Source organism: Xenopus tropicalis, chromosome 2 (assembly GCF_000004195.4).
Source record: "Xenopus tropicalis strain Nigerian chromosome 2, UCB_Xtro_10.0, whole genome shotgun sequence".
Classification (NCBI taxonomy): Eukaryota; Metazoa; Chordata; class Amphibia; order Anura; family Pipidae; genus Xenopus; species Xenopus tropicalis.
This window is the reverse complement of record NC_030678.2, coordinates 76844477-76916565: the sequence shown is the minus strand read 5'-3', so window position 1 is coordinate 76916565 and position 72089 is coordinate 76844477. Positions and strand designations below refer to the sequence as shown.

Below are 72089 nucleotides of genomic sequence, written 5' to 3'. Positions count from 1 at the left end.
AAGAAACACCCTTTAGGTGGGGGTTTCTTACCAGCAAAATTGCTGAGTTAAGGAGCAAGAACACTTAAAAGCCCTAGCCCTGAAAAGCCTCATCACTATGAACTCCTGAGGAGTTATGTCACTTGAGCCATTCCCTCAAGCTGCTGTGTCAACAAATTATGCCTTGGAGAGTTTTATCAGCTTGGTCTTCCTCCAAAAGGCTGTACAACTTAAGATACCCAGCAAATGGCTATGCAACTTGATTCCTCACTTAACAAAAACACTTCTGACTCACATATAAATGTATTCTGTTCTGCAAAGTCATAACCTGTCCTCAGTAAAATCTGGTACTTATTTTGTTTGAGATACATGAGCAGGACACACATTATCTTATTTTCTGATGTGTATTGCTTTGTTGTGCATTCCAGGCTCTGAAGTAAAATTCTATTCCCAAATCTGAGTGATTACATTCTGTGGGGGGGGGAGGTTGGGAAACACGCTTTGATGTGCTTAGGGCAAAAGGCAGCTTGTGATGTATCAGTAGATCACAGTATCCCAGCACTGTTCATGACAAACTCTATTAGATCACTATTATATGTATTTTTATTATTCAGATTTACAAAAGACTGGATTAAAAAGGAGTGAGGTAAATTTTAAATGGGTAAGGGTAATATGTGCAAAAAAAGTAGTTAAGTGCCATTTTTACTTTGCCCTTTGTGTTGTGACCTGAAGTGAAAAATCTTTGCACCTCCCCTTGTAAGCAGAATTTCATACTGAAGGGATGGGAGGTGCGTCATTCAGAACATGCAAGGCAGGGAACACAAGGGCACCCTGGTTCTCTGTACTTGCTTATGGTAATAAGCACAGGTTTCCTTTGCATGTGTGAGATGTGCTTTTGTACACTTAATTTGGCACAGGGGAAAAGCAGCCATCAACTGATATTGGTACTAGTACAATATTTTCTGTATGGGACCTGCTAGCACTTGCATCCTACCTTTGATAAATGAGCCATACTTTGTTTTCTCTCTGTATAACGTAATGAAGTATATTATTCATGGCAGTATAACACTGAAGGTGGTTTATCCTAATCTGATAAACTGGATAGGATTCTACTTAATATAAAAAAACAAGGTCAATGCAACCTTCATATAACGTGAGATACATTATTTACCCATAGCATTTATATATCACATTAAAAAAACACATATACGCATATACAAACATCATATTCTTACCTGAAACAGGGCAGCATACAAAGACCTAGTGAAAGACTAGCAAATTGACAGGTAAACCATTCATATTGCTGGTGGACAGTAATATTAAATCCTCTGTATTGTTTCAAGCCTAAGGAATGAGACGCACTTCTAACCCCTCCTAAAGCCACCCTGAACAGTGAGATTAACTGGACATTAAGATAAGTATATTTAAAATGCATTTAATCACATATAATTTAATTTTCCGACAGTTTATGATAATTGTCGCTCTTTTTTCACGTGATTCGCATCTGTTGCTTCTTTTTATATGTCTATTGGTGGTTTAACTTCTGACATCTTCTCACACTGTAGATTCTCTGGATTTATTGTTTTCTCTGTGAAAATTTATAGACCTGGCATTATGGCAGCTGTAAATCCATTTTATTACTCGAGCATTTCTCTCAATAACAGATACTGGAGTTCTTTCTTCTTTAACTTCCTCATGTAAGACCACACTTCTTCCACTAATCCTGTCCACAGATTCTAAACTTCCAATTGTTGTATCCCCACCAAGTTGATACACATTATCCAGCAAGTCCAGGAGGCTCCCCTCTAAGCCACAACTCTCAAAAAAATGTTGAACATCAGAAGGGGAATGCTCTTTTGACACTGCCTCTTGTGGGGCACCAAAAGTAGGAACCTGGCACATTAAAGACTCATCAGTTTTTTTCTGTGCCCTGGGAGAGTTTGGACTTTCCTGAGAACATGGCTGGGAAGAGCCCTGTGCAAGAGGAATCCTTCTTTTTAGCAGTGGAGTGTTTTGAAGAAGCCGGTTTACCAGTCCACCACTACTCTCATTGTTTTCCTTTTCATTTTGAACGATATCCCTCCTCTGGCGGTAAATTATTAGGGAATCAGGACGGTGTTGACGCTTCCCACTAACCCGACGCATTGAAAAAGGTTGGGTCACTGGGGATCTAGGTGAAGGGACTACCTTGTTATCTTGCCTAGGCTCACCTATTTTTTGGACTGTGTAGCTTGTGCAATTAACATTAGGAGTTTTATCTGACTGTGGTTCACTAATGTGTAACTTAACAGACATGTCAGAGGGTATGGTAGCAGAGGAGGCATGTTCTGTCTTCAAACTTAAAGCCTTGCGTTGCAGAAGGGGAGTTCCTGACATGGCAGTGGTTGAGCTTGTAATGTACATTTGTTCTGTCCTTTGCTCAGAGTCAACATGACGTTGCAGAGTTCTAGGCTGTATTATTGGACTCAGGCTGCAGCTGGCAGTATGTTTGGTCTCTGGGTTGTGGTTGTGATTTGACTGAATTGATCTACGTAACAAAGTTGGGGAAAGGGTGGCATTTATAGCAGGGTTTTGCCTTTGTTCTCGGACTTGTGGAGTCTTAACATATTTGGCTTTATCAGCCTCCAGTCGGTCAAATGCTGTAATGCCTTCTATTGTTCGATGCAATCGAGGAGACTTAGGGTTCATGATGACTTTCAGATTCCAATTGCACTTGCCAGTCGATCATCTCAAATCATTTACTTAGAAAGACATGAAGAACACAATCACTGAAAAACAAATTAAAATAAAACAAAAACAGGTATGATTTAATGCATAATAAGCTGTGTATGCAATGCATTTTATTTATCAGATTTTATTTTTTTACATTATTAAACTTTCGCTTTTGTAGTTCTTCAGTTGGTGATTACCTTCAGTATGGTATTTTGGTTCACTAACCCACTAACCCTAAGCACCAGGCTGCAATATGAATGACAGGCTGGATAATGTACAGAAAAAGGGCCAATGAGCAAAGGCAAAAATGACAGAATTAATGTCAATAATTATTGCAAAAAAAAAGCAGCCTCATTATAAATCCTCACTATTGTTGCTTTAGGCAATAATCCTACCAACTAGATGGTATTTAAATACAGATTGACAAAATAAAAAGTTAACCAAATTAGAACCCATGAACAATATGCAGCCTTGAACTATGTATGCAGTAAAAGTTAATTTTTAGTTAAACTTTACATTTTTTACCAATATACGTGAATATCTAACAGTGTGATAACAACATTCCTTCACTACCTTATTCATGTAGAAATCCTTAGGCTTTATTTGCCATTATGAATTAAATTCAAAGTATGATCTTTAACCTACAATGCCACACATTGCCCCTGAACCATCCTCGATGCGTAAATGTGTTGTGAAACACTTCTTATCTAAACTCACTTTATTTCCAAAGGAACTTAGACTGACTCCTGTCAACCTTTTGCATAGTGTTTTTTAAAACCACTCCATTTTATTCTACACAAACTGTGGATCTGGCTCCCTTTAGGTTAATGGAAAACCAAAGTGATTTAGATTGTTTTGCCACCCACAAATTTGTGCCTCTGTGGGCTGGGGTTAAAACTCTGGAAACTGCCCCTCAATTTACTTAAATAAGAATTGCTTGCAAAAGCCTGCAGCTGACTGGAGCTTATTTTTCAAAAAAACGCATCACTTGACTGCAATTGGCTCTTGTAGAGCATTTACATTTGCATTTACAAGTTAATGGGTGGTGATTTCAAAAGTTTCTTTCCCCACACACAGTGCTACCAAATGCCTTGAATGTGCAAAAGAAGTGGCTGGTTAACTTAGCCTGAAGGCCAGTCAAAGTTAAAACTGGGGCAAATTCAATCAGTTGCCGAAAAAATTCTTGCACCATTACATTTTAAAGGTAAAATAACTAATTTGTATTATAAAGCTTATAAAGCTTTGCTTACTGCCCCCTCACCAAATCTTGATAGCACTTTCACACATCCTGGCTGAGGTCTGGGGTAAATATCCATTAACAAAGATTTTGGTGTTGCTGTCTGTTCTAAGCATATAATGGGTTAAAAAATAAAGCAGCAATAAAAATGCAAATAAATGTTGTAAGGAATAGTTTTGATGTTGTTACATGATCTACTGCTAGGCATTTCATAGATTTGTGTGGCACAATATTCTTTCTTCTGTTATATTGTGAGATGAAGCTGCAATGTAGAAAACCAACTCGTTTGAAGCAATAATTGCATTCATCTACACATAAGCTCTCAGTAGGTAATGATCTTGGTTCTCAAGCAGGCACTTTATTACATAAAAGCCTCTTCTTGCAACCAAAAGCAGTAACAGTTTAGGAAATACACTACCCCCATAAAACACTTAAACCTTAAACTACTTTAGAATACAGAGGCACAGTCAGAAAGTGTACAGGAGTTGTATCTTATGAATTCCTCTAAAATAATATTTTTTCTATAAAATAATACAGTTTTGAGCACCTTTATGCTTTTGGTTTCATGTGTACTGCCACAAGTTTTTGCACACTTTAGAATAATCTCATGTCATGAAGGGGAGAATTAAGTTGATCATCAGTCTGATGCCCACTTTCACATGGCACCCAATAATGCTGCATAGTTATTTTATCTAGAAGATGGTACTGCATGCAAAACAGAGGGTGACAGTTCTTTGCAGAGAAACTGAAGCACACAGCACTTGGTCAGTATATTATAAAGCAACAACATAGCAAATAAATTGATTGCATGTATGTTGTTTTAGCAGGACCAGCCACAATTAATATTGTTGTTTATATAAATGCATGCCTATAATGGTCAGTGCATGGCAAGCTTAGTAATTTGAAAAACATATTTACACAATATACATATTTGGAAAAGCCTATGCAATGCAGAGAAAGAATGAAATACAGCATGCAAAAAGCAAATTTAAGGTAAATATGTCACTGAAAGGGACAGTAATGATAGAAATAAGATCTGAAGTACTGTCCAATAAATCAAGGCCCCTTCTAATCAGATAGGAAAACCAGAACTCACCTTTGTATCAGAGTGATACCTCCTTTCTCTGCTAAAAACAGAAAGCCAGGCTCCAAAGAGACAGAGATTTAAAAAATGTTAAAACAGCTGGGACCAGCCAGGAATAGCTAGGAATCTGTAGGACGGGCAGTTTCTCTGACCAGGAAAGGAGACTGGACCTAGGCCAGCCATGTCTAGCTGTAGAATCATCATCCTAAATACATGCACAAATACCCATCCATGGAATAAATTCATGAGAAGGCCACCCATGCAAGCTGTATCAGTGCAAATGAATCTATGCTGTAACAAAATTACAGTCTCAAAGGAGGAAAACAAATAACTAAGAATGGAAAAACTAAAACTAAATAAAAAAAAATAAATGGCAGATCAGAATTAGATCAAACAGAAGATATTGGTAAACTATTCCACTCCTATACAATCATGGGCAGGCTAGAATACAACAAGACCAGGCCAATTTATAAGATTTAGAACACTATTGATGCAACATATTTCATTATAACAAAAATTCAGGTCCACAATACACTAACAGTGTTTCAGTGGCGCTGGCTGACATTTAATGTTACGTACTGTAAGAAGAATTGGTAAGCACATTTTGCCTAATGATGCAAGACTGGGACACTCTTACAATCTCACCTTCAGTGTTGAGCCAGGATCCAAATCCAGATATGGTAAGAATCACTGCAAAGCATTAGCATACAAACAGGAGGAAAGGTGTAACTGTTACTAAAGGTGTTGGTAAATTTAAGGTGGAGAAAAGTAAGGGGCGCTAGAAGGTGTGTTCTAACGTCAGAGGAGCATCGATCGGTCAAGCTTAAGGACTGAGACAGGGCACTGACTGCAGTCACTGTCACAGGGTGTCAGAGGTTTTCACAGGAAGTCTCCTCCCTTTCCACATGGAGTCTCTCTTCTGGTTATGACTTTGTCCTCTGCAATTAGATCCTTCTCCAATAGCATTAACCCATTCTACTGTCTGAAAGTATTGTGGACACAGTGGCACTACAAATATTGTGAGATTTAGATTATCTAAACCGATAAGAGACTGGTAAAAAACAGAACTGTTAAGTCAAGAGTTTCTGTCAAGTTAGGCAGAAAGGTTGAGAGATTTAAGAGGCCAGTTCCCTTAACATTATAGGCATAGTGTATAGATCTTTCAGAACTGAAAAGGTTAATGGTCATAGAGCTCACACCCTCTATGTTAACAGCCCTGATTCACATTGTGTAGATATCAAATAGCAAGGCTGTCTAGGGCAGGAAGGAGCAGGTGAATAAACAAGCAAGCGCCAGTTTTAAAGGAAACTTGTGCTTAAAAAAACATTTATATATTTTTAACTTGTTTCCATGTAATAAGAAAAGTCTGGAGACATTATGAGTTAAAGTGACTGTGCTACAAAATATTTTATCAACATAGAACTTACATTAGGAATTAATTCAGCATTATGTGCTGACACTGAGTAATCATTCAGCCCCATCATTTGTCCAGTTTTGTCTAGATAAATATTGACCATTGTGTGCCATACAGAGCCTGGAAAAACAAAACTGTACAATTTGCACAAATGTGCAACTGTGATGCCTTTGCATTTTTAAGTAGCCAACATTTTAGCTTATCTACAGTACATACTGATATATATATATATATATATATATATATATGTGTGCTTTTAGTCAGTAAAAGGCAGCAATGTCATAAAATATTATAAAAAGGCTAATGAATTTCTTTAAAAATAACAGATAAGTAAAAACCAGAAGGGTTGTTTTACAATCACAAACAGTAGTTTAGTGATCACAGTGACTTGTCCAAACCAGCATGGTGACTCAAATTTTGGTCTTGACCCCCTGGTTAAGATCCATATATTAAAGGCTGTGACTTTTAGAAGTCCAGCAAAACTGGTTCATAATTGTCCAGCGGTTCCCAAACCTTGGGGTTGGCCCTAACAGGGGTGAATGTTAAGTAAATGTTTCCATTTCTTGTATTTTTATGTGGATCTCGGCTACATGTGCCTGCACCCAAGCGTATTCAACTCATTCGGGCACAGGTAGTGGGATTTTAAGTGTATGGTGTATGGAGCGTTTTTCGGCTTGCTGAAAATATGCGCTATATGCTTCCTGTGGCATAAGCCTAAAGGAACAGTAACACCAAAAAGTAAAGTTTTTTTTTAAGTAATTAAAATATAATATACTGTGTCCCTGCACTGGTAAAAGTTGTGTGTTTGCTATAGTAACCCTACTTTAGTTTATATAAATAAGCTGCTGTGTAGCCATGGGGCAGTCATTCAAGCTAAAAAAAAAAGGCACAGGTTACATAGCAGATAATGGATAACCTCTGTAGAATACAAGTGTTTTATCTGTCTGTGCCTTTTCTCATTTGAATGACTGCCCCTGTGGCTATACAGCAACTTTGTTTATATAAATTTATGGGGAAAACACACCAGTTGTACCATTGCATGGCAGCAGTACCGTGTGTTACTGTTCCTTTAAATTCTAAAGCTGATTACACTGGTTTCCAAGCTGCCGTGTACTAATAACCTAGATGAATTACTAATCAGCCTTGTTTTGTGACATTTATATCTATATATACAGTATAATTTTAATCGGCCCCTAAGCTCAGTAACTGGCAGCAGCATTAAGCATGTGCAGTCAGCAAAAAAAGAAGCTGAGGAACTACTGTGTGCATATTCAGAAGCACGGATCTTCACTGCTGCGGTTGCCTTGGGCAGCTACAGAACCCCAAAACATAATATGCAACAATTCTGCCCTACTTCTTTAGTTAAAGGGCAGCATTACCTTTGTTATAGAATTGCCTATTCAAGAAACTTTTCAATTGGTCTTCATTATTTATTTCTTATAGTTTTTGGTCTATTTGCCTTTTTCTTCTGTTTGCAGCTTTCAAATGGGGGTCACTGACCCCAGCAGACAAAAAATTATTGGTCAGTGAGGCTATAGTTTTATTTTTATTGTTACTTGTTATAACTTGTTTTTCTATTCAGGCCCTCTCCTATTCATTACCATCCTCTAATTCAAACTGCTCCCTGGTCGCTAAGGTAATTTGGATCCTAGCAACCAGAAAGCTGCTAAACAAGAAGTGAAATAACTAAAAAACTACAAGTAATAAAAAATTAGGACCAAGTGTAAATTGTCTCAGAATATTACTTTTTACAATCATACTAAAAGTTAAAGGAACAGTAACACCAAAAAATGAAAGTGTATAAAAGTAACTAAAATATAATGTGCTGCTGCCCTGCACCGGTAAAAGTTGTGTTTACTTCAGAAAGTCTACTATAATTTATATAAATAAGCTACTATGTAGCCATGGAGGGCAGCCATTCAAAGGAGAAAAGGCACAGGCACATAGCAGATAACAGATAAAACAATATTGTATTCTACAGAACTTATCTGTTACCTGCTATGTAACCTGTGCCTTTTCTCCTTTTTTCCAGCTTGAATGGCTGCCCCCGTGGCTACACAGCAGCTTATTATATAAATTATAGTAGTGTTACTGTAGCAAACATACCAGTCATACCAGTGCAGGGCAACAGTGCATTATATTTTTATTACTTTAAAGCTCTTTCATTTTTTGGTGTTACTGTTCCTTTAACTCAAAAATGAACAACCCCTTCAAGCTTTAGTTCTATTTGACAGCCTAAATCATGGTGATTCAGATTGGGGAAAAAAAACTTTTTACCAGAAAACACCAGGTCATTAGCATTCTGGATATCAGATCCCATCCATGTACTGTTGCGACAAACGAAAAAACTGGGCGGGGAAGTGGTTATGTATTTTATTGTCCTTTAATATGGTGCCTCAACATCAGATCTGCCTTGAAACAGGTCAAATAATTACTGTGGATTGAACACAGGATACCACCTATTAGTGCTGGGCGGTATACCGCCATATACCGAATACAGTTTTTTTTTTTTAAAAACGATATTCATTTTTTAAATACCCCCATACCGGTGAAGATCGGGTTGCGCCCCGTGCGTACATGACGTCAGTACGCACGGGTGCCCTGTGCGTACGTGACGTCAGTACGCACGGGGCGCCCGTGCGTACTGACGTCACGTACGCACGGGGCGCAACCCGAAGCGGCAACAGAAGCGGCACGGGCCGCATCGCTGGCCAACTTGCTGTATGGGGGACTGTATGGGGGGTGGTGCTTATAAATAATAATCCTAATTATAAGGGGAAAGGGGGGGGGGAAGCTTCCTGCTTAGCTGGTCACATGCTCCCTCTACTGGCACCTCACTGGGACAAACCTCCCAAAATTTCACATTCCAAGTACAGAACTGCATGAAGCAGTGCTTCATATACCGATTTAGAACCTCTGAGGAATTGTACCAACACGAGCCTTTCCATATATTTTCAACTTTGTTCCCTGTGGATTAAATACTAATTGTCTCAATAGCAATATTTAGGGGCCCTGGCCACCAATGTTAATTGGAAAAAAAAATACCGTCAAATACTGTGACACCGATATAATTTAGAAAAATACAGTGATATCAATTTTTGGTCATACCGCCCAGCACTACCACCTATAACATTGTGCTTATCAGGGGAATTATGAAATTTGCTCATTCACACTTTCTCCGGGAGAGTATGTGTCTTTCATAAGTTTTCTGATCGATCATAAACACAGTGTGCTCTGTATTAGAGGCACTGTATTCCATGTTCTGTGTAATCTTATGCTAAGCAAGTAAGGGGATTTGAAATGTGCAAGTAAAACACGTGTCCAAATCTGCATGCATGCATCTGTGCAGTAAAGATAAGGGTCATTGCTGTCAAATGGAAAATCAAGGCGGTGGAAGCAACTGTAATTTTATCTCCTGTTTAAGTCAGAGCTAACTAAGAAGGGCGTAACCACACAACTTTTTAAAATTTGAAAACGTGGTAAGAAAAACGCTTCAAACAGCCCAACAGAAAATCACACATGCAATAAAAACATGACAAAACCTGGATGGCAATTTGATGTGGTTAGCAAAAAAAAAAACCAAAAAACAATTATTTTCACAATTTATTAACAGCTGAAACATCACAATAAATTACAAGTTTTGTTTAAAATTTTTTGCTATTTTTTCATAAAATATATTTATTTGCCCAATGGGTAAAATAAAAGAATGTGCATGTGTGGTGCATGACAGAAGGATTGTGTGAATGTGATGCTAATTGTGTGAAAAATTGCTAAGAAGGTAAATAGCAAATGGTTGTACTTTATGCTGGTAGGAAGGATAGTTTAATCAATGCTGTTCAGCTTTTTCACATGGTGGGGCCTATTATTCAACTTTGTTGGTAGATTATATTAAAGTAATTATTCAATTGCAAAACACTGCAGGTAGGATTTGCTTCCTGGAAAAGTTGTGAGATTGGCTACAAGTATAGAAAAAAATATATGCAGGAATTTTGGAACAACATATCTCCCAGAAATTGCAGATCTCATAACAACATAGCATAACATATTTTAAGATGTTAATAACATTACTTGCCCTTTAATATCACAGATGCTAAATTATTTGGACAGCAAACAACTTATGTCTACTCATTTCAGATGTGTTTCCTAGCCTAGTATGAGTTTAAGTAAAACCTTTGCGCATAAAAGCTCCCAATATATTATTACATTGTCTCAACCACCAATCTTTAATGTGCCACATGCTATGGAATATATGGCAGTGAGACAAAAATACCATTGTGGTGGCAACTTCTATGTTTCCATGTTTCTCTTTGTTCTGTCAACACATGGCACTGATGAATCAAATCCCCTCAGCATGCAAAGGGTTAAACTCAAGTATCTTATACTGCATTAGACAGCTAGCAATAAACAAAGGTATTCTATTTATACAAGTGACTTACAATTCTGAACAACATATGTTGGACAGGCCACCTCTATCTCATTTAATAAAGAAATCTAATCTGCTATTGAGAGACACTTTCAGAACATCTAACATTAAAATGCAGTCATCCCTGCATACATGACAGCCACATATACTGCATATTAATAAATACAATCATAAAAACAAAAACCCATTCTACACTCATGTATAACTTATGAATCATCAGCTTATCACACACATCTTGTAGGTCAAGCATTGTCACTGGAATGTGAAATTATAACCCATGTGAGCCAAACTTGCAGGTTGTGGTTTATCATCCATTATCTGCCACTAAAAGGGAAAACAGTGCTACAGGAATGGGACCTGTTATCCAGAATGCTCGGGACAAGGGGATCTTTCTGAAATTTGGATCTCCATATCATAAGTCTACTAAAAAATAATTTATACGTTAAACCAATAGGATTGTTTGCATTCAATAAGGATTAAATTTATCTTAGTTGGGATCAAGTACAAGGTACTGTTTTATTACTATAGGATTATAAATAAATCCAATTTTAAAAAATTATTTCTTTTTTATGGAGCCGATGGGACATGGCTTTCCTGCAATTTCAGAACTTTCTGGATAACAGGTTTCCAGATAATGGTTTCCATACCTGCATAGGAAATTAGCCAACCGCTTGAATTATCATAAGACAGAGGAGAGGATCTACAAGACAAGAGACCTGAAACATCTCAAACACCAAGCCCTTCTGTGCTACACCTAAAGCAGTCAAAGCTGCCTCTGGTGTGGAATTTAGTCAGTGCATGTTTGATATTCTGCTAGGGCAGAGGAAGAGAAAAGAGGCATTTAGAGGTAAAGCAACAGGTTGCTGTGACAACCTATGACATTCATATGATAAAAGTTAACAGGGCTACTAAGAATATTTTGTGATTATGAAACAAAAAGGCTGTATTATATTTCCAATCACAAGCTATTCTGCAGATCCTGTTTAGTCCCTTGAAAAGTGCTAAAGGAGGATGTCACGTCTCCCATGTGTAGTCTCTGAAAGCAATCTGGATAAGCTTCAACTCAAGCTGAAAGGCATCAGGGCGCTCCTGGGGGTTTGCAGAAAGCATCTGGTGCAGCAGCTGCTTCATGCGCCGGTTCATAGACTTTTTCTTAACAGGAATAAGCAGCTCTAGCTTTGGATTCTCCAACAAAGCTTCCCCTACTGGCACCACTTGAGCCCCCCGTTGAACATAGCCCCCCAACAATCTCTTTTTGGTATGAGTGTCTGTGATGGTAATCCGCTCCAGCATGGCCCACAGAATGACACCCAAAGCAAATATGTCTGCCTTGGCTGTGTAATGTCCCTCCCACACTTCCGGTGCCATATAGAAGTCAGTGCCACAGGCTGTAGATAAGAAACTCTTGTTCACATTGGCTGGTTCCTCTGGGTTTAAGCCAGAGCTGGAGCACACTTTGCTGAGCCCAAAGTCAGCCACTTTGAGAGTAGGCTCATCCACTCCATCACGAGACTTGCACACCAGAATATTGTCTGGCTTAAGGTCCCGGTGGATGATCTGGTTCTTATGTAAAAAGGCAAGAGCACTGCTTAACTGCAGCATGAAGCTGGTGTTGGTGCGGCGACTTGGCCTGCGGGTAAGAATATATTCATTCATATCCCCTCCATCACAGAAGTCCATCACAAACCACAGACAGTAGGTGCTGCGTGGATCAAACGCAATCTCACCCTTCAACGATGTCTCTACCAACTTCAAGGAAAGAAGAAGACACAAACACAGTGGTGGAAATTAGCATTTATAGTTTTTGTCTCTGACAGTTGGTAAGCTATTTAAGTATCAGAAATAACCTCCACATTTTGCTTCCCACTTACACCTTGACTACTCTTTTGTGTGCTGATTACAATACAGCACTGAAAGAAGCTGTCCTGTTTATTTTTGCTGCTGTCTGGCACCTGGGTATTTCACAGCTATCTAGTGTTTATAGCCACTATTTGTAGTGGGTCTTTGTGAAAGCTTATCAAGTGGACAGGAGAGCCTTACCCTCAAATCGGGGGAGAGCTGAAAGCATGAAAATTATATTTAATAAAATTAAAAAAAAACCAACAACAGTCTTTTCTATTGATTAAAATGTATAAACTCCAGTTCCTCACCGGTAAGTAGAGAGCAGAGCTGGAACCATGCAGCATGCGTTGAACCATGCCATCCTTCTGTAAAACGCACTCTTCCAAGTGAATTACATTAGGGTGCTGGCTCTGGATGCTGCTTAATGCCCAAAACTCCCGTAAAGCCAATTCTACATTCTCAGGTGCTTGGCAGCGGATCTTCTTAACAGCTACCCGTTGGCCACTTCTGCGTACCAGTGCTTCATATACCACCCCGTAGCTGCCACGGCCTACCTCCCGGATCAGGTCATACTTGGGCTGGCTGCTGACCATCTTCAGACTCACTATATATATATATAAAATGAATTATTGGACACAGTTTAGACTCCATTATGCATTTACAAAACTTAATAATAGCAAAGAAAAAATACAAAGTTTATCTGTCTACTCAGCATGATAAATATCTGACCCAGCCCCAGTCAGAAAATAATCGGGGAAGACATTCTTTTGAAAATTCATATAGGGCAATTAGCTGACCTAACGTGTATGTGTGCCCTCGGTTTGTTTGTGTGCACCATGAACTGTATGATCCTAGGGGCAGCCCTTAGTACTTAAAATGGCTATTCTCTTTTTACACATTCCTAAATAGACCAAAAAATGTTGATGAAATTGGGTTTTACATATGAGCTATTTCATGCAGTATATTTTTATACAGACCTACATTGTTTGGGGGGGGGGTATAGAATTCTTTTAAAAGTGGCCAAGAAAACAGCCAATAACTGGCTGCATATGTGAAACTTAACGACTGAAAGTGACCCTATAGCTCTTAAGTACAAAGTGTAAGTAAACCGAGTTCTACCACTCAGAGTATAATGCACAATGTTGCTGTGGCCAAAATGTTGAACTAACAGCTCAATATTTATTTGTGGGAATTCATACAGGCTGAATTTGAGCACTGGCAATTTTTTCTGGTGTGTGCAAATAATAGCCGTCTATTGTTTGTAGCAGTTGGTCAACTCCAGAGCGTAGGTTAGTCTGAGCTCTGAAAAAATAGCAGTTGTAACTGCTACAGAGTGGGTTAGACCAAGCGATCACAATTATTGAAGATGCAAAATCTTGCACAAACAATTTGGCTAAATAAGGAATCTGAACACTAACTTCCATATTAATATTAATTTAAAAAGTGAAAACAATCTGCATGTCACATGACCTGGAGGGTTCTGAACAAATGTTTGCAGTCTGTGCACCCCTAATTCACCGTAATGGTTTAATGGGGAGAAACATTTTTATTGTGTATTTAACATTAAGACCCTAGATGGAAAAAAAAAAAACATTGTTTCCAAGTGAGGTGGACAGTTTAAAATCTAGGTAGGAGGTTAATTCTACTGTGTGGAATACAATGATAAACCAAAGTGGTATTATTAAGCTATTATGGAGCTACACCTGCAATGCTTCAGACATATGGTTTATTTAATTAACATTTGAAGATTACAACTGTACTGCGGTGTTCTATAGTTACATGATATTTTGAACAAGTAGTTAGTACATTAAATACATAGATTCAAACACATCACTTATTATTACATGTAAACCAAAGGATAGCATTACTTTGCTAATAACTACAGAAGCATATCTTACATGTAAAGCTTCTCTCATGCTTTCACAACTTATGAGTCTTGCAGGTTTTCCCTACTTTAGCTTCTGAAAGAAACAAGGGCACATTTCATTGTAAACACTAATAGATATTTGAAATATTCAAACTGAGTATGCTATTGCTTAAATATATGCCTTTATCTATTATGGAGATTTTAAGTAACCAGAACACGGCTATACATAAACAATCATACCGTCATACGTAGGCATTATGAAGCACTGTGACTGAAAGCAGTACAATGCTCTCCCATTAACAATGTGAGTGCACCACATACATTACTAACTGAGCTTGTATAACGAAGCACATAAAGCAGATTAGATATACTGCATCGTGTATGGGTGTGACAATCCATCGGTACTATAGATACTCAAATGCAACACTGCATGTCAACGTTTAATGTAAGTGTTTATTATCTCACCTCAGTCTCTCTCTCTCTTGTGGCCGCCGCCATTTTGTCCCGCGCGTATCCGAGACGTACGCGCGTTCTCGCCATTACGTCACGCGGGAACAATGTTCTCTCGCCGGCAGAAGCAACGAATGTGCGAGCGCGCAAGGAAGGCGGGAAAAGATCAAATCATTACATCCGTAAAAAGTGGGGAAAGTCAACTTCCAATAGGAATAGAACTTGTGACGGCGCTTTAGACGCCGCCATCTTTAGTAGGGGAATGCACAAAACAAAAAAATAACCCATTGTGCTTACATATGTCCCAGCTCCAATAGTCCCGTTCAGGCTTGGACAAATTGTTTGTAAATCGTCGTAGCGGAATTATGAAAGACCACTGCTTTGCCTCATACTAGACAAAGTAAAAACCCAGGGTATTGAGCTAAAGGTATACTTTTATTAAAGTGTGTAAGATGGGCCAGTAATTTACCAGCTTGAGGCTTGATCCCAATGTTATTAATAAGGAAGGAATATAGAAATTACAGTGGCAACATTTATAAATTTTACCAGCTAGGCCACTAAAATACTGGCCAGGTGGCAACCTTAGCAACATCATGAGTAATAGGATTCTGTAGTGGGGTATATATACAATACCCAAGTCCTCAGCGCTCTAAATGTGATGTAATTTCCAATCTTGTGTGTGACGTATTCTTCCTGCAGCTCCGCTTCAGATCAACCCCTTTTGACTGGGTTCCGGCTGTATGCATTGCTGAATCATGAGTAATAAAACACTAGGGGGCACATTTACTAATCCACGAACGCTCCGAAGATGTTTTTTTCGTAATGATCCGTATTTTGCGTTTTTTTTGTAAATTGTCGCGACTTTTTCGTAGCCATTACGATTTGCGCGAATTGTCGCGACTTTCTTGTAGCCATCGCGCCGAGTACGAAAGTTTCGGATTCATTCAAGCTTCAGTATCGTGACTTTTCCTTGGCCCAGGTTGGAGCTGCAGAGTGCCATTGAGTCCTATGGGAGGCTTCCAAAATCATGCAAAGTCTGAAAGTTTTGCCCGCCGTTTACGAGCGCTCAATACGAAAAAGTCGCGACAATATACAAGCAAATCGTAACGGCTATGAAAAAGTCACGACAATTCGCGCAAGTCGTAACGGTTACGAAAAAGACGCAACAATTTACGAAAAAGTCGTAACGGCGACGAAAAAAATCGCAAAAAATATGAAAAAATCACAAAATGTTCGTTTTCCAATCCGAATTTTTCCCATTCAGATTCGTGGCTTAGTAAATCAGCCCCTAGGTGCGCCATAATTTTCCTACCCAAGGCTGTTCAGACCAGGACAGGACAATGTACTCAATCCACAAACTGTGGATTCCTAAATTAAAACTATACCCACCAAACAATGTCGGACTCCATAAAAATGTATTGTATAAACAAGCTCATATGTAAAACCCTGCTTCATTTAAATAAACCATTTTTATTAAAATATACTTTTTAGTTGTATGTGCTGCTGGGGACTCCAGCCAAAACTGCCATTTAAAGAATTAAGGGCCACCTCCATAGGACCAGGATTTACATTGCGCACAAACAAGCCAAGGCACACATACATGTTAGGCCACATCAGCCATTTAACAGACAGCATTCTGCCTTTTCTCTACCACTTATTCCTGTTACAGTTAGAGCTGCATTATTTCTGGTCATATGAGGGAGCACACAGCCCATCACTAAATGGTGGATCAAGGGAAAGGATGTAAAAGGACAAAATTTACTGATATATATATTCCAGTTTGGTGAGATTCTTTAATAGGTCACTTAACATAATATTAACTTTCTGTTGGTTAAGTATTCATTCTGGGGGTATAGTTTCCCTTTAAGATGTATGATTACTGCACATGTGCATATCTAATGGTTTCCATGAAACTGAAAAAAAAGAAATAAAGAAAAAACAGTATTATGACAAGACGCTGATGGAATAAACCCTAGGGAAGACAGCTCTGTAGGCTTCAACCATGACTATGCAGTGCAGTTTAGGGCCCAGTCCTTAAGAAAATGTGCTGGAAAGAGTGCACAGATTTGCAACTGGTAAAATGAATGGAAATGGGATTATCACCTTTTCTGAAAAAAATAGTGTTTTCTTTTTTCAGAATGAGGTCTTTTGAAGGGGCTGAACTTGATGCTCAGTTGACTTTTATTAATTCAAATGTAACTGCTGTACTAACTAAAATAAGCATAGGTGGTTCCTTTTATTCATTCCATGCAAGAGGGTAGTAAAAAAAATCCAATCTAGTGGGAAACATCACAGGAAAATGGACATCAATCCTCTGCTAAATTTTTTGGTTCTCAAATAGTTTGGTCCATGGATCACTTGGCTAACCATTGCTCAGAGGGTTCTGCAATTTACAAGGAAGGATATCACATTAATAGTGATGAGTGAATCTGTCTTGGCAAAAAATAATTTGCAAAATGTGGCAACCACAACCATTTTCCTCACTCTGCCAATTTTTGTTGCTGCAAATTTTTGCGGTAGTTTTGAGAAAATTTTTTGCCAATGGCGAAATGCAGAATTTCACAGTGAATCCATGCCTGCCAAAAAAATTCCCTCATCACTACATACTAATCACACAGCTCATTAAGAAGACCATATCACATTGGTCATAACTGAGTTTGTTTACCAAAAGAAATACTGAATTCGCTTGCAGTCGTGATCAGGGCTGGATTTGTTAATACGGCGCCCAGAGTCCACCCCCCACGCGCATTGCGAGCAAAGTTCCAGTGCCTAAAACTGTGCTGCCCTAGGCCCGGCCTTTGTGGCCTCCCCACAGATCCGGGCCTAATCGTGATAGCTTCAGAATGACATCTTCTTTGACTATACAAACATTTTTTGGATAAAGGAACCTTTTTTTTTAAGCTTGAAACAGTGTCACATTAATTTTAAACTTCAGTAGTGTGAAACAGGGTATCACAGAGAACAACATTGTAGCATGGAATTAAGTAAAAGGAGGGCATTGGTTATGAGGGTGATAAAACGTTGCAAGGCACTGTATACTGAATTGTACTTCAGTGTCCCTATTGTATTGTTCGTACCCTTGGGCCCCTGTCAGCTGTCTCTACCGTTACACCCCTAAAATATTTTTTTTTATTGACTCACAAAAAATTTTTTGATGGTAATTTTTATATTAATTATACATGCATTTTGATATTCCACATATCTGTCAGTTGTCCCATTTTTTCATGGACAGTCCCAAATTTAATAGTGTAAAAGGGGGACAAGTAAAGCAAACATGGTGATTGGTGGTTATGGGCATATCAGGGTATAGGCAGATTGGAGCATGACTTCAGCTATACAAAAGTTTCATTTAGAAATGTTGGCAGGCAATGATGATTACAATGAGGCACAGGGGATAGACATGGAAAAGGCAATGGAAATGTGTACATAAGGGTAGAGTAGTCATAAAGCTAATGAGGAAGATGATGTCAAGTGAATAATATGAGACTACTGGTGAAATGAACATGATGAGAGTGAAACCAGAGTATGCATACTATGCCTTTAGTACTGGAATACATTAACAATGCAACCAGCAGCCATGTGCTGAAACATATGTAGCCCTGTATTAGGTATATATGAAAAGTTCTGCCATTAAAGACATGAGATGGCAACCCTGGCTGAATCCACTGTGAAGGTAGAAATAAAACGTGATTTTTTTTTTATTTACAATGACAGTGGAACTATTTTGCAGCTCTAGTCTCTAGCGGAAAAAGCAAGAAGGCTTTTTGCATTTCTTAGTTCTACTCCTGTAAATTCTTATTGATTATTTCCAACGTTACATGTAGAAAGAAGTATCGTTATCAGTAAATCGAGTCACATTTGTCCAGATGGAACACTTCTCATAGCCTCTCCAAACAAATATTCATCCTCCTCCTCTGCACATGCTGGAAGGCTAAATGTTTTTATGAGCTAGAAAACATCCTCAAGGGGATCTTGAGGAATAATACTGACTATTAATGTTTTGTTTTGTTTGTGTAAACTGTGCAGTTTAAGCCCTTTTTATTTCTTTGCAACGCTGCCTTTAATCCCAATAAAGAAAACTACAGGAATAATAAATAAGGAATAAAGGAAACTACAGGAATAATATAAATATTTTTCAGCACAAAGAGAGACTTATTACTTTTTGTTTGCTTGTGAAAACAATGGTAGCTATTTTAAAAAATACAAGCTAATTATATGCTGATATTCTACTTATACCCATACAAGTAAAGTGGATGACACACAATACATCATTTGAAGTGCTCCATGATTGTCTTATTCTGAAAAGAGTTTTTTTTCCCTGAAGACAGAAATCTACTCAACCATGACAAAAAGATAAATTATTTGACTCCTTCCGCTAGAGTTGCATCCACAGTATATTCATTTACCTATTGTATTGTCAAATAAATTATTCAAGTGTCAGTTGGTTTCAGAAAACAGTGTGCATCGAGTGCCCTCAGCTGGCAAGAAGAGCAGGACTATAAAGGGTGGTTGGTCAATAGGAATACCTTTGTATATTCTATAATGATTTTAATAATATGGAGCTACAGTCTTCCTACCTCTGTACTTTTTATTGTACTTATTCAGTTTTATCAATTACAGTGTTTTTTTCAATTTATAATAATCCCCTGTATGCTAAATGTTATCCTTTACACAGAGAAAGAAGGATCAATACTGGCAATAGGAGTACAGATCAAACATAATTAGTTACAAGGAGATTGAAGGCAGAACTGTTAAGGGAGGGGGCTGTGAAGGACAGACACATGGCCTGGAAGCTATTACTCTGACTGACATATAACAACTGGTGAGTGCATAACATCAACTTCTTTTTCCTCTGCCACAAGAATTTTGTTACACCACCCCAAACCCCACCCGACCTGCTGTTCCCTCATTTTTTACATGGCAGCCCATACTGCTGGTAACAACATGTTCTGGAAAATGGCACATGATTCCTGGGAGATGGAGAAACTAGTAACCAGGAAGTAAACAGTGTGAAGACTGGATTAAAAATTGAGCATCTTTTGCTGTTTATACACACTGTCAGAAAATGAGTACTATTTATAAACTGAATTTATGTATTCCAAATTAAAATACAAATAGGCACTTGCCTTTTAAATCTGCTGCACCCACAGAGACTTCTATTATAGGCACCCATAGACTCCCATCTATGGTGGTTGCTTCAGGTTGTTGTATAAATTATTTGTACATCTATGGTAGGCTATTTGTATACAAAGGGTTAAAAAGTAAATACGGGGGGGGGGGGGGGGTGTTTCCCAATTATTGATTATGCAACTTTCCACCAGAAACATCCTGTGAATAAAAGATGCCTTTTTAAACAATTTGGAGATTTTTCACTGCATTTTTGTCTGCAGTGAGTTAAATTACTTATTGGGGTGCTATCAATCAAGACTCAATGGGCGGGGGGGGGGAGCACATTTAAAATTAGCCCTGTATGCCTACACCAATAACTATACCTAAATGGACTTTGGGATCTTTAAAAGATGAACCCTTTTAAAGTAGTTATTTGACATTACATAACTAAGACAAGGACAAATACCTGCCCTTCATTCCCCAGTGAACTACCAGCATAAAAATATACAACCATAATCAGACAGCAAGCTTCTGCTTGGGGTCATCCATGACACGTTGACATTTTTTTGGGCCATTATTTGTTTTAATACTGTAAAGTTTCTGGTTGTGGATGTACAATACATTGGTACATGTTTGTTGGGGAGTGTGTACATGGAATAAGTTAGGCCCAGAGAGTTCTATGTTTTGACTTGGACAGCCTGGTTTTTGAAGGGGCTGTCTAGGCCAAAACCTTATGCCCAATTTTTAACAATCTAAAAAAAACTGAAAATCTCCATTTTGCGTCTTGTGAACACATTAACCTCGATGCCATCATGCCTTCTGGAACGTCAGTACGTCACATGTACGTCAGCATGATGACATAAGTGGTGTGCATAATGATGTTGCTGGTGTGTGATGATATCAGCAGTGCATAGCGCTGACATCATTGCGCACATCACCTTTTTCAGGGTTTATAACTCACCAAAGTTGGCAACTCTAATGTAGTAGCTTTCATTTTCAGGGTCCTCTTATTAAGCTTACCCAGGGGTCTAGTGGTATGCAAAAGAAACTTGAAAAGGTACGGGTTGTGGTGAAAATCAGTGTTGAGTGCCATGCTGTCATACGATAACAACTGCACCCCCCATTAATAAGTTTTACCTTACCCTTATATAAAGCCTTAGGCTGATGTCCAATGGAGAGATTTAGTCGCCCGCGATAGATCACTGGTACCGTGGGTGACTAATCTATCCAAAATGCCTTTCCACCGACAACAATATGAATCACTGCAGGAAGGGCCTATGCATCGACTTCACCAAGTAGCGTAAAGTTGACTGCAGGGGGAAGCTTTGCGCACCTTCGGAAAACCAAAATGATACGTAGGCCTTTCCACCAGTGATTTGTATTGTTGCTGGTGAAAAGGCATTTTGGAGAGATTAGTCGCCTGCAGTAGCAGAGATCTATCAAGGGTGACTAAATCTCTCCACGAGACATCAGCCTTAACCCTTTCCCTGCCAACAATGTAGGTACTACGTTGTTTTAAAAAAAGCAGTTATCTGCTTTTGCCGCCGGTGCAGAGAGTCAGCTGTGCCCCCAACCCCCTCGGCAACGAGCCAAGGGGGCTGGCAAGTCGGTCCAGCGATGTGATTGCATCACAGCACGGACCTACAAGCAGCAGACGCCTTCTAATGGTAAGTGCTCTTTATTTTCCTAATACACACACTTACACACATTTACACACAATTTAGCACAGGGTTTTTTTTTCCCATTTTGCACACTCTAGAACTCTTTAGTATACTTATATACACACTGTCACACAAATTTTAGATGTGTACACACATGTATACACAATTTTTTTAAAATTTTTTTTAGTTTTTTTAAAAATTTTATTTTGGCAACGTGACTATTGGATCAGCTATTCTAACCACTAATTACGCTGTTGTGTGACTTATTTTGTTGTTTCATCAATTTGAACAATTTTTGTGGTTTAATTGCATTTTTATCCCTGTATTAGTATTCCTAATCTGTTTTTTAGCATAGCTAAAAAAATAGCTAAAAATAACTTTACCCATTTTGAATTTATCAGAATGTGTACTTTCCAAAAATATATGGTATTCTGGGGGTCTCTGTATAGTTTGGGGAAGTTTCGGCACATAATACACTGTCAGGGGGCTCTGTATGCAAAAGCTGAGTTGGCAGGCGAGAAATGCATATGCGCTATTTTCATTTTGGGTTCAGTACATACCACAGACTTTGGTATATCTATGCATATTGGGCATCAAACTGTTCAGTAGACCTTAGGTGTTCCTATTTGTGGTGATTTGCCTTTGTATGCAAGAAATTGTGTGAGATAAATTCTGCAAATTGCAACATTTTTATGCAATTTTCTGAAATCATAAATCATAAAAACCACTAATTTTAGGAAAGCTTTGCAGATTGGTACTTTGGTGTAGAAAGGACTCTTTACCCATGTTGGATTTGTCAGAATGTGTACTTTCCAAAAATATATGGTTTTTAGGTGTTACCCTACATTTCTGCAGCTTCTACCCCTCATAAAACTGCCATGTGTTTATGAATTAGGTAAAGATAAGCCATGAAATTAGTGTGCACAAGGTATATTTGGGGGGTCTCTAAGTGCCATGTGCTTTGATAAACCTATGTACAGTGGGAATCAAACTGTTCAGTAGACCTCTGGGGTTCATATTTAGGGTGTTTTATCTTGGTACCTAATAACCTGTAGAAAATAAGATGCTGCATAGTGGAGGAGATTTTTGGAAATGTCATAAAAATCGTCAAACTTAGGAAACCTTTGTGGCTTGGTACTTTGGAGTAAAAAGAAATGGTTAGCCATTTTAGATTCAGGAGAATGTGTACTTTCCAAAAATATATAGCTTCCTGTGGTGAGCTTACTATTTTGTAGCATTATCCCACATAAAGCATGTAAATGTTTGATTTTGCAGGAGCTGAAATGACAGAAATGACAGTACATATGGAGGTATGTTCACATTGGGGCCCCTACATGCCACATACTTAGGTAAACCTAATGATACGTGGGCAATAAGATGCTGCAAACTGGAAGCTTCGAGAGGATTTTTGGAAATGTTATCAAAATTGCCAAATTTAGGAAAGCTTTGCGGCTTGGTACTTTGGAGTAGAAAGACACATTTTAGATTCGGGGGAATGTACACTCACCCCAGAAAGTCAAATATTTTCGGAAAGTACACACTTTCCGAAAATATTTGACTTTCTGGGGTGAGTGTACTTTTTACTAGCTTTATCTCACACAAAATGAGTTAGTTTATTGGACCCCTGGCTTTCATATTTAGGATGTTTTATCTGGTTACGTTATGACCTGTAGGAGATAAGATATTATAGTCTGGAAGCTTTGAAGCGATTTTTAAAAAATTTCACAAATTTTGATAAAAACTAACTTTAAAAATGTATAATTTTCTGGGATACACCTTCTGTTAGTGGAATTTTTGGCTTTGAAATCTAAAGTATGCAGCATTCTGGAGCAGTGCTTTGGAAATTTGGTAGTGTACTGCTGGGACTTTTTGACCTATACAAGTGTGAAATCTCCATAAAACTATATATATTTGGTATTGGCACGTTCAGGGGACATGGGACTTTCCAAATTAGTTGTATTTTCATGCATAAAATATTTTTCGTTTATGGTGTATGTGTTTATATCATGGAAAATATATATTTTTTTCATTTTTTAGACATTTAGAAGCCTATATCTTGTTACAGAATTGGAATTACACAACAATTCTACCATACTTTTTAAGCTTAGGTTGTTATTAAAAAAAACAATATATTGTCTTCCTGGGTAAACTAAAAGTCCCCCCAAGGAAAGGCCCCTAAAGTGATAATGTGCAAAAAGTGTTCGAAAACTGTCTGGCAGTAGAAGTTCTGCTTTGTCCAAAACGGCTGGCAGTGTTTGTTATGTAAAAAAATGGCAAAAAGTATGTTCAGCACAAGTCCTATTCATTGCACTGATTGCCCTGATCCAGATTTAGTATTTCTTTTTATTTACTTCTCCCTCTGATCAATTGCTTAAATGTTGGGTAACAGTTCTGCACTTTCTGCATCTTTTGTAAATTATTTTTTTAATTTACGGATTACTTTTTATTATTTGCACTCATTTCAAATTTATTCTGATCATTTACTAAATCTAAAATCATAAAGCTTTGTACATTTAATAAAATTGTACATTTACTTATGATGGTTTGTGTAAAATAATATTGATTAGATGTATATTACTGTTACCAATAAAGATAATTAATTTATAGAACGAAAAACTGTACTCCACACCAATCCCAGGTCCTTTCTTTTTAGCTATAACACTGCACAATTAAGTCACATCACAGACCTTTGCTGCAGTTGTTTCAGTACATTTTGCCACCTCTTGCGTAACTTTTGAAACTTCTTAAGCTCAGTGCCAAGTCTATATATATCCCTTTCTAGGTGGGGTTAGATTACATCCAGGTTAAACACTTACAGCTCAAGCAGGACCAGTATTTTGATTCTATTTTCCTAAGTGATGCAAGTTTCTCCGAAGTTGCTTTTTGCCCACCTTAACTGGTGGTAACATAGGATGCATTAAACATTGCCCATATGGGGCACATCCAATGTGGTGTTCCCATTAGTGCTAGGTTCTTTGTAGTCTGTGTCTTTGTCATAAAGAATCCCTACTAATTACTGCCTACTGGTTATAGAAAAATAAAATCTTCTGGTGAGTTTTAAAAACCTGGAACATGTCCAGAGACTTCCAGGAAGAGTATCAAAAATAGGTACTGTCCCAGGAAATTACGGACATTTGGCAACTTTGCATGTTTTCCATAGAAAAATACTGTGGCATAAACATGTGTTTGTCTAATTAAACTATGCCATGCTTGCCCTCGGTCCTTTAGTTTCTTGCTCTAAGTTTATACAATAAGTCACCCAGGGTTGTGTGTTTGGGCATGCACGAGTTACCTTATTACAGATGGACTGTGTCATATTCTATTTCAGAGAGTGCTGTCTCATTGGATCCTGCCTTATCCATCCTAGGAGCTGTAGTGGGCTCAGCCAAAATAACCAGCCTAAATGCATCTGTGTTAGAAGGAGAAGGAGTTTGACCTGTTATGCCTATGTGCGTGTTATGCCAAACTATGGAACACAGCTAAACAATAAAATTATTTTCATTTAGCTACTCAAAATGTGCCAATTCTACTGTGCTTTACATTCTGGAGAAAAAATATTTAATTTCTCCCCAGTCTGAAAAGAACAGTAGGACTAGTATATTATCTCTAAAAACATGTTATTGCTTAGCTGGTAAGTTTATTCTCCCTGTCCCACAATAAAAGATTAAGGCTGAAAATAAAGAAATTAAAAGAGATGCACGAGGGGAGAAAGGAGTCGTCTTATTAACGTAATGGCCCAACATGTGCTCTATCATCATCATTTATTTATATACTCAGTCAGTGAAGGTAACTGTGCTGTCCAGGGTTAAAAATCCAGCTCTCAATCTCAATGTACGTCCCCACCATAGGTGTGAAAAATGCAAACATAAATTCTTATAAAAAGCTACTGAGGGAGAGCCACACTGCAGTACTTTTTATAAGCATTTATATTTGCATTTATTTATATAGTTTCAGCATGTTGCAGTTGTCCAGGGTTAAAAAATCCAGCTCTGAATTTCAATGTACACCACTGTGCTACATAACCGTGCTGTCCAGGTTTAAAAATCCAGCTTTCAATCTCAATGTACGTCCCCACCATAGGTGTGAAAAATGCAAACATCATTGCTTATAAAAAGCCACTGAGAGAGCCATACTGCTGTTCCTTTTATAAGCATTTATGTTTGCTTTTATTTATATAGTTTCAGCATGTTGCAGTGCACTTTTACAATATTCTAACTTCTCATTTTCATCTCCACCCTTTACTAACCTGACAAGCACTGTTACTTGAGAAAGGCAGTTTAATTTGCACAGTTTTTTTATAAGGTAAGGGTGTCTTGGCATTCTTGTATTTGTTTACTTAAAAGTGATCTAGGAAATAAAAACACATATATCTCCTAAAATCTGTAAACCACTATATAGATATTTATAATAGTTGTAAAATTGCCTTGAAGGTTTAAGCTGGAACTTTCCACCCTTATAACTACCCTAGAAAATTTCACGTTCCTGTTTCAGAAGTTCCCTCACTGCTTGATACATTATCCTGTCTACTGGACTGTGCTGTTTGTTTACCTATCAGTTCCCTTATCCCTACAGACTGGCACTAAACATCATGTGCTCCTGTAACAGTGGAAATTTAGCAACAGCCTTCTCCTCCCCCTTGTCCCTGTACACTTCTGGGAACCTCTGTACCTGCTACAATGACTCAGTGAGTTAAGACATCATATGACCCCTTTATATAACCCATGCAATATGGAATATATAGTACTTGTTTCTTGTAATCAACTTTCAAAATAAACCTATGCTCTCCAACAGAGACGTTTATTACTGATTAAATGCATGGGATAGAAATATTTTTGTGCACCCTTTCTTTAAGAGGACCCTATTGGAGTGCACCACTTATTGATGGATCTAGTATGCAAAAATAAATTGCTGATATTCTTAAAAGAAAGTAACTATACCTTAATTTAAACTAAAACCATTTTTAACAGTAACAACAGAGAATTTTTTGTCACTTTAATGCCAACTTTGGATTCATTTATGATAGAACCTTGTCCCAATATATATCTTTCTATAAGAGTGTACTAGTGATCGTAAGCAAATGAGGAAGGATGTGCTTCCAAAGACACTAACAGAACCCTAAACACTATGACACACCAAACAAAATGCTGGTACCCACCCAAATTAACTGAATGGGTAAGTCTGCTCATTTTGATCATTCTGTTTGATTTGTATGCTGCCCATACACCATAAGTTTAAAGACACGTATAAAATCCCTGCAAAGTTATAGCGGCTACCTAAACTATTACTGCTAAGTTGTTAAAGGTGCAGCGTGGTTACCTCCATTCTAAACCAATTTTCAAACTATTTCTGTAACCAAGGCAGCATTTGCTCATTGGTAATTGCATTTCTCAAAGTGATTTTTGTATGTAGGTAGGAAAAGCTTTTAAAGTACTTTGTTTCTGTGAAAATGTGTTGTGCCTCAAAGTCAGAGATGAGTAATGGGCTTTATATATTTTAATAAATATTAGCGATACATCAACTATATATGTTGAGATCTCAAAATTAAGAATTTTCCATCAAATATATCCAAACTGTAACATCAAAGTAACATCAGCATCCCCAACTCAGTATCACCTGGCAAAAAAAACCCAGCATATCCCACATATCCTTTGGTTCAAAGATAAACCGTCATAAATATGAATGCAAGGAACAGGAATGAGCAAATTTTGCCTTACCATTGAATTCAACTAATTTATTTGCATTTGCAATTACAAATTCAAGCAAGAAAATAATTATTTCAGATTAACATCAGTGGTCAATACCCCAGATCCACCACTCCACCAAGCAGTCACTTATTCCCTACTTTGCTCATTGCTTGGGGTGAAGCAAAAAAGCAACATTTGATCTGCTTCTGCACCCAAAAGCCCTTAAAGGTCTTAAAATCTATTATCTGTGGCAGATCTAGTTAAACTTAAGAACAAAGGATTTGCCCAAATCTGAATAATGCAAAAAGTGATGGGATTCAGCTGAGTCCTGCATTCATTCCTAGAAAACATTAATCCATAATACTATAAATGATGAATAGACATGGCATTTAGATGGTTTAACCAGAACAAAATGTAAAATAATACATACAAAGGATACAGTCTGAGAGGTTTAGTATTTTCAGTGACAGAAGAAAAAAGGAAACAGCTTTATTTATGCCTTTACAGTGAAATAAAGCATCAGCAATATTAGAAAAACAGTATTACTGAAAGAAGCAATAATAGCATACATATGGAGGATTTAGAGACCTACAGTAAAAAAATATAAAAGAGAATCATCTAGAAAATGGCCACTAAAATAAGATATGCATGTTTAATTAGCAAGATATATTCCAGTGTATCAAGAAAATTAAAATTGTTCAGGATGGCAGAACTATAGAGGCTAATTATACAGCATCTCTATCGGCTGGAGTGTTTTGAAGTGATGATAACTTTATACAAAGAAATCTATATTGTTTCTGGGCAGCATATTTTATTTGGTTTATGGGCTATAAATTTGACAATGGTGCAGTGTAAGCAGTCGTAACAGAAAATGTGTTGAAGTGGCACAGATGGATTGACTTGAATTACTTTCTCTGAATATTGCATTTGTTAGCATGTTGTTCCTGAGTCCATAAATAACAAAATAACTCCACTCATAAAGGGATCCTCCTGTTATCCTGTTTACAGAAAAGGTTCCCTTAGATTACTCACTACTTCATGTGATAGCTTTGCAAACTTTCAGGGACTGCAGGAAATCTGAACCCACAGTACAGACATAGGAATGTGAGATGTCCGTCCCCACCATCTGCATGTGACCAGCATACAGACTATATATAGGAGGGTCTGCACAGAAATCAGGAGCTAATCTTGGAACAAGAAACACTACTTGACTGGAAAGAAAAGATTCGCACCGAGGACTGTTAAATAAAGTCACACTAAGGACACAAGAGGAGAGACCTAAAAGCTACGACTGAAAATAAAGAAGATAATTTGTCAAAATGGATTACAATTCAGAAATTATCCGGGAGAATAATCCCATGGATAGTCTTGAAAAGCAGTTAATCTGCCCTATTTGTCTGGAAATGTTCAACAAGCCTGTGGTAATACTACCATGCCAGCACAACTTGTGTAGAAAGTGTGCCAATGATGTGTTCCAGGTGAGAAGAACTTCTCTGGTGAAGAGTAACCAGCTTTTAATGTATGCATTAGCCCACTCTTTTGTGAAACAGCCTAGTTGCTATTATACATTATTATGTTATATTATGCTTTATTTTCCTGCATGCTCATATAATGCTTTTTATGTGGCCTGTTGCCTTTATCTGTAACTTCCGGTTACCATCAAGTATATGCATCATTTGTTTGGGGAAGTCATTCCTAAAATAATCTCTGTCTCTGTCTGTTACTCTTTTTTCACAACCATTATACAGAGTGGTTCAAATATAATATGCATTAGAAATCAAATGCTATATTAGCCATCAGTATTTATAAATAATGTTACAGTTGCAAACACTTATATGTGGATAACATTTTCGTTCTTTAAGATATGTGGATATAATAACGCTTCAGTTTTTGATTTTAGGCTGGTAACCCATATTGGTCTACAAGGAGTTCAGTATCTGGAGGGCGATTCCGCTGCCCAACCTGTCGTCATGAAGTTATCTTAGATCGTCATGGAGTATACGGTCTCCAGAGAAACCTGCTGGTAGAAAATATAATAGATATCTACAAACAAGACTGTACTAGGTAAGAAAAAAATAGGCAATAATTAGTGCTGTAGAATCTGTTATTGTGGACACAGTGGTAGATAATCTATGCTAGTTACTACAAAATCACTCTCTCTGTGTCTTTCCCACTACTCAGTCGGCCTGAAAAGAAGGAAAACCATCCAATGTGTGAGAAACATGAAGATGAAAAAATAAATATATATTGCCTCAGCTGCCAGGTAGCAACATGCTCTATGTGCAAAGTGTTTGGAGTTCATAAAGACTGTGATGTGTCTCCCCTCCAGAACGTGTATCAGAGTCAGAAGGTGAGAGAAACACAAGAAGCAACTTCATGCAAACTAGGGTTACACCATTTGCCATAACCATAATATCAGCCACCCTGGCGGAAGCAAGTGAACACACAGCAGGGTATCACAATCACTTCATGCAATGGCTTATTTAGTGTTTATGATGACACACAGTAACTACATGGACAAACTAACCACCACTAAGACTTAATATACATTATATTAAAAAGGACAGAATCACACAAACAGTTGCAAACTGCTATCTATTATCTATCTAAGCATATGCATAGTGCTTGCTTTATTGACTGGCCTGTAGCAGCACAACCAGTCACACAAACAACATTAAAAGTGTTGCATAGTTAATTTTTCAAGGTCCCACATAGTCCTGAGTCTCTTGGTAGCTTTTTACTTCTTATTTATAGATACAGCATAGTCAAGTCAGCTGATATATTTAGAAAGAGTTGAGGCTGCAGTGTAGTGTCACAGCTGTGTGGGGGTGTGAAGGAAGAGCAGGTTGAAGAGGGTCATTTGACCTGACCACTATTAAAGGATATTCAGCTTTATCATTTCTAATCTAAGTGTTAATTTACATACATTTAATAAGTTTCAGCTCCCAATGTTCTCACCACATTTTTTGTTGAAAAAAAAAATAGTATCTTCTATATTATTCATTTAGCCCTTTTATTTGCAGTGCCAGCTCATCAACGTATATACTATATTTATATATAGTATATTTATTTATTGGACCTGTTTTTTTAGGCATATTGTGCCTTTAGTTATGCTTTCTGGCTTTTTATTTCACTACTAATATACATCAATTTTTAACTCCCTTAATTATAACACATTTTTATTTTTTCTTTGCTATCTCTATTCTTACAGACAGAACTGAATAGCTGCATATCGATGCTGGTAGCGGGTAATGATAGAATTCAGTGTATTCTTAGCCAGCTGGAAGAATCATGCAAAACTATACAGGTGAGAAATTTCAAGAACTTTACTTTACATGGAGACAGCAGTGCATGAATCCTGGAGTTTCCTACACATACAGATCAATCTATATAGCTGATACAAGTTAAATGAGCAATGTACAGTGGATGTGAATAGTATTTTTTACCCAGCCTATTGGATATCTGGCCAATACCCAACCAGTTATCAGTCAGGTAGGCCCCTTTTTCACCTCTTGTATTGGTTATTGGTTGCATTGTATGTATCTGTATGTTTAATTTATACACCCATTTTTGTACAGTTCTGCGGAATACATGTTAATAATAATAAGGGCTGTCTATCCAGAATACAGTTTAGTGTAGTATATGTTTGCTCCAAAGTAACATCAAAGGAAACCATAAATCCGACTTACTTGCCTAAGAGGTGTTTGAGGGTTGTTACTGATCACTTACAGAGATTAGTGAGTTTGACTGTTCTTTCTTTAATCATCCCATTTAGGAGAACAGTCAGAGTAAAAAGGAGTCTGTGAAAGAGATGTTTGAGACACTTTTCAGGAACCTGGAGGAGAAAAAGACTCATCTGGTACAGCGGATTTCACAAGCTGAGGAAGAGAAGTTGAACTTTGTGCGTTCTCTCATTGTACGGTATCAGGAACAGCTCCAGTCCTCATCCAATGTGCTACAGAATGCTTTTCAGGCTATGGAACAGCCTGGACCTGCTAACTTTCTTCTGGTAATTTACTGGGACTTCCAACATAAATGCCTCTACATGCATATTTATAAAGACGAGTAAAAAAAAAAAGTGGCATGTGAATACAAAGTCAAATTTTGTAACAGTGAACTATACCTTTAGCTTCATAGTGCACCATTTAAACTTCCGGATTAAAAGATGTATTAAATACAAAAAGCCAAGCAAAAACAGGCATAAAGGAACAGTAACATCATGGCTACACAGCAGCTAACTTATATAAACTATAGTAGTCTTTCTGAGGCAAACACACCAGTTGTAGCAATGCAGGGCAACTGTACATTATATTGTAATTACTTTTATACACTTTCATTTTTTGGTGTTACTGTTCCTTTAAGTGCCACTGCATTTTAAACAGATCTGGCTCTTTTTATGCCAAAAATTTTTGCTGTAAAGGCAACAAAAGAACCTTAGAAATACACGTTATATTTTGTATGACTTTTTTGGCATAAAATATATATTTTTTTAAATATTCTTTATTTTCAAACATATAATATGGGGGATACAGAAGGCAAGAGGGAAGGGGGGTCAAAAAACAAGGGCATAAAATATTTTACTCGTCTTTATAAATAGGCCTTCTATTGTATTTATTCAGGGAAGTTGTCAAGCAGATTAAGCCACAATGCAAACAGTGCCAGCCAATTGGGCAGAATACCCCCTGCATCCAACTTGCAAGAACAGTATATTGCGATGCTGCTCACAGAGTATTAAATGTACCTATGTACCTACCCAGAGTATGTGACACCACAGTTTTAAAAGGTTAATACAGCTTTCAACACAATCAGAGCATAATAGGTCAACACACCCCAAATATAGTGTAAATTAAATCCAGGAAATACAAATTGCCTGTGTCTTATAAATTTATCCTTTAAAAATCCATTTATAGCGGTCTAATTTAGTTTAAACATTTTCTATTTCTTATGTTGTACCTCTCTTATGCTGTGCTAAACCTTTTCTTTTCTGCTGTTTTCCTACAGGAGTCCAAACAGCTTATTAAAAAGTAAGTAACATTCCAGATCCAAAGCATGAAAATCATATGATTGTTACCTACTGCATGAACTGGTGATTCAGCCATATCGAGTTCATAATAAAACAATACCAGTGTGCCTTTTGCTCAGAGAAGCAACTAGTAAAAAAAAATGAAAACATTCAAAGGATCCAGCAGTAAGGAAGGGCTATAGAAAGAAACATGGGGAGGTGACATAAGAGGAAGTTGTAGAATGGCAATTAGTGCAAGGAGTCGTATCAGCAGGTAGCATTTATTTGTCAAATACATGTCTGATGCAAAAGCAAGCATTGCTTTTGATTTGTTGCTATGGGTCATTATACTTGGGCAAATTTTGCCCATTTTTATTTTATTATATTATGTTAGGGATATCTAAGAATGCAGCTGTTCAGAGTGCTGTTCAGCTTATTTAAATGTTAACTCTTGTATTTGCAGGCTAATGGAAGCATCCAAAGGCTGCCAATTGGAGAAGACTGATCATGGATTTGAAAATATGGACCAGTTCACCCTGGATATGGAACATGTCAGCCAGTGTCTGAGAAGCATTGACTTCACTCCAAGTGAGCTGAGAATCATGGTTGGAAAGGATCTTGTTTAATGCAGGATTTGGGGTGACAATAGCATTTGATAATAAGAATATAGTCATCATTGTTTAAAACAAATACAGTCTACAAAGGAATTTTCTTAAAGTAAATCAGTTACAAAAATTATTTCAAGTAATGTAAATTAAATAAAAAAGTAGGACAATTATTTGCTGCTTTCTGTCTTTTTCCAGCTTTCAAATGGGGTTCACTGAAAAAAAGTAAAAAAGAAAAAAAACTATTGCTCTGCGAGGCTGCATTTTTTTTTTGTTATTTCTATCACTATCCATTACATAACTTTCTATTCAGACCCTCACCTATATCTTTATCTTGAAGTCTTAATTTAAGCCACTGCCTGGTTGCTAGGGAAATGGGACAAAAGCAAGCAGATGAAAAATGAAGACCAATTGCAAATTGTCTCAGACAATTGTCACTCATCAAAATATCTGTTCAATCATAGTTAAAGTTTATGTAAAGTTGAACTACCATTACATGCTTTTTATCGAAACCAAAAATAAAGGCACAAAAAAGCAACAGTAAATAAAACACTCACCAAGTAGTAGTAGTATAAATTAAAAAAAATCAAATACTGAAAAAAAATAAAGACAGACTGATTTTGTCATTGGGTTTATTTAACATATCTAGTCAAAAGGTAGATATTTGTCACCATGGAACAAATGTAAAATACACTCTTTCTTTGGTCAGTGATTTTGAGAACCTGTTAGAGGAAACCCATAACTGCATCAAAATAGACTAATGAGAATGCTGTATCAGCCATTTGGGAAGTACTGTACCGCTAAATGTTATTTTTTACAGACTGTGATGAAGATGAGGAAGATGATATAGAGGAATATGAAGAAACTGAAGAAGAAACACTTGAAGGTAAGAACATTTGTCATAGACAAATTTACACATATGTCTCTATAACAAAGGTCATGGTTTATATTGCATCTGCATGAGTCTCATGGTGGTATCCTGCAACTATTATTACAGAGGCACTAATTGCATTAATATTTTAGTTCCCCCTATTTACCAAGGCTTGGTTGCAACCATTATATTAAAAAATCCTGCTCCCCATGAACATTTCATTTTAGCATTTACTATCCAGCCACAAACTATATTTTTAATCCTGAAGTAGCTTTGGCATGACACAGAGATCAAATCATATGGGGGAACATTCATTAAAGTACGAATCTGAATCACGAAATCCAATCATTTCTGATGATTGCAAAAGTTATGAAGATTCAGTTCGTTTGAATACTAAGCTTTCGTAATTACGATCCGAAAGTTCAGAAATTTCCGTATTGAAGCAATCGTTTACAATTGGCGATCCAAAAGTCACAAAATTATCACATCCGAACGATCGTAAATGGCGGAAAAACCTTTCTGACTTCAGTGCATGATTCTGGCAGCTTCCCATAGGACTCAATGGCACTCTGCAGCTCCAACCTGGCCCAAGGAAAGTCACAATACCACAGCTTCAATGAATCCGAAACTTTCATACTTGGTGCGACAAATACGATTTTGTCGCACAAATCGTTGCGCAAATTGTCGGAAAGTACGAAAAAGTTGCGCAGATTAACAAAAATATTGTAGAAAATATGCAAAAGTTGTAAACTTTAGAATTTTTTGTAATCGGACCTGTCGTACTTTAATGAATGTGTTGTTACCCATTAGTATTCTAACATCTATCTTGCTTCAGTGGTATGACATGGAATTCTTATTTACCAAAATACTCCAGGTTTCAAAATTCAACCAGGTTGAAAATTTTCACCTGTGAACTAACCCATACAGGATAATGATATATTTCCTTTTCATTATTCAAAATGTACAAGACCAATCAAAGCTATATGCTAATTGGTTGCTATGCTATTAGTGCGCAAATGCATTGTTTATACGTGAGACTACTGCACTAATGCATTGTTAATACATGAGAGCTAAAGGGACACATTTATCAAAGAGTGAATCTAGAGCTTAACACAGTGAAATTCTGGTGCTCTCAATTTATTTCTATCATATTTTTAAAGACTCTCACTTTTACTCATTGATATATATGCTCCCTAGGATCCCATATAAATAACTGAGAGTTGTAGAATTTCACTCTGATGAACTAGTGGTAAGTATATGTTTTATTCTTTGATAAATATGCCCCATAGTATCACATGTTTTACTCCTGTATCTTTTGTATAGTACAAAAACCAACTGGATAAAAAAAAAATACATGACATTGGCTAATTTTTCCTCTAACCAACATGCTATGACAGAAGCCAATTAAACAACATTAGTTTTCTTTTTGCAGCTGACAGGCTTATTTTGTCCTTTGTTTGCACACAGGGCAGCAATGATGCCAGGGCAAGAAAAGCATGTGAGAACAGCGTGGGAAGGATCTACCATACTCTCCCTGAGAGTAGGGAAAGGGACATCACATGAGACTGGTGGAAAGAAAGCCTGTAGGCAATGACTCAGGACTGCTGCTAATGATCAGAAGACTTGCATTCTAGGTCGTTATGATCCAGATGTATATATTTATTGTAATATATTTTATATTTGCGATGGGTGCTGTGACTCTCTATTTGGGTCGATCCATAAGTCCTAGGGACTCTTGTTACCTGGAGGGCAGGAGGAAAGAAGTGGTAACACCACATGGTGAATCCCAATTTGTGTGATACAATTTCACTGCCTTTCTTTTGCATCTTAATAAATAAATTTTAGTGTTAATGATATTCGTGTGTGATCTTGTTTTTATTATAACTAGATAATTAACTGTTCACATACTAGATATTGTATAAAATCCCAATACCTAATACAGCTAAAGGTGAAATTCCAAATCTATTCTTATCATAAGTACAAGGATAGGTTACTAAGTGCAACATCACTGGCGATAATTATCTCCAATGTTAGTAAACATGCTGCTAAGTGAATAAGGCACACCTACACAAATGTATAAGGGCTCTGGCACACGGGGAGATTAGACAAAACTCCCTGTTCGCGGGTGACTAATCTCCCCGAGTTGCCGCCAGTTGCCATCCCACCGGCAACAATGTAAGTCGCCGGTGGGATGGCACACGTGGCGGCGCGATTTTGGGAAATCGCCGAAGTTGCCTCGCGAGGCTTTTAAAAGACACATTTGTTTATACATACAGGGTGTCTATCACAAATTTAAAACCATTAAAATTATTCCAGGTTCTCATCAGCTATTCAATGCCTGCCAAATTAATATAGTGACCTACATACCTACAGAAAAATAATAATAATCGTAATGCTAGCCCTCAAGCATCCCATGGGTCCAATGTCATAGTCTGCACAGTAGATATATTGAGGTATTATGCAAATAATTATAGGAATGCTCTGTGAGCACTCAAATATACCTACTATATCAAACAGAATGTACCTTACAGACAAATGACAGCCATCTTTATTTACTAATTTTGACAAGGAGCTTAAGGGGCTTATTTACTTTGGGCAGGAGCACAGATGGGCAATTATTATGCACAAATGGGGATGAACAATGGGTAGGAGCACAAAGTATTATGACCCTGTTTTTTTAGCTGGAAAAAAAATCCATGCCATTGCTCTTATATACCCACATAACAACCAACATGTAACAGTAATTATAGAGAGGTGCAGACCCAGCATCATTTGTAGGTGTATATAGGCCCCCTGGGCTCTTGGTTAGTGTGCACTATATGAGTGCAAGACTAATTATTTTCACCAAGCTTTACTTGTTCTATTAAAGAAACAACAAGAAAAAACTGAAATGGCTTCCTCCAATCGTGTAAGCAGACTGACCAACAGACGGACATGTCACTGAACCACCTGTGCCCCAGACTCGCCCACCTGTGCCTCCCAGAGTAGCCACTTAGAAACGGCGCTGCTTAAGGCTCCTCCTTTCGTAAGCAGCAGTTGCAGGGACTAGAAAGCGCTAAATACTGCTAAGAAACAGGTCTAATAAAGTGTATAGTGGTTTCATTATAATTTTTTTTGGTAAATAAGCATCCCTCACAGGCAGTATTACTTTCACAGTGAGAAATAGGCATTTATTCAGTTTGCTCACGTCCCAAAATCAGCTAGAAGCTTTTATAGGCGTTATTAGACTGATAGATGATGGCGTTGTTAGCCTGAATAAATACAAGGGTGTGAGTAGAGGACACGTTCTTTAGGCCATCATGTGCAGGAGTGCCCTTCTGCAGAAAAGGGTCTCTATAGAATAGAAAAGAAGGGGGGAGGCGCAGTTTGGAAGTCTGCAAAGTTTTGCACCCGGCACTTTGCACCCGGGGCTAAATTCACACGGACACAGAGAGGGATAAAGAGAGTGGGCGATAAAGGACGCGGAGTGCAGCACGTAAGGCCAGAGGGAGAGCAGCGAGTTGAAGAGATTTGAGGCAGACCCGGAATAATCCATACTTTTAGTTTTTACCTGAAGACACCTGGGGATTTATATCTGTAAAGAGCAGCTGCCAAAGGGGCCGGCAAAAATGGAAGGCGAGACGGAGAAGCAGCTGCTACTGAGTGGGGAAAAACGGTAAGAAGTTATAGAGACTTTGTTATGCCAGGTAAATATTGGGTCATTATACAGTGAGTATATTCCGCTTGCCTCCTAGAAATAATAACCACGCGAACTTCATCTTCCTACACTCCTCCCATCTGTTACTGCTTATTGGTGCCGTCCGTTTCATGGGGAATCTATAGTGGAACTGCAAGCGCTGAGCTAGTACTCTTTTCTCTCATACTTATTAATAGCATTCCATCACTTATATGAAATCAGAGGATGGCTAAGTGCGTTACACTGGCAGGGCAGAGCTGCAAATTACTAGGCTCCATGTTTAAGTCATATTAGGCAATGCTTCATTTTTGTTTTCATATGTATTTTAGAATATATGGAAAATGCCTGTTGGTCAGTGTCCCATTGTCCCCACCAGGAATTGCTGGGCAAGTTTCCCCTATAGTTACACCTATGGCTAAGTGCATGTGACCTGTTATGGCAAACTTCTAGTTATCAGATGAACAGGGGTGATTCACCTTCACATTAAATTTTAGTATATTGTAGAATGGCCAGTTCTTTGCAACTTTTCAGCTGGTCTTTTTTCATTTAATTATTTGCTTTTCTCTTCTGACTAAAGCTTTCAAAAGAGGGTCAATGAATTGTTATTGTTACTTTTTATAGTTTATTTTTCTATTCAGACCCACTCCTTTTCATTTTCCTGTTTCTCATTTGAACCACTGTCGGTCGCTAGGGTAATTTGGACCCTAGCAACTATAAAGCTAGTAAAATTCGGAGAGTTGCCGAATAAAAAGCTAAATAATTCAGAAACCACAAATAATAAAAAATGAAGACCAATTGCAAATTGTTTCAGAATAGTACTTTCTGCTACAGGGATCCCCAACCTTTTTGACCTGTGAGCCACATTTAACTGTGAAGAGAGTTGGGTAGCAAGAAAAGCATTAAAAAAATTCCTTGGGATCCAAATAAGTGCTGTGATTGGCTATTTGGTAGCCCCTATGATGACTGGCAGCCTATAGAAGGCTCTCTTTGGCAATACACCTTGTTTTTATGCAACTAAAACTTAACACTAAGCCCAGAATTAAAAAATAAGCACCTCCTTTAAGGCCACTGGGAGCAACATCCAAAGGGTCGGTGAGCGAAATGTTGCTCACGAGCCACTGCTTGGGGATCACTGCTCTACTACATGCTAAAAGTTAATTTTATGTGTGGGGAAATTGAAAACGTTTGATGCCCTGTAAAGTGCAGCGTTTCAGCCGAGCACACGTGCCTCTTAAAGATGTTGTTCACTTTGAGTTAACTTTTAGTATGATGTAGAGAGTGATGTTCTGTTCAATTCAGGAGCTCTCCAATCTGGACTTCTTTTAGTAGCCTTTTGGTTGCTAAGGTCTAAGTTACCTTAGTAACCAGGGAGTGGTTTGGATGGGACACTGGAATATGAATATTAGGGGAACTGAATAATAACATAAGTCAGTGCTGTCCAACTGGCGGCCCGCGGGCCGACCCCCCTCTGTGTGGCCCCCCACCTGTCTGGCTGCTTTGATGGCTTACCTTTGTGTAAGCTTTAAATGGTATCAGTACTGTGATTAACTGCCCCCCCCTGCATGGTTCTCACCTCAGATTCAGGCTGTAATCAGGCTGTATTGTTTAAATATGTAATCCCCTGTACTGTTCACACCTTTTAATCTCTGCATTGTTCTACCCCCTGCAGTGTTCACACCTCAGGCTCAGGCTGTAATCACACCCATTGTTCACTTCTTCACACCTCAGGAGCAGTAGAAACCCACAAATAATCCCTGCATACTACAAAAAGAACATAAACTGAGGTGGTACTGCAATTAAAAAGTTTTTTAATATATAGTTATTGTGCAGACTGTAGGAGCAGTGCCAGCATTGTGTCACTGTAGGCTGCCTGTGTGTGAGCATAGGGCAAGCAGAGTATGGCACACACAGGCAGGGTAGGGAAGGCAGAGTATGGCACACACAGGCAGAGTAGGGCAGGCAGAGTATGGCACACACAGGCAGAGTAGGGCAGGCAGAGTATGGCACACACAGGCAGAGTAGGGCAGGCAGAGTATGGCACACACAGGCAGGGTAGGGAAGGCAGAGTATGGCACACACAGGCAGAGTAGGGAAGGCAGAGTATGGCACACACAGGCCAAGTTTGGCACAAACCAGCCAAGAATGGCACACACAGTGAAAGTATGGCACACGCAGGCAGGGTAGGGAAGGCAGAGTATGGCACACACAAAGGCAGGGTAGGGCAGGCAGAGTATGGCACACAGGCAGGGTAGGGCAGGCAGAGTATGGCAGGTTTTTGCTGTACTACAACCATTAATATGGGTATGGTCATGTGATAACATGGGTGTGGTTTCAAGTGGGTGCGGTTTCAAAAAGGGGAGTGGTCAAAACTGGCTTCCATTATCGGCCCTCCACCACGTAGGTCGAAAAATTCCGGCCCTCGGTACAACAGAAGTTGGACAGCACTGACATAAGTAATAAAAAGTAACAATAACAATAAAACTGTAGCCTCACAGAGCAATAGATTTTTGGCTGCCAGTCAGTGGCCCCCATTTATAAATGGCAAAGATATGAAAAAAGAAGGCAAATAATTCAAAAACTATAACAAATAATGAGGATCAATTGAAAAGTTGCTTAGAATTGGCCATTCTAAAACATACTTCAAGTTAACTTAAAGGCAAACCACACCTTTAAAGGACACTCCCCTGTATTTAATAAAAGGCACTAAGTTTGCCTGGGAGCATTAACTCATAGTAATCAATAAGGTGTTTACCTTTAAACAGGTGACCAGTAAGTAAATTCTACCTGCTGCTTAGTTGCAATGGGTTACTGCTCCTGGGAAAACTTTGTGCCTTTTTTTACATAACCCCATCTGTCTGACTTGTGGACCGATCAAGCAGGGAGCATACCCAATCAGCACGCATAGGGCCTCCTTTGTTGCAGTTGCATCACTAGGTAGTATAGGGCATGCAGAGTATGGCACACGCAGGGAATACATACAGTGACACAATGCTGGCACTGCTCCTACAGTCAGAGGTGTGAACAGGTAAACAATGTGGGTGCTTACAGTCTGAGCCCAAGTTGTGAACAATGCAGGGACTAAAAGGTGTGAACAATACAGGGGTTTAAGGCAGTGACACACATGATAAATCTTCGCAATTGCGGGCGACTAATCTCCCTTAAATACCATCCCACCGGCAAGAATGTAAATCGCTGGTGGGATGGTATATGCATTGCTTCGGTTTCCCGAAGTTGCCTCGCAAGGAAACTTCGCTGACTTGGGGAAACTGAAGCAACGCGTTTGCCATCCCACCGGCATTTTACATATATGCCGGTGGAATGGCATTACAGGGAGATTAGTCGCTCACGTTAACGAAGATTTATCATGGGCGACTAATCTCCCCGTGTGCCACTGCCCTTACAGCCTGAATCTGAGGTGTGAACAATGCAGGGGGCCGTTTCACCTTGGTACTGATACCATTTAATGCTTACACAAAGGTAAGCAGTCACAGCAGCCAGACAGGTGGGGGGCAGGGGGGACTCCAGTTGGACAGCACTGTGCTAGAAGACCAACTTTACCATGATGAACTGTGAGGTCTTTGGAGGAGAAAAATAGTTAACTCTCAAAACTGGTTATGTCTGAAAAATCTCATAATTCAGCCAAGCGTGTAGGTTGGTTTCCAGGTCCTTTTGCCACAAATGTTAATGGGCTCCATACCCGTGCCCCCTACCCCACTTTCCCATGCACCATTGATACATTTTATTGCGGGAGTTATGGACAGGGAATCTTACCATGCCTCCCTGTGGTTGAAGTGTCTGCAAACCCTAAAGATATGCCATTGGTGTAACTATAGAGGAAGCAGACCCTGTGGAGTCACAAGACTGTAGCTATTAGAATTTAGTCTCCCTTCTACCTAGCTCAGCACAAATAGGTTGATGCTCTCTAGCGGGTAGGGGTTTATGTGCATTGGGCCCCTCTAAAGATTTTTTTTTTTTGGTGGGGGCCTAACACATTTTAGTTATGCCACTGAATTCATCATAAATTGTACTGATGTAAATGATGTATAATAATAATAGCAGAAAATAAATAATAAATACATTAGGTAATCTGGTTACATCTGGCTACAGGGAAATGGCAATTATTGCTGATACAATCATATCCTTTATATGCATTGCCTATATTCGTGCCTGCTAGCTCCTCTCAACTGTTAATTATAGCAAACAAGTTTATAATTATTATTATTTTCAAGTTCTGTCTTTTTATGAATCAAAAGCAAGGCTTTGATACTCTGCTGTAACATGCACTGTGCAATGTAGCACCTATGTTCGGAAATTAGATCTGGTGTGTTATAACCTAACTACTGGGTTAATTAGCAGGACACATCTTTATTGTTTGTTGTCAACAGTTCTTCAAATATAGTTAGGTCTAAAGCCCTAGCTTTATTACATGGGCTGAACATACATATCAACTCTTGAGTGAGAAATGCCTTTTAGTTTGCTGTGGCAGAGCTATTCCTCTAGAAATTTGAACATAGATAGGACTTTTGCCATACTAGAGAAGAAGAAATACTTCATAAGAGCAGGATGTCTCCTTTTATCCTTACATACAAATTTGGAGGTGAGCAAAATCCTGTAAACCCTGGAAAAGGTATAACATCTTTATGATATATTTCAAAATGAATAATATTACTTCTAAATTTGAACTAGAGTATCTGGCTATTTTAGGAAAATTAATGAGTTTACTCCCTTTTACAAGAGAAAATTCTTACTAACTTTTATCACCATTCACAAGACATACAAATACATCCCACACCTCCCCCGGAGCTAAATACTGCAGTGAGCAACTACTGAAAGGGTCCCAGTTCATGTCACACGCTAAAGAACATCATTAGTATATCAAGGTGAGCATCATTAGCATTTAAAAAATTGAGTACCTATTCACTGTTTTGCCACAACAGGTACAGATATTTCTGGATCTAGTCCACATAACCCCACCCAGGTATCATGCAAAAAAACTAGAGTTAATAGTGACCAAAATATCACCTGAAGGACTGCAGTCTCCACTATAAGGAAACAGAAGGCGGCTTTAGTTTCATCTACAATTTTGCCTTGTTTACAGCAAGAAATAATAAAACATTTATTATTTAAAATAATTAAAAGAGCAGGCACAAGCCCTATTTATTGAACCAGTTTTGGAAATAGGTTATAATATTGTCTGCCTGATTGATGTCCTCTGGAGTAGTAGGCAGCAAGCCTCTCCTCAAAGGAGAAGGAAGGCCCCGCGTACTAATGAGGGCTGAGCTTCACACTAAATGAGGAAATGGTAATGGGAGAGTGGTATGTCATTTTGGGGAATGTTTAGAGTTCTTTAAGGGATTTTAAAATAAAAAAAGCTTACTTATCCTTTAAGAAATTGTTGGACACCTTTTTAGTGAGCTAGAAAAACGTAGGATGGTCTCTTCCCTGACTAGTCAGCAAAAAATAGTTGATCAAAATATTGCACTTGAGAGCTATCCCCTGGTACTCATTGCTGTGCCTATATTAGCAGTGAATGGATTATATAGCTTTTGTGAGGCTGCCTAGCACACGTGGACTAGCCAAGTGCTTGAAAAGTCCTGTGCAGAATCCACCTCTATTACTTTTGCAATTAGTTTTGCAAAAAAAAAAACTTTTCCATCTGATGTATTATGAATTGCTTAAATAATAATATTTGTGCCATATTATACATATATATAATTTGCTGTCTTTCAGCTCCTATTCAGGGATCCCAGGGAAGGATTTACATAGCCAGGTGTTCACTTATATATCTGATCTCAATGGTATTGAACTGGGTCATCAGGGGAACCAGCACTGTCACTCTAACCGGGAACTGGATGACTGGAATGCCAAAGAGAAAAAAAGGGCTCGTCGAAAGCTGTATGTGGCATCAGCGGTCTGCCTGGTGTTCATGATCGGAGAGGTGATAGGTGAGTAACGTTAGGATAGCAGGCAGCTACAGCACATATGATGCAGTATGTGGCAAATAAAAACATTTAACCACCATTTTTTGTTTTTAAAATTAAAGTTTTTAAAGTAATTTCTTTAGACTTTGTATAAGAAGCAATCATGGCTGTTTCTGCTTTTGTAAAAATCTCCAATATGTAGATACAGCCTATGTACACATGGCATTTAAAACACCAAAAGTGCCATAACCCTAAGGCTTTAACTGCTGAATAACCTGTATTTACAAAAATATAATGCTGTGCAGCACTGTGTGCATAAGTGCATATGAATAAAAATATATTGCATACAAATGTGCATATACTTGAGATAACAAAACAATTGTCCAAACAATCCCGCATAATAGTTATTTAAAACAAGCTAAAACTAAGACAAGAACCTGCAAGTCTAGTATGGGTGTATCTTATTGCATGCAAAAAATTTGCACAACATCCTTATGCATTATGAGTTTTTGTAAGCATAGCTGAGTATTGTATTGTCTCAATGCTGTGTTTGTGTTCAGATCAAAAATCTGTTTACTTAGTCATGTATTGTGCATAGGTAGTGGGTTTCCATAATTTTCCTCTTTGTACCATTTTTTAAGACGAACGGACTGCAGTTATTTATACGCAGTTTTCTTATAACTCCAGCAAGGACTAAAGGTCCCCATACACGGGCCGATAGTAGCTGCCAATATCGGTCCCTTGGACCGATTCGGCAGCTAATCGGCCCGTCTATGGGCAATTCCGACGGGCCTGCCCGACTGATATGTGGCCTGAAATCGGCCAGATCTCGATCGGCAGGTTAGAAAATCTAGTCGGATCGGGGACCGCATCAGCTCGTTGATACGGCCCCCGGACCGACTTTATCTATGCCCTGGGGCCAAACGATCGAATTACCCTGGATTCTCCCGATATCACCCACGCGTAGGTGGGGGATATCGGGAGAAGATCCGCTCCGAGCTGATCTGCCAATGTATGGGGACCTTTACTTGTTACTTACCCTAGATCTTTCCATTAATGTGGCAGTATTTGCTAAAGCCATGTATTCACAATGATGATTTCACCAGTCACCCTGACCCCCTACTTGTTGATGCATAATTGAGAAAATTCTCATGTACTGGAACATTTGGAACTATGTTTTACGAAAACTCTTATAAGTTCTACAGTATTTCTATTTTCAGCACCCAAGGACTGCTTAAATTGGCAAGATCCTGTTGAACCTATGGGAAGGTTTACAAGTTGCTGTTTTGGGTTAGATTGAAGCTGGTTTCCTTGCAATGACACATATGCTCATATAATACATAAATATGCTCTGCTTAAGGTTGGAGGTTTAAAGGGCATGTCAACCCCAAAAATAATGTTTTGCATAATGAAAGAAAACATAATTCTAAGCAACTTTTCAGTATGAAATAATTAAAAATTTGTAGCGCTTTAAACGTTATTTGTAAATGTAATTGCTATTGAAAGCAGCATTTGCTGAACTCCTGGTTGTTACATTTTAAACAATGTTGCAAAGGTCTTGCTTCTCCAGCAATACAGGTCTGTCAGTCTGCTGCCTTGTGTTACATTGTTTCAACAGTCTGAGCCACCAGGGCAGAGAATAGAAAAAGACAGGCAAGCACTGCTTCTAATAGCAATTATAAATACAAAAAACTCAAAAACCATTACAAACTTGTAATTAATATATATTGCAAAGCTGCTTAGAATGTTGGTTTCTTTAATTAGGCAACAAAAATTATATTTTGAGTTGCCTTGTCCTTTAAGATATTGCCTATTGCCTTTGGCGCTCATCATATTTGCATGTACTCATAGTTAAATAGGCTTTTTATTCTTTCTGTAGGGGGGTACCTGGCACACAGTTTAGCAATCATGACAGATGCTGCCCACCTTCTGACAGATTTTGCTAGTATGATGATCAGTTTATTTGCTCTGTGGATGTCCTCCAGGCCAGCTACTAAAACAATGAACTTTGGCTGGCATCGAGCAGGTAAGGTGGCTTTCTGATGCAAGATAACGTGGGGTATGAAGATTTTTAAGGACCGTGTTTTAAAACGAGATTGCTGAAATTACAAATTTTTTTCTCATGTAGAAATTTTGGGAGCGCTCCTCTCTGTCCTCTCAATCTGGGTTGTGACTGGAGTCTTGGTCTACCTAGCTGTGGAGCGTATAATATCAGGAGATTACGAGATTGAGGGTGATGCTATGCTGATCACCTCGGCCTGTGCAGTTGCAGTCAATATCATGTGAGTACTGCAAAGCCAAAATGTAAAAAATATAGTTATATCGGATCATTTATCCAGAATTTATGAAATCTGGATAAGTCAATTTCACAATCTGGATTAATGTGCATTATAAGATAAAAATGAAAATTGTTTAGCATTTGTTTTGAACTTATGCTGGGTTAGTTAACAAATACAAGGTATTTTATAGTGAGACAAGCAATCAGACAAGAATGAAATATTAGATTGCAGGAAATGGCATTGCTGGTATTTTCGATCTGTTGTAGGCAAGCTATAATAATTTTGCAGTTTCTGCCATTATATATGATTAAAAAGTTACTAAAAATTAGTAACTTAGCTTTGGAAAATTGTGTCCAATTTTCCAATAATGTGTATAATTATGTGCTGGGGGTTGCTATGCTATCCACAGGGTAGGAGGAGGGATATGGATTTATGGGTGTGGCTATGACAATAAACTTCTTTTATATATGAGTGATGTGGGATATACCTGCAGTGAGCACCAACCATTTGGGTTTTTGCTGTGCTACCAACATTAATGTCGGTATGGTCTTAAAAGGTCATGTGATAACATGGGTGTGATTTAAAAAAAGGGGAGTGGTCAAAACTGGTTCCCATTATCAGCCCTCCACCATGTAGGCCTGAAAAATTCTGGCCCTTGGTACCACAGAAGTTGTCTTGGATCATTCCTTGGACAGGGGTATTAATGCAGTTTATTAGGGTTATGCGTTAGTAGAGAATAAAATCAAGCATATTTCATTTCTGGAGGGTTCTATACATCTCTGATTTTACTTACATTTATCTGTTCCCCTTAAGAATGGGGGTAACTCTTCATCAGACAGGGCATGGACACAGTCACGGAGATGGAAACTCTCATTCTCACTCACATGCTGCTGGAGATCACAAGAATCCTAGTGTTCGCGCTGCTTTTATTCACGTCGTTGGTGATTTATTACAGAGTGTTGGGGTGCTTATTGCTGCCTATGTAATTTATTATAAGGTACGTTTTCCTAGATAACTTTTAAAAACTAGGAATAAAGAGAGGTGTAGGAGTGGTAGTGTGCCCTACCTGTATTGTACCACTTTGTGATAACTTTTAACATAACCACTGCATAGCCAGCTATGGATACATAGCCATATATTCTGTGGCAGGAAGCTTGCCAACTCTTTGATCCTCTCCAGTGTAATGCAGTAAATTTCATTTAATTTTATGGGTTAAGGTGCTTCACCCGTAGCAATGGCCTTTCTAATTGCTATTTCTAGGGTAAGCCTCATCCAGTGCAATGAATTTCTGAAAGCTCTTTGCCAAAACTAAACCGAAACTAAAACCGATCTACAGGTGTTCAATTGCAGCAGGGCAGTTTAGGTGGCCACATGCAGTCCAAAATTAGTTGCGGATTCAGTGACTCCAGATTGATTCAGCATCTTACTGGTTTTGTAGGATATGCCCAACCAATAAAGGGCCAGGAATCGTCCAGCATTTGTTGCTGACTCAGCCACTCCTTCCAGTCTAGAGCTTATTTGCCCCTATGGCAGCCAAAGTCAAAATCTTATTGGCCTTTTGTTGGTTTGAATTTGAACCCAGACAATACCTGTGAGGGGACAGTCTGATATCTGCAACCTTGTTTTCAAAAACAGTTTGGACTCTTTAAATAAAATGTAAATTAAAGGACCCTGGAATGAATTGCAAATTATTTAAACCCTTTATTTAATTGCAAATAGTACAGTGTTTCACAAAGTGGTGTACCCCTCCCCATATTTACTTCTTAGAAAGCCAGACTCTCTGGCTGGTTGTAGGGTTAAATGATTTGCATAATCATTCTCTTTGAATTTATATTTTACAGTGTCCCAGCATTTTTGAAAACAGGGTTGTATTAGAAGGTTTTGTAAATGTTGCAATGCCAAATGAGTTGCTCTTCGCCTAATTTGGCCACCGTCGCTCTGTGCCAAATTGGACTTGTCTGATCATTTGCGCTCCTACTGTGTCCTGTTGGGCAAGCAGTCACATGCTGGTGTGGTTCATGTCCAACAGAACTTTCAGACCTTCTTGATAGGTATTCGGCCTATTTGTAGCCAGATATCTGTGGGCAGCACCTTGGGAGCCCCATCCCTCATGGGTCATCAACTGCCTTCTTGGTCTGGAGAGGCTGAGTTGGCAGCATTTTTTAACTTGTTTATGGCTAGCTTTACCCTCCAGAGACTGCAAATCCATAATGAATATTACTGCTATTTATACACTTCACTGGCCATCCCTGAACAACCTGCCTGTTGAATTCAAACTAAAATTTTAGAGGTTGGCACAATTAAGCATTTAAATTCAAAAAGCCACTATTTCCAACCATTTCTACACCAGCAGAGAAAACCATATGTGGGCCCCTAGCCTTTAGAGTACTCTAGAGCTACACCGGTTCAAGTATTCCCTGTCTCCTTCAGTGACCTGTAGTTAGTAGGGCCTTTTACTTTTCTATTAATCTGTATGGTTTACTGTATAGGATAGTGCTTACTTTTGTTGTTGTAGAATGTTGAATACATTGGTTATATATTTAACAGTTTAAAAATTATTTTGCCTCAACAGCCAGAATATAAAATTATTGATCCTATATGCACATTCCTGTTTTCTGTGCTGGTTCTGATCACAACACTGACCATCCTTAGGGATGTACTTCTAGTCCTTATGGAAGGTAAGTTATAATATATATATATATATATATATATATATATATATATATATATATATATATATATATATATATATATATATATATATATATATATATATATATATATATATATATAATGTGTGTGTGTGTAAATAAACTTTATGGGAATGAGAATTGGTTACTTAAGTTGGTCTGAAAAATGACCAAAGTCCATCAAGTTAAGCCTTTCCAAGTGAACCCAGCACACACAGGCCCATACTAACCTAACTATACACTCACATACATAAACTTTATATACCAACAGTAATAGTAACTGTAGGTTTCAGTATTACAGTAGCCTTGGATATTATGCTTGTTCAAGAAATCATCCAAGCCCCTCTTAAAGGAATTAACAGAATCTGCCATCACAACTCAGAAGGACATTCCACAACCTAACCATGGAAAACCACCTTCAGGGTGGCCTCTGGTGCGCTGATCATTTTTATGGGAAAAAAAGAACACCCTGTCTATAATCCCATCTACTGTAATCATGTCCCCTCGCAATCACCCCTTTTCCAGAGAAACCACCAACCTTGACAGTCTAACCTCATAGTTCAAATCTTCCATCCCCTTTACCAGTTTAGTTGCACGTCTCTGCTCTCTCTCCAGCTCAAAAATATCCTTTAGGACTGAAGCCTAAAACTGTATACTCAAGGTCAGGCCTTGACATTGAACCTCATTTTCCATTTTGCTGCCCAGTTTTCTAATTTTGTCAAATCCTGCATGGAACTTAGTTTTGCACAAGTTAGTGTCATCTGAAGAAATAGAAACAAGACTTTCATTGCCCACCTCAAGGTAACTTATAAACAAGCTAAAAGCAAAGGACCAAGGACTGTCCCCTGCATTACCCTACTAACAGCACTGGTCCAATTAAAAAATGTTCAGTTTACAACCACTCTTTGTAATCTATCCTTCTGCCAGTTCTCTGTCCAATTACACATATTATGTTCCAGGCCAATATCCCTCAATTTTACCATTACCTTTCTGTGTGTTACTGTATCAAATGCTTTAGCAAAGTCCAAGTATATTACATCCACTACGTCCCCAGAGTCAAGGTTCTTGCCTCCTCATAAAAGGCAATTAAATTAGTCTGGCGCATTGTGTAACACAAAACCATGCTGGCATAAAGTCCCAGTATTATGATTTGCAATGTATTTAAGTATCCTACCCCTTATTATGCATTCCAAAAACTTTCCTACCACTGATGCCAGACTAACAGACCTATAGTTTTCAGGCTGAGAATGGGATCCCTTTTTGAATAACGACACCACATTAGCAATTCGCCAGTCTCTCAGCACCATGCCAGACCTCAGTGAATCCTAGAAAATTAAGTGAAGAGGTTTGGCAATCACTAAGCTTGTTTAATAACCTTGGAAGAATAGCACCCAGTCCCAGCTCAGTGCTCTAGGAACCCAAACCCTTTCTTCCTTCACCAAGACTTTAGTGGTTGCAATGCAGTAAATGAGAAGGTTTGTTTGTGTTCTTTTTAACCTATGCTTTTCAATATGTTTTTAGGAACTCCAAAGGGAGTGGATTTTAACCTGGTAAAGGACACTTTGCTTTCGATCGATGGAGTGAAAGCTCTACATAGTCTACATATCTGGGCTCTGACAGTCACCCAGCCTGTGCTTTCTGTTCACATAGCAATCAGTAAGTGGCAGCTCCATCATTGGACTTTAATAAACCTTTTAATTATATTAGGTGCAACCGCAAAGCTGATCCTTTTTTTTTTTTTTTTTCTGTTAAGTGGTTTTGACCACTAGCAAAATTAGAGTGACATGTAATGCACTGTGAAGTGTAAACATTTGTAAAATAACTAGTGCTCATTTATTTTCATTGTCAGTTACCCCTAGCAACCAATCAGCTTTTTCTTATAGTAAACTGATCAAAACCATTCAGTGAGACCTACAAAGACCCATCTGATGATAAACCGCATCAACCCACCAATGCACTCCTCACTCTACAGATTTGTCAAACATGGCCCATTTTTGGCCAGATCCTAGCTGGGCAGGCCTATCAATGGACCCTATACATGGGCAATAAGCTGCCCCCTCGGTATGGAATCTAGTACCTGTATTAGAAATTTAGCACTGTTGTGAATATAATTTTCAAAATTGAGACAATGGGAAAATTTTAAAATTTATTAATTTAAACCAGTTTGTAAATTGAAGTGTCTTCAAGTGGAAGACAATTTAAAGGAGACATATCCTATAAAAATTATGAATGTACCAGTGAATTATACTCCTCTAGATATAGAAGGATTGTGCTTAAAAAAGTTGTGTTTCAGACTGATTTATTGAGAAATTCCACCAAAACCCCACTAGCCCCGCCCATCTGTTCCACTTCCTGCTGGCTGAATTCTCTGGATGAGCTGGGGAGCAGCAGCCCTCAGTACACTGCACTGTAGGATAGGAACCAATCAGCAGCTAGGCTGACCTGATAGGGAACTGAAGCCTGTCTGTGCTTGTGTGACTGCAGGACTGTGATTGGCTCTCCCCCTCCTACTGTGCTTCTGGCAGGGACTGTTAGGACACGCCCACTCTTCATTTCACACTGGACGGAGAAGTGATAGGATCTATAGTGAGCTCCAATAAAGGGGCCATTGTTACAGATAGGATTAATGTTTAGGCCAAAGGGAAACCAGCACCATATATTATTCATAATTGCCTACAAAATTAGCGTTTTTCTCATTTATCTAATATGTCTCCTTTAAGATAAAGCTAATACTGTACCTGCTGTATTTTGTATAGACTACGCTATCCTTCATATTAGGCGTTTATTCTGGCACATGAAGGTATGGAGAGATTAGTTTGGCACTGAAAGCAGTTATAAAGCACTGAAGGACATGAACCTACAAGGAGTAGTTTTGAAGGTGGGGAATGGGGTTATTATTTGAAGATTGTTAATTATTCATTACAAATCTTTGGGTGCATGGTGACTTTCTGGTGGTTTGTCCACTCTGAACAAAACACGATCTCTTTTTCTACAGATGAGAATGCAGACTCTCAGAAAGTGCTAAAAGAGGCCAGCTCACAACTACAGAATAAGTTCCACTTCCACACCACTACTATCCAGATAGAAAATTACTCAGATGACATGAAAGACTGCCAAGAGTGCCAGGACCCTTCAGACTAAGGTTTGACCTTAAGGACTATTTTAACCATGAAGCCATAATTTCCTGTGAGAACAATATCTACCTCAGTACGGATCTTCCTGCCTTACATGGGAACTGTGACCAACTGTGCTATGATTCCATTCTGGGAATAAATGCAGTGACTGAGATTCCTAGAAGAACCAGCTGCGCTTGAAGATGTCTGCTGGAATGTAATGCCTATGCCCCTGTTATATAATACAATGCTGCTATACTCATATATGCATATCTAGAGACTACAATCTGAGGAACAGAAACATTTACAGAGTCCAGTTTAATTACAGAACAAATAAACATTTCATTTAACATAATGTAAAACAAAATATATATATCTATATCTCCTTTATTAAAGCACCCTTTTTAATTTACATTTGTGGCATTTTGAAACTATTTGTATATTTCTATATAGTATTACAGGTATGGGACCTGTTATCCAGAATGCTCGGGACTGGGGTTTTCTGGATAAGGATAATGTGGATCTCCATAACTTAGTCTGCTAAAAATCATTTAAACATTAAATAAACCCAATAGGATTGTTTTGCAGAGAAAAGGGAAATCATTTTTTAAAATTAGAATTATTTGCTGATAATGTAGTTTATGGGAGATGGCCTTCCATAATTAGGAACTTTCTGCATAACAGGTTTATGGATAAGGGATCCCATACCTGTATAACCTTTTTGTTATGTTTACACAGTTTAAATTAGGATTATAGGTGGAAGAAAATGTTAACATTAAACAAATGCAGCACATTTACATAGCATTTTTTGAAACCCTCATTTGGAGAATCTGCATGGTGTAGCCTTACCCATAACTATGTGAGAACTAAGTGAGATAGTTAGATCAGACAAAATAACCTCAACTGCAGGAAAAAAAGGTTCTTGCCTGAAGATTTGCATAATAGGAATAATAGGGTGCATAGTTATAAAATACATAGAAAACTGAAAACTAAAATGGAATCAGCCATTGCGAAAGTGTTTAATGGGGTATGTAGTTTTTAGTACACCATATAATTATCAACGAAGCTATGAAAAATCATGAGGAATATTCAAATACAATGCTTAAGACAAAGAAGCTATGCTGTCCCTTTACTTTTTAGTGCCTCTGTTTAGTAGGATGTACTCTCTAGCGATGTGCGTGTGCACCCGACCCTAACTCACCATTGAGGTCTGGCATGGTGCTGAGAGACTGGCAAATTGCTATTGTGGTGCCGTTATTTAAAAAGGGATCCCGTTCTCAGCCTGAAAACTATAGGCCTGTTAGTCTGACATCAGTGGTAGGAAAGCTTTTGGAAGGGGTAACAAGGGATATTGCAGTTCACAATACTATAAGTTGTGTCAGCATGGTTTTATGCGTAACAGATCTTGCTAGACTAATTTAGTTGCCTTTTATGAGGAGGTGAGCAGGAACCTCGATGCTGGAATGGCAGTTGATGTCATCTACTTGGACTTTGCAAAAGCGTTTGATACAGTACCTCACAGAAGGTTAATGATCAAATTGAGGAATATTGGACTAGAACATATTTGTGCCCCATCTTTGATGTCACAGAGGGGGCGAGGCAAGGCAGGCATGAATATATAAATAGCTGCTGCCCTGGAAGCAGGGTACAGTTAGGTCGCAGGTGTGGAAGGGGGCTGGAAGAGTTCAACCCTTTCTCAAGTGCATTTCTGTGACTGTCTCACATTATACAGCAATCGTTTGTTCGTAACTCCATGTATAAAGGTAAAACAGAAGTGATGTACCCGATCACCGTCGAGACGAGATACACCTACATTGCATCACGTCTACACGGAAGCTGATACATCACCTGCGTTAAGATTCCAAGTTATTAGCGTAATCTACATTAGCAATCAGACCTACAGTAATACTTCTCTATATATCAAAAACAGACTCTCTGGCAGACAAATGTATGCATCTTCATGTGGGACTCATTGTTCAATATAGCAGGATACTATATACATATATACATTACAAAAAAAGGTGTAAATCAAAGTCCCTGTTTAACCCTTTAGGGGACAACACATCCAGTCGATGTATCCATTGTACCTCGGTTCTCTAAAGTGACTGGACTCGATCACCCCCCCTTTTTGTGGTTGGGACATATTGTATCACTTGGAATCTTAAATCCTCTGATGTGTGTCCCATCCCAAACAATGTGTAGATACTGGAAGTGTTCTATTACCCGTATTCACTGTAGACCTATGTTGGGAAAACCTATCCCTTACTTTCTGGGTGGTTTCACCAACATAGATCAAGTTACAAGGGCAAACCAACATGTACACTACAAAACTATTGTCACATGTATTATGTCCCCGAATTTTAAACTATTTACCTGTCACGGGGTTATTAAAATTGGGTCCTACCAAAACAAAGCAACATTGAGAACATCCTTTACATTTGTACATACCTTCCCCTGGTGGCCCCAGGAAGGTAAATTTCCTCAATATAGGGGATACTTCAGCACATACTAATCTGCCACGTATAGTACCCCCTCTACAAAAGGACATCATAGGGGGTTATTTTAAAACTTAAATATATAGTGTATATATAGGTGTATACATACAATGTGCATAGGTATATATATTTATAGGTATGCATATATGTGTGTGTGTACAGACACATACAGTATATACTGTAGGTGTGTGGGTATATATAAAGAGAGAGCTCTAGTTATATATATATATATATATATATATATATATATATATATATATATATATAAATTCCACATGTGGCAAACTTTTTCGTTTTGCGAAACGGCTTTAAAAATTTGCCACGTGGCTCGTTTCACTGTGTGCCAGAAATTTGACTTGATTTGGAGTTTGTCTGTCTTTGTTTCTATGTGTGTATCCCTTGCAGGTGCACACTACTGGGGTAAACCTTTTATTTATTTATCCTTCCCTTCCCCCAAATATCAAAGTTGGTCCAGTATGAAGGGCCGTGGGGTGGAAGGCAAGGGGGTGTGGGTGGGGTGGGAGAGGCTGTGGGCAAGAGCCCAGCACACATGCTATGCCCAGTCTGGACAATGTATGGCAGCAGCAGCAGCTGCAACAGCAGCAGGTGGCAGTGGGGCAAATGGCAGTCACAAGACTTTGCCACCACTTTGCAACCTATCCAGTCGCAGCAGGCAGAGGCAGTTGTGGACTGGCTCACCCAGGCTACCTTGTCTGCTGCAGACACTACACCCTGTTCCAAATTATTATGCAAATTATATTTTTCTCATTTACCAAAATAAAAACAGTCAGCATAATTCTCATGCTATCAACTATTAAGAGTACAATTCAAATTTTATTGAACAAACCTCCTAATGATAACAGTATTTTTTTAAAGGAGATGTCAACCCTAATTTTAATTTCACTTCTAATGGATAGGGCGCCTTACCCCCATTTAAACCGCATAAGTGCCGCTCCCTCAATCTCCTCCTACAGCCATTTTGCCGGGTGACATCATCGAGAGCGTGCGCCTGACCTCTTCAAGGATTTTTTTTTTCAAGCTTCTGCTTTTTGAAACAAAACTGTACACACAGCTTTTTCCTTAAAATGAAACTGTTAGGGCATTAAACAACAATAAAATTAAACAGGAATGAAGTGTACATTGCTTAAGTATTTCAGCAAACACTGTTTAAGCTTGCAAGACTCACTTATAAAATATCAGATTCAGCGTTTAAACTTTCCTGCCTGCAGTCAGAAGAACGTGTTCCAAGAGAGGGAGCAGAGAGCTCTTGTTTACAAAGGCAGAGTTAGTATAGCAACTGCCTATGCGATCGGCTCAATGGAAGTTAAAGAGTTCAATCGTCTGCTGTGTAGAGAAGAGATCCATCTCAAGTGAGCATGCTCATAAAAACGGCTTGGAACTGGGCATGTGCACCACGCCAGGCAGACAAGAAGATTCTGAAGGGAGGGGGGAGAGGGAGTTACACAGCTCTGCAGTGAGAGAAACTCCAAGGGAGCGGCTGCAGCTTCAGTGTTTGCTTCTGAGGGACAGGAGTGGCAGGTATTTAAACAGTGCTGTGAGGCTTTTCTCTGCTAAAATTTTTGGTTGGGGGGTTAACATGTCCTTTAAGAATAAAATACTTACAATGCACTGTCCAAATTATTATGCAAATTCTATTTAAGTGTCACAAAGATTTAGTGCTGGGCGGTATACCGGTATATACCGAACACCGGTTTTTTTAAAAAAGATGATAAAAAATTTTAACTTACCGGCATACCGGTGTGGGCGCCTCCTGGCAATTTTTCTTACTATTTCCGGGTTGTGCGCGCTGACGTTACGTGCGCGCTGACGTCACGCGCACGCTGACGTCACGCGCGCAACCCGGAAATAGTAAGAAAAATTGCCAGGAGGCTCTGTGAGCTGTCGGGGGTGCCTGCGGCTGCCTGGCCCGTAAGGTTTATTTATGTGAAGGGGATGGGGGGGGTGTTTGGGGTTGGATGGGGGGTTGGATGGGGGGGTGTTTGGGGTTGGGGGGGTGTTTGGGGTTGGGGGGGGGTGTTTGGGGTGGTCACCTAATCATGCATGGGGAAAAAAAAATACCGTCAAATACCGTGATACCGATATAATAAAAAAAATACCGTGATATAAATTTTTGGTCATACCGCCCAGCACTACAAAGATTAGATTTTTTGGTTTTCAATTAAAATTATGGATGGCATTGTGTCTCAATGCCTTGGACAAGGTATGAAAACAGATATTTCACAAAAACTTAAGCGTGATCATCGCACGGACGTGTTCGTGCAGATAAAGGCACATTGAGGAAGATTTCTGCCAGATCCATGCATCGGATCAAGACAGCAGCAGCTAAAATGCCATTACATAGCAGCAAACAGATATTTGAAGCTGCTGATGCCTCTGGAGTCCCACAGACATCAAGGTGTAGAGTCCTCCAGAGTCTTGAAACTGTGCATAAACCTTCTATTCGGCCACCACTAACCAATGCTCACAAGCAGAAACGGCTGCATTGGGCAGAGAAATACATGGAGGCTAATTTTCAAACAGTCCTGTTCACTGATGAGTGCCGTGCAGCCCTGGATGGTCCAGATGGATGGAGTAGTGGATGGTTGGTGGAAGGCCACCGTCTTCCAACAAGGCTGCGATGTCAGCAAAGAGGTGGTGGAGTCATGTTTTGGGCCGGAATTATGGAAAGAGAGATGGTCGGCCCCTTTAGGGTCCCCGAAGGTGTAAAGATGACCTCCTCAAAGTATGTGGAGTTTCTGACTGGCAACAAAAGCATTGGCACTCAGAGCTGCAAACGGGACTAGCCCTTTAAAAAAAGCTTTATTGCGGAGGGGCAACGTTTCAGGACAAAGTGACCCCTTTATCAAGCATCATGCTCTGAGTGCCAGTGCTTTTGTTGCTATTTGGATTTTTTGGGAGGGTGCTGATCCCCCCAGCAGTGTCCAGCGAGCGCTGAATTGTTTTAGAGAGTCAAGGGTGTGCGAGGAAGGTCTTTTGTTCGTTAACGAGTTTCTGACTGACTTCCTTGTACAGAAGGAAGAACTATGCTTTCCATAATAAAATCATCTTCATGCATGACAATGCACCATCTCATGCTGCAAAGAATACCTCTGCATCAGTGGCTGCTATGGGGATAAAAGGACAGAAAGTCATGGTGTGGCCTCCATCCTCCCCTCACCTCAATCCTATTGAGAACCTTTGGAGCATCCTCAAGCAAAAGATCTATGAGGGTGGGAGGCAGTTTAGTATTTTTTTATTATTTCATAGCATTAGGAAAGTTGACAGTATCACAGAGGCGATTTTGGTATTAATAATACTATAATGTACAGTTTGGTCATTTTCCTATGGGACCAAATTGTAAATTATATCCTATATATATATATATATATATATATATATATATATATATATATATTGCAATGAAAAGCAGGCACTCACGTGATGATGGAGCCGATAACGCCTGGGTGCAGTATATAGAAATGTTGTATAGAAAAGAAGAGATGCCACACTCACAGGTCTTAGTACAAAATTAAAGAAAAATTTATTCAAACAGATTAACGTTTCGGCTACAGCCTTTCTCAAAGTGAATAAACATGGACAGCAACCCACATTTAAACCAAACATGGCGCCAAAATACAGTTAATGACGTCATAGCATGAATTAGTTTAGCACCACCCTCCAACCATGCATCAAATTAAATATAAATAAAAAATAAAAACCTCAAAAAATAAATAAATACATATGGTGTGTCAAAATATAGTGAGAGGACCAGGAAGGACATGTACGCAAACAGAAATAAAGAACAGATAGAGTAGAAAGAGTAGCAAACAACCTGTATTTCCGAACTGCATCTCCCACGCTCAGCAGAGAGATTTCAGAAGGTAAAGTGAAGGGTTCGGTCATATAAGTTGCCGGGCATTCCAGTTTAGCGGTAGGGGCATAGCACAGCCGTCCCGTGCCTCACTGAGCACAGCACCGGTCGAAGTAAGGGCGCGTAACCATGGCAACCGGGACGCGCGAGCCTAAGAACCGGATCTCCGTGGGCGGAGAGAAGTCCCGTAAGCTGTCAGTAGCAAAAGGCAGCATGTTAAGAGGGACACTGATATAAACAGTCCCATTCACACGTATATCTATAAATGGTGCTTACTAATGGAAGCCTTGTGCTTTTATATGGTCATGGAACTCCTCTGTGACTTATAATATCCCTATATTTTACAATACTTTATTCACTATATAATTTTCGGTGCTGGCATATCCATTAGTCTTGTGTTATCACACAGAATCACATGACCAGCACCTTTAATTTAAAAAAGTGAGTTCTTTTTTAAACAACAACCCACCACCACCATCTAGTGGATTTCTCAGTAACTGCTTTTCTATTGTATCCTGTTACTTCTACCTTTTATACAATGTACAAAGAATATTTGCACAATGAATAGTGCAAGCATGACAGCATAAATTGTTTGAATTTAAATATGTGAGTAAGAATTGCCATATATGTCTATAACAATAAATATCTGATACAAAAACACAATACTCAAGAAATCTCCATATCATCTGGAATTTGCATACTCTGTAGGTGTGGAGAATATAATTTGTATAAACAGGCATAGCACCTATCACTTCTTCTAATTACCTGCTCTTGTCCTTGTTTCCATTTATCATGAGTAGGTGGGCAAAGGGCACTTTCACCCATACCCACTATTAATTTAATAGTGCTTATATTGTTGAGTGCACATTTGCCACACCATGAATCTGGGTACATGGGTCTGAGGAAAATGGATGCTTACTGCAGAAACCCAGCAACCAGCATTATTAGTATAGTTCCTGCAGTCTGCTGTTGTGGGCTCATGTTGAAAAGTTCAGAGCAAAAAGCCCAGATGTACAAATCTGCAAGCTTATTAAATAAAAAATAATAATGTTATGTGCAGTTATGCAATGTGATTGTATGCATGCGTTTGCCATAATCATTTTTATTAATGGTTTTGTGTACTTTAGGCCACTAGTAGTTTAGATACTGGGTGTAATGTATGCCCTAGCCACTAGAGATAGAGCCAGAAGGGAATATATATGGGGAACCACACCCAGTCTGAGGTCTTGATCAGATGTAGTGACAGCAGGAACATCATGCTGAGGTGAAGGCCAGACCCACTTAATCTGAAACCATCAGATTAGAGAAAGGAGGGTAGTCCAAGTGGAGCGAGCACCCGGTGCTAAAGATAGACAGGCTATTTAGAACAGGTAAGATGAAACCCCAATGAGGAGGTAGATGGCTTATAGCCAATGGATATTCAGTAGGAAGGGAGCACAGTGATAGGGTAGTACTAGCAAGGAAAAGTGTCAACACAGGAAAAGTCTGGAGAAGGGCAGAGAGTCATTGCAGGAATGCTGGACTGTCAAGTGGACAGGTGGGGAGTGAGCTCCTACAAGGGGTGATAAGGAAGAAGGAAGTCTAGTTTAATGGAAGTGGCTGTTAGTGATCCATGACCTGTTGGGGACCTGAATGCATTGAGCCTGTATGTTCTAATGTGTGAACTTGGATGTCTTGCTTCCGAATGTGAATGTAAGAGACGTGATAAACCTTGTCAGCAGCACCTAAGTTGTGGAAATGCTTTTAATATGGTAATGAATGTTGAGAACTTGCAGTGTCCACCTCCACATTGTAGCTCCCACCATTCCCAGCTACAGTGAGGTGATCTCAGTGGTGGCCTATAACAAAGGTTAAGTTGCAGGTAAAACTTAGGGGCAGATTTATTAAAGTGTGAAATCAGAGCTGACCACAAAAAATTTACACACTTTCTACAATTCACTGGGGTTTTTAAAAATGTATATATATATAATAAAACAAAAAAGGGTCAGCACTCACAGGATTTAAATTATTTGAAAAAAGGTACATTTTTTTACGAAATATGAAAAAGGAACATTACAGACCTCAACATTTCAGTCCCCCACAGGGACTTTTGTCAGGAAGCAGAGAAAGGACAGTCTTTTCTCTGCCTCCTATAGATATATTTCATCAGGGATGAAAGTTCAATTTAGGAACTGAAACGTCGGACTGAATAAAGCCTCACATTTATTTACTTAAACTACGAGACTTCTTTGTGAAAAACCTGTGTGTGCTGTCATTCCAACCCTGTATACCTAAGCTTCCTGCACTGGCACCCAGTGTGCAGCTTACTAGCAACCTGTATCTATCTATATCTATATATATGTCACAGGAAAGATACCGCACTCACAGGTCTTAGTAGAGGAAAACGATAATTTATTATCACAGCATACAACTTGTTCTATGCTGTGATAATAAATTATCGTTTTCCTCTACTAAGACCTGTGAGTGCGGTATCTTTCCTGTGACATGTTTCCTGAATTGTTAATACTGCACCCAGGCGTCCAGTGTTTCCTTAAACGTGAGTGCCGGCTCTCAACAGACTATATCTATATATATATATAGACGTTTCAGTTCCTATCTGGAACTTTCATCAGGGACAGACCTGATGAAAGTTCCAGATAGGAACTGAAACATCGGACTGAATAAAGCCTCACATTTATTTATCTAAACCTCTGTGATTCTTCTTGAAAAACATCCTGCGTGTGCTGTCATTCCAACCCTGTGTATCTACGCTTTCAGCACTGGCACCCAGGTATTATCTTGCTCTTATGGTGTGCAGCTTTCCAGCAACTCGTTTCTATATATATATATATATACTGTATATATAGTTCCAGTAGAGGTAGCACTCCAACTAACAGGGGGTCACTGCCTGAGTGCTGATGCATATCAAATAGTAAAATACAAATGCAATAAAGGCTAGCACTCACAGGACTTTCGTTAGTGTTTGTCAAAAAAATAAAACAAAAAAAGGATCTAACAAAGCAAATGTCTTACATGGTTTTTATTAATCTGACGTTTCAGCTCCACACAGGAGCTTTCCTCAGGGAGAACAACACAGTGTATGCACCAAACATTTAAACCTACAAAATGGCGCCAATCGGGGGGGTTGCTAGGCAATCATATTATGTTATATATATTGTATGGTTGCCTAGCAACCCCCCCGATTGGCGCCATTTTGTAGGTTTAAATGTTTGGTGCATACACTGTGTTGTTCTCCCTGAGGAAAGCTCCTGTGTGGAGCTGAAACATCGGATTAATAAAAACCATGTAAGACATCTACTTCGTTAGATCCTTTTTTTGTTTTATTTTTTTGACAAACACTAACGAAAGTCCTGTGATGAGTGGTAGCCTTTATTGCATTTGTATATATATATATATATATATATATAGATAGATACATGTCTTTGAGAAATGCAGCCGAAACGTTAGATGTTGATTTGAATAAACACCTCTACACTTCAAATAAGACCTGCGAGTGCGGACTCTTTCTACAGCTCTCTCTCTCTCTCTCTCTCTCTCTCTCTCTCTCTCTCTCTCTCTCTCTCTATATATATATATATATATAATATAGTATGAAACATCAAGATATCTTGATAAAGGATCTAGGCCAGAGCCGAAACGTCGATCCGATGGCAATGTGAAAATAAAGATTTTTGACTTTTTATGAAAGACCTTGGAGTGCGCCTGCTATATGTTTCATACTATGTAATATTTCCCTGGCAGCACCCGGGCACTAAGAAACCGAATGGAGAGTTTGGAGTGCGGACCGTTATGTGGCTTTTTATATATATATAATATATATAGTCTTGCATTATTTTTGGCTTTGATGCATATATATATATATATATATATCAATTGGGCAAAGCACAGGACTTAGCAAAAGTTCAGTAAATCCTTTATTAGACTTTTCCCATATATATATATATATATATATATTATTATATCCTTATAAATGGTGCTTAGTGATATCATCAGTTAAAATTGGAGCTTCTATATTATAATAAATAACCCCCTATTGTAAAATATTATGTCACATTGGAGACCATGAATGTACTCTAATTTCTGAGAATCAAAAAGTAGGTCACTTTTACATGCTTTTTGAATTGGGTGGAAAATATGCACAAACGCCTAGTCAGGAATGCACCCAGCAACACCGCAAACTTGCTGCTCTAGGCCCTTTAGCTTGCATACCTAAATACTGTATGGTCTTGGGTCAAGAAACTGCAATATTGGATCAGGAACTCAAACCTGCTGAGATCCATTCAAAACAAAAAGAACATTCATGTTAAATGTAAATGTTTTCTAACTTTTCTAATAAATACCAAATAATAAAAAGAGGAATCAAGCAAAAAACTCGGATTTCTCAGATTTTTCTCCACAATTTAGTCCTCTACAATGCAACCTGAATAGAGAAGTTTTATATAAATATGATTAAAAATCTAAAACCTTGTGAAGTCAGATCTAAGGGCACTTTTCATTTCATTTTCATTAGTGCGCTCATCCTTGGCATAGCAAAAAGATATCTTTGTAAAATTTGTTCTGCAATTGATAATGATATAAAATAATAGCAGTTTCATGGCAGCAGTGAGCAACCTAAACCCTCCAAACCACTACCCCTCATTAACACTCCAAGACACAAAAAGCTGGAAGAGAAGGACACAATTATTTATTAAAAATAACAAATAACATGATGAATAACATGAACTTGTAAACATACATTTGACAGTAACAATCAATACAAACTTGCCTCAAAGTGGACTGATCCTGAGCCAGAAAATAAAGCTTGATTCCTGCCTTCTTTTTAACCAATCCCCATCCAAAGCTGGTTACCGTTGTCACAGGACCCCATATCTATCAAGCTTCTTACTCTCCTTGCCAAATAGCCCCTTTAGTTTACCACTGGCAGGCCCAGACTGCTGCTGTAAGATGCCACAGACAGTCACTATTTATTGGGCTGTTTGGGCCTCTGTGTACTTGAAATGCCAGGGCCTATTTTGTGTCACATTCCAGACCTAAATGCTGGGGCTAGAGTCATAATTCAAAATTATTTTCTGGAGAATAGCATAATGAGTAGTGATGAGTGAATATTTTTGGCAGGCATGGATTCGCAGCGAAATTCCGCATTTCGTCTTTGACAAATGTTTTTACAAAATGCCCACAAAATTTTGCAGTGGAACATTTGCGGTTGCATCAAAATAGGTGTGGATGTGTTGCATTGGTCATGGTCACGTAAAAATAGGTGCAGTTGTGTCAAAAAAAAGTCGCACTTGTCAAAAAAGTTGCATTTCATTAATTTTTCACTGTTTCGCAAATTTTTGCAGAAGTTTTGGGAATTTTACAGCGAAACGGGACAGATTTGCTCATCACTAATAATGAGCAGTCATAAGCATGGTTTTATGAAGGTCATGTCAGACAAATCTGATTGCATTTTTTGATAAGGTTAGTAAGAAGCTGGACAGTGGGGATGCAGTAGATGTGATCTATTTGGATTTTGCCAAAGCATTTGATACCGTGCCCCACAAACGACTGCTTTCTAAACTAAGGTCTGTTGGTCTTAGTGAAGTCGTTTGCACATGGATAGGAAACTGGCTACAGGATCGGGTACAGAGGGTGGTTGTTAATGGTACAGTCTCTACTTGGAGTAAGGTTATCAGTGGGGTCCCTCAGGGTCCTGTACTGGGTCCACTTTTATTTAACTTGTTCATTAATGGGGGCTTAAGGCAAGGTATGGTAAGTAATGTATCAGTGCTTGCCAATGACACAAAACTCTGCAGCTCAATAAATTCTATCCAAGATATGGCATCCTTATAGCAGGATCTTGCCAAACTAGCGAACTGTGTGATTTAGGTTAAAAAAAGACACATGTCCATCAAGTACTCAGTTGATTCAGAGGAATGTGAAAAACTCTATCTGAAGCCTTTCAAGTTTGGCTCAAAGAGGGAAAGAATTCCTTTCTGACTCCAAGGGGATGATTTCAGTAACCCTGTATTTTATCTCTTTCATTCAAAACTTTCTTGAAGCTATCTAACATATCTGTCAGAATAACCAGTTCAGAAAGTAAATTCCACAGCTTCACAGTTCTCACTGTTTGCATATTAAGACAGAACCTTATTTCACTAATCAGTAAATGCTCTTGTGGGAATCAGGCCCCTTATATATTTATACACAGTTATCATATCCACCTTAAGCACTTCTTCTCCAGTGGAAACAGCAGTGGATCACAGCTTGGCCATTTTCATAACGGACATTTTTCTATACCCTTTACCAGCTTAGTCAATCTTTTTGATTAAACTTTTCCAGATTTTGTAAAGGGAAAGAATTATCCTCTCCCCTGTGAAATACTTGCAAAAAAATGTCCTAAAGAAAAACGTTTAAATATTTTTCACCATTAATTATTATATAACATCTATGACATTACCTGATTATGTGTTATGTTTCTGTTTATTTGGCTGGTATCTACATATCTGCATATACAAACAACTACCTATCAATTCATAAATAATAGCAATACATAACTTGGTCCAAACAAACCTATTAAGTCAAATAGAAGTTATTTTAAAACAAGAATATCATGGTTTCTATAAATGAAACCGAATTTTTGGTGACCAGCATTAGGAGAATGGAGGGGGTATGGTAGTGACTACTATATCAAAGATTACAGAGGTGGAGTGCATCAGAAGGCTAGGAGCACACAATCTATCTTTTAGAGAGGATCCATCACAAATGTTTAAAGGAGAAAGAAAGGTAAAAACTAAGTGAGCTTTATCAGAAAGGTCTATGTAAATACAGCCATAAGCACTCACAGAAACGCTGCACTGACTTCTCTGAAAAAAGATTAGTTGTGTCTGTAATTCCTGTTCCAGAGACATGCAGCTTTCTGTTCTCTGCTCTTTCCTGCTCCTCCTCCCTCAAGAATGCTAAGGACTCACTCCCCCCTTTGGAATGTGGATCTGAGCCCAGTAAGCTGACTCTTAGGGGCACATTTACTTATCCATGAACGCTCCGAGCGTTCGTTCAATTGGTCCAATCGTATTTTCCGCAACTTTTTTGTACCTTGCGCGACTTTTTCAACGCTTGCGTAACTTTTTCAACACTTGTGCGACTTTTTCGTATTTTTAGCGCAAAAATAACGGATCAGTTTTGCCGCTGTTTACAATCGTTCAGTGCGAAAATTTCGTGACTTTCGGATCGCCAATACGATATTATTGTGACTAATACAATTTTTTCATAAGCATTTTTGTGATATTTGCGATCTTCAGAAATTTTTGTTTCCAATCCAAATTTTTCCCATTCGGGATTCGAACTTGTGTTTTGATAAATCTGCCCCTTAGTCTAACTAACTGAGCATGTTCACTTGGGTCTGCATGTCTGTGCAGGAGTGAGGCATTATGGGAATCTTCTTTACACAGCTAAGCGTTTTTTCTTCCTGTTTGGCTTCTGATCATCTGAACAGGTGAAATATGGGGAGACTTAAGGGCACTATTGAGACAACTGAAGGTATGCCTGCAGCTTGAGATTAACTCTTTACTAGCCTTTCATTCTCCTTTAAATAAGTTATGTTATGTTAAATGTTATAAATGCTAAACCGGGTTTTGTTCCATAGGTTGCTCAAACTTTGATTGAGGATATACAAATTATGTAGTATTTATATGATATGAGGTAGGATGTCCATGTAGTTTTAAACGTTTTTGATAATTTGTACAGTATATCCTGGCAGTGGTTTATACTGCCTTTTTTTGGAGCCTTGTATGTGGTTTTGCATTTAATTCTTGCTAATATAATCAACATTATCAAAACATAATAATTACCTGGTGCAGTGCTCATTCTTTTGTGTTATTGTAAAAATATGTTATAAAGCAGTGCTGTCCAACTTCTGCGGTGCCGAGGGCCGGAATTTCTCTCACATACATGGTGGAGGGCCGCTAATGGAAGCCAGTTTTGGTCACCCCCCATTTTAAACCACATCCACTTCAAACCACACCCATTTAATGGTCACTGCAGGGATATCAACCATCATTAATATGTTAAAGAATTATATTATGTCATATTAAGACACACCCTTAAATCCATATGCCTCCTCCTCCCCTGTGGATAGCACAGCAACCCCCAGTATATAATTACACACCTTAGGGACCATTTAATGGCTATTTCCAACTGCTAACAAACTCCCAGAACAAACCCCTGCCAGGTTCACCTCCCACAGGCAGCATAGGGTAGGCAGAGAATGGCACACACAGGCAGCACTCTGACTGTCCTATGCTGCCTATGTGTGCCATACTCTGCCTGCCCTACCCTGCCTGTGTGTGCCATACTCTGCCTGTCCTATGCTGCCTGTGTGTGCCATACTCTGCCTGCCCTACCCTGCCTGTGTGTGCCATACTCTGCCTGTCCTATGCTGCCTTTGGGTGCCATACCCTCCCTGCGCTATGCTGCCTATGTGCCATACTCTGCCTACCCTATGCTGCCTATACATAGGCCAGGCAATGCATACAATGTCTGAGGTGTGAAGAGGTGAACAATGTGGGTGATTACAGTCTGAGGTGTGAATACTGCAGGGGGTGAACAATGCAGAAAGGTGTGAAAAACACAGGGGATTACATGTTTAAACAATACAGGGGGTTTACAGGCTGAATCTGAGGTGAGAACCATGCAGGGGGTGGCAGTTAATCTCAGTACTGATACCCTTTAAAGCTTACACAAAGGTAAGGCATCAAAGCAGCCAGACAGGTGGGGGGCCACACAGAGGGGGGTCGAGGGCCGCATGCGGCCCGCGGGCCGCCAGTTGGACAGCACTGTTATAAAGTGTAACCCCTTCTTGGCTGTAAGCAAGCCAACAGCACAGCTAGTGAATGTTTAGAGCATGAGGTACACACGACTCAATCCTTCAGGATAGGCCTTCGCTAAGTGGAAGTGACCAAATTAAGCTATGGTGTAGTGCAACTACAACCCACCTAACAAATGGGTGCCAGAAGGTTCTTGCAGTTGAACAATAGCATTAGTTTATTGTCAGAGACAATAAATATGCAGGGTTATTGCAATATACTCACACAGAAGAGATATCAGGTAATTTCACAGAAGGTAGAAAAATATGATGACCACCTGTATAGCCCACCTCAGCCGAGGGTGGGGAAGGTAAGGACCACCAACCAGCACGGCCTCCCTTTGGAGAGTAGCCTGGCCAAGTATCTGTATCCTCAGGGTGTCCCTTAGCAGCCAAGGATCCCTCACAGCCGACTATGGATCAGGGATAGGAACTGAACTGATACCTGTTTCTTAATCCTGTCCTGCTCTAAGGCTACAGTGCCTGTAGGGAAGAATACTTCCAGCTAATCTCTCCTGGTTAGAGCCAAAACTGCTCTTTCTAACTAATCTCACTATCTCACTTTCCTAGAAAGTGCTCTTATAAATTATCCTGGCACTTTCTATTCCTCATTCATGGGGTCCCTGTTTCCCCGACTTCACTAGAGTTAGATGCAGCTTTTAGGGTACTCGCTTTACTGGGGCCCTGTTGATCCCAGGCTCAGTGTAACTTCCACCTGGGTCGACAGATGCAGCCAAAAAGGAATACCCACCCGCCTGTTAAGCACTATATCAAAGTGCCATGGGAGTAGTCTCCCTGTTAACCAATACGACACATATGCAAAACTATAAACTGATACATGGGTCTTTGCCCAGTAACAGCACAGACTAATTAAGTTGTAGGGTGTATAGCCATAGGGGCATGTTAACCCTATGGGTCCCTACAAAAGGCTTTAGTTTTCCCCTGTGAATGTTTAGTTTGCTGCAGATGGTTCAAGCTTTTCAAAAAAGTTAGTAACCCAATTACCTGAAAAAGGCCTGCTCTATATTTGCAGCCTATATTTGAAGTCTTTTAAAGGACCCTCTAGGGTATTATTGTCATGTAACAACAATATATCAATCACTGAACTATTCAGTAGGCTCTCAAGGAGTAAAGCAGCCCTCAGGGCAGCAGAGGCATACATTCCATTAGCTCAGATCTATCAACCTGGTCACAAAATATTTGTTTGAGAAGACATTTTTTTCATTCCTCAAAATATCACAAAAGGGGTGAGTTATTTGTCTCCCCATTGTTCTCTGGCAGTTCAATAACTAATTGAAAGTATCCAACCAAAATGAAATGATCATGAAAAGCAAAGAGCCTTACAGCCCTCAAATGATACAATTGAACAAAAACCTTTAAAAGGGTATAAAGTGTATGGTTTGCAACTTTGTATGCTAGGAGTCTAAAATGGAGGTGTTTTCCCATAAAGCTAAACAGTGACTGCTGCAAGCTGAAGGAAATTTTACACAGGTACTTAGAATTTATAGCATATCCAAATGACCTCATCTCACTAGGTACACAGTGCAGCCCACGGAGACCTACAATTAGCCCCTCTCCGTGTTTACTCTAATAAACTGCTGAGCAAGTGCAGTCTCTGGATAGGTCTATCACTCTGTCTGATGCAGTAACAACATTTAAGTCTTTTTAAATAGCCCCTAAATATGACAAGTTAACCCTTGACAGTTGACCCCTGACCCACTCCCCTGACCCACTCTGTTACAAAACACATTTTAGCAAGGATCTCTTTTTCCTTTTCCTCTTAGTCTTTAACTGTTTTAAGCCTACAGGGCCAAAACTAGGAATGGACAGAAAAGCCAAGTGCCTAGGTGCAACAGCAGTGGTGTGTGCTAGGCAAATACCTTTTTGTCTGCCTACCACCAATGGGCCCTTCTGTAACACCGAGTAGCAGCCTTGAGGCTTGCTTGGTCAGATCATATTTTTAAAAGAACATAATGGCAGGGAATATGTTCTATTAATATGAATTGTTAGACTGTTAGGTTTGTGAATTTTGTACAAAGGTGAACAACCCCTTTAAGAAAAAACTTGAATCATGGACAATGGCATTTAATCACAGAAAAATGTTGGGTGCACACATTAATCACATTTTTACATTATTCCAACCCACTGTGCTATTTTGATTTTTGGAAACAGGTTGGACAAGGGCTGTTTTATGGGAATGCAGTGATGAGGTTTGGGAGGGTGGCCACTCAAAATCAGAGCTTAAGTACATGGGTTTGTTCTTAATATACTATTAAAAAAAACATTAAATTGCTTGAATAATTAAGATTTACTTCCCATACTATGAAATCTCCAATGAAACGTAAATTTTAAAAACTTCACCCTGCACTTACTTGCATTTTTTCACCAAATCTTTTGAATTTCAGAAAAATGTGGCCAGTTTCAGTCTATAAGTTACGGCCATACAGCAATGAGGAATGGCAACTGGGGCCTATTTGTTATGCTGTGTAAAAAATGGAGACAAAATTTGCCGCACATTGTCAGGCTTTGCCACATAAAAACCGGCACAATTTTTTATGCATTTTTTCTTCTGCTTAAACTAACAGCATAAAATTTGGCATTTGGACAGAGAAATTGACCATTAATTTTACACAGCTTTTTACACCATTCTTTCTGCATATGTCGTTTTACACAGCATAATAAATAGGCCCCTTAGTGTGCCTCCCCCCACCATGCCTTGATGGAGAACTGCCTACAGTTCTACAGTTTACTAATAGTGATGAGCGAATTTTTTCGCCAGGCATGGATTTGCAGCGAATCTTTCGCATTTCGCCATTGGTGAATTGTTTCGTAAAATTTCTTCAAAAATTCGCCACACATCAAAAAAATTTTGTTGCGCATCAAAAATGGGCAACAAAAATAAAGATGCAGGCGACCAAAAACTAGGCGCACCATATGCGTTTAGCAAATTTTTTGCCATTGCGCAACTTTTATGGCGAAGCGAAACAGGACAGATACGCTCATCATTATTTACTAATAAGTTTCTGTGTTAACACATGCTCTTGTGGCTGTGGGCTGAGTGGAATGACGCACTACAATCTTAATGACGAGGAACCTGTTAGAATGCAGGACAGTTTAGACCAGTTTTCTGATTTCTTGAAGGTATCTGAGTCCGCCAAAAAAGTCACTGAAAATTCTTGTTAGGTTTATTCTGCAAGCCAGCTGTACTATCAAAACCTTTTTTTTTAAACAGCAACCACATTAACCCATAGCAACTATTCCGTGATTAACATTTTTACCAGTTGCAGGTAGCTCAATAAAAGCAAAATATTGCTAGCTAGCCATGGATTATTGCCCAGGTGCAGATTTGCCCAGAGTTGATAAATAAGTCCCAGTGAATACTTGACTTGTGTTAAAAAATAACAAATCTGTATCCTGATATTTACTGATTGTAAAAAAAACTTTCTTTACATATTCAATACATTTAAATACATTTCAATATTTTGTTCATGGACAGACTTAATAACTCAGTTGTATTTTTTGGGAGTGACCTTGATTGAAGCCCCCTCACCAGGTTGCCTGCAGTAAAAGGTCTTCCACTGCCATTACCATAACCATAACCCTCTCCATTGAAATGTAAAGAATCAGGGTATAGCTTGCTAACAGTGTGGGCTACTTGTGGGTTATTTTATTATGTGTGACAGTATAACCAAGCCACAGACAGTCTCAACACTCCTCACCTTTGACCCAACTGGTGTAGCAACTGGTGGCCCTCACACCACAGCTGTCAGGGTACTTCAAGGAGTTTATTGTGGAATGCAAGATCAGTTACAAAATTTACAGACGTCACCTAACTTTCTACTTCCCTTGAGAATCTTAGGGCAGCTGTTTCTCCCAGTTTTATATCTGAGCCCAAGGTACTTCTCCCCAAAATATTTTCTGGCAACTGAAAGACTTTCCAGAAATTCATGAAAAATTGCAAGCCTATTATTTAAATAATATTATTATTAACATTTATTTATAAAGTGCCAGCATATTCTGCAGCGCTGTACAATAGGTGGGTTCAATATATTGGACATACAGAGTAACATATAAAGCAACCAATAACTGATAGAAGAGGTGAAGAGGACCCTGTTCAAAAGAGCTTACAATCTACACAGAGAAATGGTTGAGACACAAGGTGTGGGAATGGGCAAGATCCGAATTAAGCAATGTGAGAGGTGTGGTACAGGTTATTGCTTTTAGCAGCACACTTAGGTTATGTTAAACTAAAAAGATTGGGAGAAAGTCTGCCAGATTGTGGGAGTGAATTCCAGAGAAGGGAGGCAGCCCTTGAAAGTCTTGAATGCGAGTGTGTGAGGAGGGAATGAGAGAGGAGTTGAGAAGTAGGTCAGTAGCGGAGCATAACAAGTGGGTTGGTTGGTATCTAGAGGTAAGTTCAGAGATGTAGGGTGGGGCAGAGTTATGGACTGCTTTAAATGTGAGAGTCATTAGTTTAAATTTTATCCTAGATGGTAGGGGAAGCCATTGCATTGATTGGCAGAGGAGGAGCGGTTGGAGAGGTGTATGAGCCAGGCAGCAGTATTCATTATGGAATGGAGAGGAGACAGTCTCTAAAGGGGAAGGCCAATTAGCAGAGGGTTACAGTAGTCCAGGCGAGGTATGATAAGAGAATGAATAAGAATTTTGGCAGCATCTTGGGTGATAAGTGATTGTATTTTGGAAATATTTCTTAGGTGAACGTGACATGATTTATAAAAAGCTGGATATGAAGAGTGAATGACAGGGCAGAATCGAGGATAACCCTGAGGCACCTGGCCTGGGAATATGGGGTGATAGTAGAATCATTAACTATGATAGAAAAATATGGGTGTTGGAGGGGGAAAGATAACCAATTCTGTCTTAGAGAGGTTTAATATAAGGTAAAATTGGGACATCCAAGTAGAGATAAACGACAAGCAGGAAGAGACACGAGTTAGGACTTCTGGGTTGAGATTAGGAGAGGAAAGATAGATCTGAGTATCATCAGTATAGAGGTGGTGTCACAATCGGTAACCCAAATCCCAGAACGATTGTAAAGGTCCCAGTCGCAGCTCACACTACGCCACTCGGGTGCCACCAAGTCTTAAAGTGAGAGGACCAGGGCAAAGGTTCTGAGTGAGCAAGGGAACCAGATTGTTACAGGAGGACTGATGGATCTTACTAGAATCAGGGTCAGGCAGGCCAGGTCAAAACCAGAACGGCAGCACAGTACATAATCAGGGTCCAGAATCAGAGTCAGACAGG

General features: G+C 38.9%; 5 protein-coding genes across 7 annotated transcripts in view; 3 read left to right on the top strand and 2 right to left on the bottom strand.

The window, feature by feature from the left end:
• c2h1orf232 (chromosome 2 C1orf232 homolog) overlaps nucleotides 1-431 on the top strand; it is a 7336-nt gene extending 6905 nt beyond the window's left edge. Inside the window, exon 5 of the mRNA XM_012957395.3 lies at nucleotides 1-431. This exon is cut by the window's left edge and continues 158 nt beyond it. Within this exon, the coding sequence (XP_012812849.1) occupies nucleotides 1-68 (68 nt within the window). The 3' untranslated portion in view covers nucleotides 69-431.
• A 136-nt stretch (nucleotides 432-567) lies between these two features.
• Nucleotides 568-5829, bottom strand: fam110d (family with sequence similarity 110 member D). 2 transcript variants are annotated; one of them, XM_012957277.3, is made up of 2 exons: nucleotides 5025-5223; nucleotides 568-2747 (listed from the first exon to the last, which is right to left on the bottom strand). In XM_012957277.3, the coding sequence occupies exon 2, from the start codon at nucleotides 2665-2667 to the stop codon at nucleotides 1534-1536; it is 1134 nt and encodes a 377-aa protein (XP_012812731.1). In that variant the 5' UTR covers nucleotides 2668-2747; nucleotides 5025-5223; the 3' UTR covers nucleotides 568-1533. The 2 variants fall into 2 exon arrangements, with proteins under 2 accessions (XP_012812731.1, NP_001072542.1); NM_001079074.1 differs by lacking the exon at nucleotides 5025-5223 and adding an exon at nucleotides 5658-5829 and having other exon boundaries at nucleotides 1399-2747.
• Nucleotides 5830-12627: 6798 nt separating this feature from the next.
• On the bottom strand, nucleotides 12628-15061 carry pdik1l (PDLIM1 interacting kinase 1 like). Its single transcript, NM_001126781.1, has 3 exons — nucleotides 15024-15061; nucleotides 14590-14652; nucleotides 12628-13295 (listed from the first exon to the last, which is right to left on the bottom strand). The coding sequence occupies exon 3, from the start codon at nucleotides 13282-13284 to the stop codon at nucleotides 12892-12894; it is 393 nt and encodes a 130-aa protein (NP_001120253.1). The 5' UTR covers nucleotides 13285-13295; nucleotides 14590-14652; nucleotides 15024-15061; the 3' UTR covers nucleotides 12628-12891.
• Nucleotides 15062-28610: 13549 nt separating this feature from the next.
• On the top strand, nucleotides 28611-35796 carry trim63 (tripartite motif containing 63). 2 transcript variants are annotated; one of them, XM_012957279.3, is made up of 10 exons: nucleotides 28611-28940; nucleotides 29363-29526; nucleotides 29644-29812; nucleotides 30674-30769; nucleotides 31238-31471; nucleotides 32464-32486; nucleotides 32928-33052; nucleotides 33890-33955; nucleotides 35138-35189; nucleotides 35408-35796. In XM_012957279.3, the coding sequence occupies exons 1-9, from the start codon at nucleotides 28782-28784 to the stop codon at nucleotides 35155-35157; spliced, it is 1056 nt and encodes a 351-aa protein (XP_012812733.1). In that variant the 5' UTR covers nucleotides 28611-28781; the 3' UTR covers nucleotides 35158-35189; nucleotides 35408-35796. The 2 variants fall into 2 exon arrangements, with proteins under 2 accessions (XP_012812733.1, NP_001072557.1); NM_001079089.1 differs by lacking the exon at nucleotides 35138-35189 and having other exon boundaries at nucleotides 28734-28940; nucleotides 35408-35794.
• Nucleotides 35797-37369: 1573 nt separating this feature from the next.
• Nucleotides 37370-52031, top strand: slc30a2 (solute carrier family 30 member 2). Its single transcript, NM_001006822.1, has 8 exons — nucleotides 37370-37595; nucleotides 43347-43561; nucleotides 45417-45563; nucleotides 45666-45819; nucleotides 46630-46813; nucleotides 48389-48494; nucleotides 50028-50162; nucleotides 51502-52031. The coding sequence occupies exons 1-8, from the start codon at nucleotides 37549-37551 to the stop codon at nucleotides 51645-51647; spliced, it is 1134 nt and encodes a 377-aa protein (NP_001006823.1). The 5' UTR covers nucleotides 37370-37548; the 3' UTR covers nucleotides 51648-52031.
• Nucleotides 52032-72089: the final 20058 nt, after the last annotated feature.

Excerpts from the sequence above, each read along its gene's own strand:
- fam110d (NM_001079074.1), bottom strand. The coding sequence starts at position 2,667 with ATGAACCCTAAGTCTCCTCGATTGCATCGAACAATAGAAGGCATTACA.
- pdik1l (NM_001126781.1), bottom strand. The coding sequence starts at position 13,284 with ATGGTCAGCAGCCAGCCCAAGTATGACCTGATCCGGGAGGTAGGCCGT.
- trim63 (XM_012957279.3), top strand. The coding sequence starts at position 28,782 with ATGGATTACAATTCAGAAATTATCCGGGAGAATAATCCCATGGATAGT. Across the intron at positions 31,472-32,463 it reads GACCTGCTAACTTTCTTCTG|GAGTCCAAACAGCTTATTAA; the intron begins GTAATTTACTGG and ends GTTTTCCTACAG. Across the intron at positions 33,053-33,889 it reads AAGCATTGACTTCACTCCAA|ACTGTGATGAAGATGAGGAA; the intron begins GTGAGCTGAGAA and ends TATTTTTTACAG.
- slc30a2 (NM_001006822.1), top strand. The coding sequence starts at position 37,549 with ATGGAAGGCGAGACGGAGAAGCAGCTGCTACTGAGTGGGGAAAAACG. Across the intron at positions 43,562-45,416 it reads CATGATCGGAGAGGTGATAG|GGGGGTACCTGGCACACAGT; the intron begins GTGAGTAACGTT and ends TTCTTTCTGTAG. Across the intron at positions 48,495-50,027 it reads ACTTCTAGTCCTTATGGAAG|GAACTCCAAAGGGAGTGGAT; the intron begins GTAAGTTATAAT and ends ATATGTTTTTAG.